This window comes from Carassius gibelio, chromosome B3 (assembly GCF_023724105.1).
Source record: "Carassius gibelio isolate Cgi1373 ecotype wild population from Czech Republic chromosome B3, carGib1.2-hapl.c, whole genome shotgun sequence".
Taxonomy (NCBI): domain Eukaryota; kingdom Metazoa; phylum Chordata; class Actinopteri; order Cypriniformes; family Cyprinidae; genus Carassius; species Carassius gibelio.
The window spans coordinates 10,055,462-10,127,550 of NC_068398.1; the positions used below are offsets into that span (position 1 = coordinate 10,055,462).

The window sequence follows — 72,089 nt, forward strand, 5'->3', positions numbered from 1 at the left end:
GAGGTCCTGAAGCTTCGTGTCCGGTCTACGTAGCACCTTAATGCTCGGACGGGACAAAGCACAGTCAGGGCTGGGTCTGCCTCCTCCAGGGGCAGCGCTTGCAGGTTCACCACTTGGTCTTTGAAGGATGTAGTGGGAACCTTGGGCACATAGCCAGGCCGGGGCCTCAGGATTACCTGGGAGTCAGCCGGCCCGAACTCTAGGCACGAATCGTCGACCGAAAATGCATGCAGGTCCCCTACCCTCTTGATGGAGGCCAGTGCAAGCAGGAGCAGAGTTTTCAATGAAAGAAACTTTAGCTCAACTGAATGCAAAGGCTCGAATGGGCCCTGCTGTAGTGATTTAAGCACTAGAGACAGGTCCCAAGAGGGTATACAGGGGGGCCGGGATGGATTTAACCTCCTGGCCCCTCTAAGGAACCTGATGATGAGGTCATGCTTACCCAAGGACTTCTCATTCACGAGGTCATGGTACGCAGCAATAGCGGCAACCTGGACTTTGAGGGTGGAGGGAGACAGCCTTCGCTCCAACCCTTGCTGCAGAAAGGATAGCACGACCGCAATCGGGCATCTTCGGGGGTCTTCTCGGCGAGAAGAACACCACTCAACGAACAGGTTCCACTTCAAGGCATAGGCGTGTCTCGTAGACGGTGCTCTTGCCGAAGTGATGGTGTTCACTACCTCTTGGGGTAGGTCACCTAGAACCTCCGCGTCCCGTCCAGGGACCAAACATGGAGTTTCCAAAGGTCTGGACGCGGGTGCCAAATGGTGCCCCGTCTCTGAGTCAGTAAATCCCTCCTCAGAGGAACCGGCCAAGGAGGGGCTGTCGAGAGGAGCACTAGTTCGGGGAACCAGGTCCGAGTAGGCCAATATGGCGCTACTAGCAAGACTTGCTCCTCGTCCTCCCGGACTTTGCACAGTGTCTGTGCGAGAAGGCTCACTGGGGGAAACGCATACTTGCGTAGGTCCCGCGGCCAGCTGTGTGCCAGTGCGTCCGAGCCGAGAGTACCCTCGGTCAGGGAGTAAAACAACTGGCAGTGAGAGGTCTCTGGAGAAGCAAACAGGTCTACCTGAGCGGCTCCGAACCGTCTCCAAATCAGCTGGACCGTCAGGGGATGGAGTCGCCATTCTCCCGGGAGCATTGCTCGAGACAGCTCGTCGGCTGTACGATTGAGCAGGCCTGGAATGTGAACGGCACGAAGTGACCTCAGAACCTTCTGACTCCAAAGGAGGAGGTGGCGAGCGAGTTGCGACATGCGACGGGAGCGCAGACCACCTTGTCGGTTGATGTACGCAACGGTCGCAGTATTGTCCGTTTGGATCAGCACATGCTTGCCTCGTAGGAGACCTTTGAGACGGTTCAAGGCAAGGTGTACTGCTAGCAACTCTAGGCAATTGATGTGCCACTGCAGCTGTGGGCCCGTCCAAACCCCTGAGACTGCATGCCCGTTGTACGTGGCCCCCCAGCCGGTGGTGGAGGCATCCGTGTAAACCACAGCATGCCTGGAGATCTGCTCTAGGGGCACCCCTGCCCGGAGAAATGCAAGATCTGACCACGGGGTGAGGGTTTGGAGACAGGCCGGTGTAACTTGGACCCGGTGACTGCCACACTTCCACGCCCACCTCGGGACTCGGCCATAAAGCCAGTGCTGGAGCGGTCTCATATGTAATAGGCCGAGCGGTGTAAGTGCTGCCGCGGCCGCCATATGCCCCAGGAGCCTCTGAAAGAATTTCAGTGGGACCGCTGTCCTGCCTTTGATCGTATTCAAGCAGGCTAGCACCGACCGCGCACGTTCCTCTGTGAGGCGTGCTGTCTGTTCGACCGAATCCAACTCCATACCAAGAAAAGAGATCCTCTGCCTCGGCGAGAGTTTGCTCTTCTCCCAGTTGACCCGAAGGCCCAGCAGGCTCAGGTGCCGGAGCACCACATCCCTGTGCTCGCACAACTGATCCCGAGACTGTGCTAGTATCAGCCAATCGTCTAAGTAGTTGAGTATGCGAACACCTTGCTCTCTGAGGGGAACGAGAGCTGCCTCCGTGATCTTCGTAAAGACACGGGGAGACAGGGACAGCCCGAAGGGCAGGACCTTGTACTGATATGCCCGTCCTTCGAACGCAAACCGCAGAAAAGGTCTGTGGCGCGGAAGGATGGACACATGAAAGTACGCGTCCTTCAGGTCGATCGCTGCAAACCAATCTTGGGGACGGACGCACCCGAAAATGCGTTTCTGTGTCAACATTTTGAACGGTAGCCGATGGAGAGCCCGATTCAAAACTCGCAGATCCAAGATCGGCCGTAACCCACCGCCTTTCTTGGGTACAATGAAGTAGGGGCTGTAAAACCCGGTCCTCATATCGGCTGGAGGGACCGGCTCTATCGCGTCCTTCGCCAGTAGGACTGCGATCTCTTCCCGCAAGACAGGGGCATCGGACGCTTTCACCGCAGTGAAGCGGATACCGCGGAACTTGGGGGGACGCCGGGCGAACTGAATCGCATAGCCGAGGCTGATGGTCCGCAGAAGCCAGCGAGACGGGCTGGGTAGCGCTGACCAGGCGCTTAAAAACCGTACAAGCGGGACCAGCGGAACCACAGCCGTACCCGCAGTGGGGCAGCGAGGTGGAACACAGGGACCCAACTCGGGCGGCTTGTGAGCAGGCCGGAGTGTGGTGCAAGTGTGGGGTGCAGGGCTCACCTGGTTCCACGGGTTGGCAGAGGGTGCGTGAGTAGGGCCTTTGTTGACGCTCTCGAACCGCCCGCTGCTGCCATCTGGCGAAGGAGGAGGATGAGTGGGGTCCGGAGCTTGGCCGTCCGCAACTCTCCGTGCCCCCCTGTGACCCAGAGATAAGGGAAATTGCTCTTTTATCGAGTATTTGGGTACCGTCGGCCGCGAGGCCAACGGCGGGAAAAAATGAAACAAAAGATTCTCCACCCGGCCCTCCTCCGGGGGAGGGAGTGGTGCGTTCACCATCTCCCGAAGAGCAGATCCCTCCATCTCTGGGTCGCCTGTCTCAGGGCCGCTTGCTCTTCCGTTTACCGCCAGGTTTGGCGGGGGCCTGGACAGGCGGGGCTGCCCGCCCACGCCCGGCTCCACGGCGCTGCTTTGCTGGAGGCTGCTGCTGATGCTGCGCGGGAGCGGGGGCAGACGCAGGGGGCCGCCCTCGGCGACGTGCAGGCTGGGGCACTGCGGCCGGCGGACGGGAGGAGGCAGCAGGGCAGGATGTGTCGTATCGCCTCAGTCTGCTTCCGGGTAGCCGAGAACTGCTGGGCGAAGCTCTCGACCGCGTCGCCGAATAGGCCGGTCTGGGACACGGCGGCATTGAGGAACCGGACCTTGTCGGTGTCCCTCATGTCTGCCAGACACAGCCAGAGATGGCGCTCCTGGACCACAAGCGTGGACATCGCACGACCCAGGGAACTCGCGGTGACCTTCGTCGCTCGGAGCGCGAGGTCAGTGGCGGTTCGGAGTTCCTTTAGAACTTCTGGGTCATGACCCCCCTCGTGCAGGTCCTTCAGTGCCTTAGCCTGGTGCACCTGCAGTAACGCCATAGCGTGTAAGGCGGAAGCAGCTTCCCCGCAAGCCGCATAGGCACTGCCGGTCAGACCAGACGAGTGCCTACAGGCCCGGGAAGGAAGCACCGGGTCTCCACGCCAGGAGGAGGCGGACTTAGGACACAATTGCATCGCTACCGCCCGCTCCACCGACGGGATTCCCGAATACCCCTTCGCTGCACCGCCATCGAGGGTGGTGAGGGAGGAGGAGCCCACTGGCCGGTTTCTGGCAGTAAAAGGTGCCTTCCACGACCTGGTGAGCTCGTCATGCACTTCCGGAAAGAAAGGCACTGGAGTGGGGCGCTGAGAACCAGCGCGCGCCACCCCGAGAAACCAATCGTCCAGCCGCGAGGGCTCGGGACGCGGTGGAGGATTCCACTCGAGCCCTACCCTCTCGGCGGCTCGGGAAAGCATAGCTGACATTTCGGGGTCCGACTCAGGCCTTGCCACCGTCCCAGAGGGCGGCAGCGCAGCCGAATCTTCGTCCGACAGCTCTCCCTCCGATGCTGAGATCGACATCCGGTCGGGGGGAGGCCCACTGGATACCACTGGTACGCTCCTTGTAGAGGGCCCAGCGCGTTCCGTGGGTTGCTCCACTGGATCGGAGGTGCAAGAGGAGTGGTGGTCCCCAGAGGGTTGGTTCCCTGCGGGGTTTGCCACCACTGTGACCCTCAAACCGCCCGAGCCACTACCGGAAGTGGACCTCGTCTGTCCGCCAGAACGAGCCCCAGATCGCGGCAGAGGCAGCGGGACTCCGCCCCCCTGAAGGTAGCGGAGCCTGGTTCGCAGCTCCGAGATGGTCATCTTCCCGCAACAGGAACATGACGCATCCACGAAAGCCACCTCAGCGTGCTTGACGCCCAGACACGTGAGGCAGCGATCGTGACCATCACCCGGTGCCAGGTAACGACCGCACCCAGAAACGCACGGGTGAAACGGCATCCTTAAAAGGACGATCCGTCGTCTTTAAAAAGACGCACCCGTGAAGCTCTTTTAGAGAAAATTTGCTCTTTTAGGAATTGCTCTTTCAGTGCTGAGGCGCACAGGGGAGATGGCCGCTTGCCACACGACAGGGGATAGTGCAGCCTGAAGTGTGCAACCCACTCGATACTGGAACGACCGCCGCTGTAGCGCCGTCCCGCCAACACAGGAAGCTTCCCAGAGCGTGCTGAACTCGCAGTTCACCGTAGACACAGTTCAAGGTAAGCAGAACGATACTGTCGCTCGGCTTTGAAGCGAAAAGCTGGTATGCATTGCACCTGCTGCTCTCTTATACTCACGCAGTGATCAGCGGCAGCTGGATGCAATAATTGCATGCCAATGTGCATTGGCTCGTTTAGTTACACTCAAAGTAGATTGGTCTATCGAAGCGATATCCCATATTCGTCGGTCCTCGACGTGGCGTCGAGAGTGACCGACTGAAAGGGAACTGAAATATAAAAAAAAGGAAAAGATAAAAACAAAACTTTTCACTTTTAATATGTTATCAAAAGGTAAATTAATAATTTGTTTAATTGACAAATATACAAATGGTTTCTCCAGTTCCTTCTGAATGACCGGGGACTTTGCATACATTTAAACTGCGTTGGTATGAACTGTAATGAATGTGTATGGTAAATGAATAATGCAAAGTTTAGAGTTTATATAAACAGAAATTTGGCAATCTGAAATCAAACTGAATTCATTCTAATTGATGGAAATGTGTGCACGTGTCTACTGTATTGTTAGTAACCCAACATGACAAATTACAGTGCTGCCATTAAACTAAGCTGAAGTCAGGCATTTGCAGTGTCGAAAAAATTGTTCCGCGGGAGCATTTACACTGACAAAATGGCTTCACTTTGTTGCATGGGTCACTGCTGCTCCTGTTGCCAGAAATTGAAAATTTTGGCACTGCAAATCACTGTCCATGCGAATAGTCCTTTTACATAATCACACAGCTGACTAAAGGGAGACACACAGCCTGCTCCAGTATTTCTCTTGTTTTACTACCAGCCCCTCATTATGTATAAGTAGCAGGGCTCTCCATATACCATAATACCCATAAGTCCAATCGCTTTCAAATAAATAGCAGCATTGCCATTTTGACTGTAACAAGTTTTCTTGAAACTCATTAATTTCATGCATGGGGCTTAATTAGGAAGGTCTTGCCGGAGCATGTGCACTGCCAAAATGCAGCCAGTGAATTAGTAGCATGAAAAAAATCATGTTTGTTTGTCATATACCACTGAATAGCTCAACTTGTACATTGAAGTGTAATAAACAGAAGTTATTCCCTTGTGTATCATGTTCATTTCAGTCCAGTAGTTGCAGCCTGTTGCTGAGAGGATGGAGACACAGCAGCACCCAGTGGTAATGTTTGTTATAACAACAGGCCCCTTTACTCTGCCTTCTCATCTTTGTTGCAGGTAGTTGCATGGTAATTAAATTAAATTATGATAAAATGTTTCTTACAACACAAACAAATAGTCCCATCCCAGTCGGATAACAGCATATGATTTCCTCAATTTTATAAAGTGCTCAATAAATAAAAACTCAAAATAGAAAAATAACAGATGTGCTGTGAAGGTAAATTTCACAGTCATTTCTTTTCATTGCTGTCATATTAAGTTCCTCCATTGTCCAAAACGCAGCTTATTGTCTAAAATAAAACTTATGACTGCAAGTTCACATAAATTGATGCTGGTCTGTTCTTCAATACAATACGTTTTCCCCGAGCTTTGGTGTGTCACATGTGTAGCTGTGCCAGACAGATTTTGATAGGTGGTTAGCTATAATAAAACAGGCGGTGGGCCAAAGGACCAAAAGGCTCTGCCTCAGTACGGTTTGTGTTACGTCATTCATTAATCTGGCTGTTTGATGAAGAGAATGGGATAACATGTAGTAGAAATAGACATGTTGAGAATCTGTAGAAACAGAAGACTCTTATTATGTTTTTTTTAAAGGTTTGGTTGACCAATCAGTGGAGAGGGTCATTTAATTCCCGCCCACATTTAGAAATCAAATATTCATTGAAAGTTAAAACAAAGATGTAACCGAATTCTTGATTTTTCATTTTGTTTGAACAATCGAAAAACAAAATATGTGTCTTTTTTTTTATTTCAATATTAAATAAAAAAAATTGATTGGACGGAAGATTCCCTGATTGTTCAGTCGCTGCGTTCTTTGGTCAGATATTTCTTAATATAACTGAAATCGTTTCATAAGGTGCCTTCATGCAAAAATGCTGCCTGCAAAGTCATTGCATGTCATTGCAGTGAGGCAGCAAGTCACCTGCCTAAGTTTATGGATGCAGCCCAAAAGTGCAAAAAGTTAGTCAGAAATATACTTTTACACTCCAACTGACCAGCAAATGCAACTTTAAGATGGTATCTTTATGTTTTGCTCAACCGTCATGGAATGGAATGCACAGGATTGTGGGAGATCAAAGCAGCGAAGGAAACATATATGCTGTCTTCAAAATTTGATCAGTAGAAGGTACCTCCGGAGACAGGAAGTCGAGCAGAATTTGGATTTGGACTTGCCTTGATGCCTTCCTGTCGTTGAATGCTGCCTCCGAAAGCAGCATTTTAGAGCTTTCAGATGGAGCCATGATGGTCTCCTTTCCCACTTACTGTCAGACTGGAACTGTTAGCTTTAGCCGTTATGCTTTTTCAGCTAAAAGTTGAAGGCTTGCATTCTAGTGTCAAGATGTTAATGCAATGAGAGCACAGCACAAACATGTAAAATGACAATGAATATACATATGAGGTATATGAAGGTCAAAATTTGAAATCTGTTCCATGTCAACATGAATAGCAAGTCTTTTAGCCATAGGCCAGCATACAATCTCTTATCTTTTTTTTTACTTTTACCTAAATAGTATTAAAACAAGATTTGGTATAGAGTAAAAAAAAATTGCATTTCAATTCTGCTCCATGTGCACGCTATAATGTGACCTGTCCTGCAGAGTAAAAAAATAAAATGTCAAAAACTTTGTCTTTTGTTCTTATACCATATTTATATTTCTCATATACTTTCAAAAACATATAATAGCTTTGAGTAGCTTAATAAATTGTCATTAGTAAAATATACTGATGGGTTTAAGAGAGTTTTAGGGCCATGGCTCCTGTAATCCCTCACAAGTAAGGCTTCATGAGCACTTGTGGCCTGATGTAATCACAGCTGTGGCAAGCGTGCTCAGCAGGGAATGAACTGATTTTCACTTCAAAATGTCGCCTGCAGTTGAAGTACCGGCAGTGCCTCATGTCTGCTCAAAAGGAGATACTTCGCTAGAGCTCTCACAGAGGGGAAGTCATTGACGTAGATAAATGCATCTCAGGGATGAAACGCTCATACTGTACTTCTGTTCTAGATGAGCACGGTACCACTGGCATCGCACCAAGCTGTAGAGAGCTTCGTGGTAATGTTGTCTCTGTGCTGCGAGTTTTCAAAAGAAAGATAAAATCTACAGCTAGCTACAATTTCCTGATAACTCCCTTCAGAAAACAAGGAACTGCCAAACAGGTATCTCTGTGGCTCAAGTATCTTATGCATTTTATCTAATTTTATAGGATTTTTTTATTATTTTGTAGGCTTAGCCTGTTTCACAGACAGGGTTTAGGTTAAGCCAGGATTAGGCCGTAGCTCAAATAGGACATTTAAGTATTTTTTTTATAAACATATCAGTACAAGTTTCTTTCAGTTGAAACAGCTCAGCTATGTATTTTAGTCTAGGCCTTGTCTGTGAAACTGGGGGTAAACTGTCAAAGAATCCAGTATATATACATATATAGATACATACACACACACACACACATATATATATATATATATATATATATATATATATATATATATTCATAAAGTAACATTTTCACATTTGCAACAATTTAATTTCGACCCAGTCGTTAACCTTCACAGACATCTTTATGATGAGTGCTTCTCCTGTTGTCCCAGACCAGCACTCAAATCCCTCATATTTAAATTTGCTGTCTTTACATGCTTCTACCTCCAGCGCTGCCCTCACCCACAACACAACTGTAGCAACCCCATTGCTCTATATAGAGAGTCTGTCAGTGTGAAGTCTTACTTACGTTCTCTACAGGGAGCAGGAAGCATGTAATTGTGTTCTTCCCTTGATTATGACACTGCAGTAGTCTGCTTTAATGCATACATCACTGTCACAATCACAATCAAGATCAAATCAAGCTTAATGAATCTTTTAACGCTGCTCTTTAATTCAGTGGTTCTTAAAACGTTCTAACACCAAGGCTCCAAAAGTCATCTTTGAAGTTGTGCTTCTGCTGCAAATATGAGAAATGTGTTTGATTTCAGACTACAACAAAATACTGGTGAAGGAGTGAGTGCTTTGAACAGTGAGATCACTGAAATATACTGTAGCAAAGGACTTGCAGCTGGTAACTGAAAGCCCAGAAGGGAGGAGAGACTAGCACACTGTATGCCATTTTTAGGTGGACTCGGTTCCAATTCAGTTTTGTATTAAAATTACACAAATGTGTACCTTTACCAAGAGATGGCGCCCTCGCCTCATCAATGACCAAGTCCTGGAACGTGTGCAAGCATTACCTGCTTCATATGAAGGCCCTGCAAAAACATCTCAGTTGGAGAGAGAAACTCCAGAAGATCCACAGTGGTTTCCCTTTTAATGGTTAGATGAAGCACAATCTTGAAACTTAATTGAAGATTCAGACGTTATCAACCCTTGATCTTGATATTGATTTTTTGGCGTGCTTGACCTTCACATCTCTGAAGCAGGAAGAACCCTAAAAGAGTCTTTGAAATCTGACAAGTTTAAAAAGCTAAATGGGAATAACGCTTTGTTTTATGTGTCATCTGTCAGAAAATGGTTCAAGGATCCTGATCCTGTAATGAAGATGGGAGAGAGCATGTCTGTTATGTAATGGATGTCCCAGTGGTGTGTTTGTTTCTTCTCTTCCATCTCTCCATTTTTTTTTTAAATTCATTAGTGATCTTCAATCTATTTTATGTAAATAGTGTAAATAAATTCTTGATTTTTGTATAGACTTTGCCCCTACATTTGAAGTGTGTGTGTGTGTGTGTGTGTTCAACTTTTGGATGCAGTTGTCACTCTTTTAATAATTGAACTGACTAAGAACATAACTATATTGCCAAAACAGGACAGAAAGCTCTGCTGCTATGTGCATGCAGTGACTTTTTTCCCCACAGACAAATCTTTAGCACGTCCAGTTATTGTGGGTTGGGGAGACAGTGGTTTGTTTACCTTAATGATCAGCACTGTTAAAAAGATCAGCATTACTTTTCTCTCCCTCTGGAGTGTGAAGATCACTTTAATTTATTTTGATTTAATTGTTACTTTGTTTTTAATTTGTGACCCTGGAGCACAAAACCACCAGTCTTAAGTCACTAGGGTATGTTTGTAGCAAAAGCCAAAAATATATTGTATGGGTCAAAATTATTATTTTTTCTTTTATGGCAAAAATCATTAGGATATTAAGTAAATATCATGTTTCATGAAGATATTTTGTAAAATTTTGCTGTAAATATATTAAAACTTAATTTTGGATTAGTAATATGAAGTTGCTAAGAACTTCATTTGGGCAAATTTAAATGCACTTTTCTCAGTATTTTGATTTAATTTTTCCACCCTCATATTCCGGATTTTCAAATTGTTATATATCGGGCCAAATATTGTTCTATCCTAACAAACCACACATCAATGGGAAGCTTATTAATTCAGCTTTCAGGTGATGTATAAATCTAATACAAATTGTAATATAATATAAATTACTAATATAAATTTTATACAAAATAGATTTATACATAGATATAGACATACAGGTTCATCTCAATAAATTAGAATGTTGTTGAAAAGTTGTGTCAAGGTTAAGCGACAGCGTAAATGTTGCATTGTTTTTATTATTTCCTTATTAGAAAGTTTTCATCATGCTTATGTGTTTTACCAGTATGAGAGGGTTAAGACTGAAAGGGTTTAAAAATGTCTCTTATTAAACTTCAGTAGACAGTTCACTTGTCTGGTGAACACTAGCGATTAATTTGCGTCATCACTCATAAATCAAGAATTTATTTACACTATTTACATAAAATAGATTGAAGGTCACTTCATAAAATGTTTTAGTAAAATGTATAAATGGATACATTTAGCTGTTTAGTAGTCTACCAATGTACAACATATTGGTGCATATGAATTAAAATGATTTAATATTGTTCTTTCTTGAATTCATTTGGTGAATGACATTTTGTGGTGACATTTTGACTCAGTGGTGTTTGTTGCAAAACACTGAGAGATTAACTCCCTGACCAGTAGATGGCACTGTTTAAACACTTATAGATTATCTCTTTGCTTTGGATTTAGCTCTGTGGATTTGTGACCCGTCCAGATGTGAAGCAGAAGTGTTTGGGTGATTTTCTGGACTGGTGTCTGACCTCCATCTCTCAGAGCAGTGAAAGGACCATGGAGGAAACTGTGACACTTGATGGAGCTTTGCAATCCCTGGTGAACCTTCAATCATACGCTCTCCACTTCCTTTTTTTTTTTCAGGAGAATTTTAATATTGAACATTCAAATACTTATAAGAATCCACATTTTAAGAATTGTACAGAATGGGGTTGTCTGTATACCACAATTTTAACAATAATGACACACGGGAACAATAGGGTTGGAATCACTGTCCAGGTGGTGAATAATAAAAACATTGACAGCTAATGAGAATCAATACGACTCAAGCAATTGAAGAGACAGATGACAAACTGCAGCCCGAGCTTATAATAAAGAATACTACATGTAACATCAAGTTGATGGCTGCTTAAATACCGGTAGTTATCTGTATAGTTATTGTTGACGGTGTAAATGCACCTTTAGGCCTGTGATTCCTGCGCTTGTTTAGTAGCTGCACACATTTGCAGGTGATACCTGTCAAAGCCTCAAGAGGCAGTGGTTACACGCCCTCCTACCTGTATTTTTCACGGCTTTGTTAAATCGCAGATAATCGCTCATTTTACTGCCTGATCTTTATCAGAATTGTTTTCATTACAGTGAAAATCCTGCATGGTGTGAAGTTCAGAGTGCTGTGAAAACGATCCTAGAGTTGTTATTCTTTTGTAAAGTGCGTCTCTATCACCCGAGGCGCTCAAAACTGGCTCTGTGTGTTGAGAATGCCTACAGTGCTAAAACTGCCATCAGTGTTTTGCATATAGGCTTTAAGTGCCACAAGGCAGAGAGCAGGAACATGTGCGGTGCACTTTTAAACTTGATAATTACACGAGACTGCTCCTGGCACTAAGATTAACTGGATTTAGACACGTTAAAAGTTGGTTTGATAAATTTGACTTACCATCAACCTGGTGATATATAGGTAAAGTATTGCTCAGAAGATTTTGGGTAGTATTATATTTCCCAGCCAGGGGTGAGTGTACTGCAGGCTTACATAGATTTTAGTCAAATGTTTAAAATAATTTAAATTAAACTTATAGATATTTTGATTTAAATAAAGATTTCTTGCAGTATGATGTGTATATATCATTTAGGGTTTTTTGGTCTCAGAATGGAGATAAATGCTTACTAATCTTTCCCTGACAATTCAAAGCCCCAGCAAGAGCTTCAGTGGCTGAATCAGAAGAGAATAGCTGAGAGTAACCAGGCCACATTGTGTAAGCTAAGAGTAAAAGTTGTCCAGAGAATTGCCTTGACTTTTTTTAAAACAATGTTTGGCCAAATGGGGGAAATTGAGGAGTGATTTATTGACAAAATATGATGAAATGAAGAAAGGATGCTTAAAAGTATTAGCTATTAGCATTTTGTAGGCCACTTGTCATGACCTGGCCCAGTACTCTGTCACTGAAATGGGACCTTTTATGGGTTGTGTGTGAACGCACACACATATTCCGGGTAATCACTGGCAGTGTGAAAGCGGCAAAATCTAGCGACCCGGAAACAATTGCCGGAACACATTACCCGTGTTTTTTTCCCGAATCACAGTGTGAAAGGGCTTCAGATTGTTGGCTTGAATTTTTTTACAATTGTATTCAGTTAGCTATTTGATTTGAGTTTTACTTTTCCACTGACAAATTGTCATATCATAGCTATAATCATTGTACATCCACTACACCATACTCAGTTTCAAAAATATTCTGAAGCAAAGATAATTCACTTTATGCAAACACTTAATTCAAATACTTCAAGCTAAACAAGATCCTTTATTAAAAAAAAAAAAATGCCACCACCCAGCTTCCTTTAATGATCTATTACATGTTTTGTCAAAGCGCACACAATTCTCAGTGTACAATGTGGGCTGCCTTTTTCTTACAATCAGTGCTTAATGTTGTACACTAAGAATATTTTGGAAATATTTATATTTACATTTATGCATTAGTCAAATGCTTTTGTCCAAAACAGCTTACATTAAAGATGTCAATTCATGCATAGCCTTGGAATTGATCCCATGACCTCTGAACTCTAATGACAAGCAATTTTAGAAACATAAATAGAATAATAATTTAAGACTTCAATGTAGATGTCGGCCGTCTTCCTGTAAAGTCTCTTGAGTATTGATCTTGAGCATTGCTCCTTTGTATTTGAGTTGCAGTCCACACATTGAGATCTCTGAATCAGCAGTTTTGTGACCTCTTTCTTTGTGTTCGAGCAGGTTCTTTGACCTTTGCTCTTTTGGTAGTGTGTCTCAGAGGTCTACAGTTTACCCGTTTTTGTCCCAGTGCCCGTGTGCTCTGTTTTGATGTGTCTGGAGTGTCTTTGACTGAGCTCTTGTCTGGGGAAGGAAGACTTTGACTGTTCTGGCCCTCAGTTGTTTCTTGTTGGCCAATAGAAGAGTCATCGATAATGTCCTTTGAGCTAGCTAGCTGACACAAAGCAAAGGCGGCGGTGTGCCTCTGGTCACATGGGTCTATTTCTTGTTCTCTAGATGGAACAATTGTGCATACATCGGCATTTTTAAGGGCTTGTCTTTCTGGAGTTTCAGAGCTTGTGGTATTGGGCAAGGCTTGGTTGTTGGACTGTACCCTGAGGCAGAGGTTGAGCGGTGCCTCATCCTGACTGCTTTCTGAATCATAATGGATCTCTTGGTCAGGGTAGTGGTGTGTCATGTTGCTGGATATGGCCCGGTCCTTCTTGGAAAGGTTAAGAGGACCTGGCTCCTCCTCAGTTTCTTCCTCTTCCTTTTCTGATGAACTCTCACTGCGTCTTGCAGAAGCTGTGGTTTGTGGTTCATTCCTAGAAAGATAAGACAAGATACCAATGTTTTTTCCAAATATGTAAAGAATAGCATAATCATTCGTTTGTTTGTGGGCAACCTAGCCAGATATTCTTTTGTATGATTGTGATGTGAAGTGTAACATGGAGTTAACCTACCTGTCTTTCTTTTGAAACATGTTCTCTAGAGTTTGTCCACATGATTTATTGAGTAAGATTTCAGTTGCTATAGTAGCCCCTGGATCAGCATGCTGTGATTGATTGACTGGGAGTGACTCCCCATGAGAAACCGTGATCCGCTGGGTTACATCTGCAGTACTTGGCCTGTCTGGAGACCCGGAGGCGGCACATCCTTCTGAAGGACTCCTACGAGTACCTTTGTCTACTGTTCTGTTCTCCTGGAAAGCCCTGTCCTCAGGAAGTCTGCCGTAAGAGCCAGGATGAGATAGGGGTACTAGATGCCCTCCATACTCTCGAGGATAAAGTCTGTTGCTATACACATCCAGAGGAAGATACCTGGTTCTTTGTAAGGACATGGACAAATCAGGGTGTTGGTAGAGGCTGTAGGGTAGCTGTGGACCAGGGATAATAGGATGGCTGTATCTGTAGTGATAAGGATGGAGAAGGGAAGTACTAGGTTGGACCAAAGGTGATGGAATTAGAGGTCTCTGGGTCTCTCGAGGTGTGAGTTGGTAGGCTGAGGTGTTTGCTTGGCTGTGTGAGTAGTGTGTGTAGAGAGAATTCAAGGGCCTCTCAGGTACCATGTATGAAGGATAGTCCGGTATTAGAGGAAGAAGAGGTGCTGTAGAAGCAGGTGGAACCCATGGTGCCATTTGGTGGTAAAACTGAGGAATAGATGAAGATGATTGATCAACTTTGTGTGGAGACCGAGAGAGAGATTGACTTTCACATGTTCGTGCAACTGGTGAGAACGCTGAAGATATTTTGTTCTGTCCAATGCCCATGCCCTCATTTTTGTCCCTGGCCTCACAGATTGGCTGAGGGACATCTTTAGTGACCTCCTTGATGGGACTTTCAGGCTTTTCTCTTGTTCCCTTACCCATATCCTCTTGTTCAACCTTGTCATTGATCCGTTTTATTGGTTTGCTGGCTTCATCTTCTAAGGGAGGCTCTTTACTCTTGTGGTTGAAGGGGAAATTATGCTGGGAAGCTCTGGGTGTTTTCCCAGTCTGTTCCATGCGCTGAGACACCAGAGAGATGGAGTTCTTGCACAGATTATACTTCATGTGGTTGAAGAGATGAGACTTGATGTTGCAGGTGAATGGACACTGGAAGCACTGGTATTTGAAAGGTTTGCCAGGAGGGCGGGGGATGTAATGGGGTTTTTTTGGTTTTCTTCCCTGGAGAGTGTCCATACTGGATGTTCAAATCCAATGCTGCGTGGTTTGTCAGCCTTCTTCTGGCAACAGAAAGAATAATAATAATTATTAACCATTCTACCATACCCTGGAGCAAAGCCTCATCTGTTTGTTGGGTCAGAAAGGTACTGACCCAATAAAAAGAAAGTTTTCAACTTGGCTGTAGCTGTTCTGTATTGTTTGTCGGCCTGCGTGTTAGCATGACATGCTCTAGCTGCGCTGCTGAAGCCAGGGTAGGCCTGTAGGAACATGCTTCCCTTTTTAAAACCTGATGGCGTGGGAAACCACATACACCTGTTTCCCATGACCTTACCTGCAGGATACAAACTCCAGACATTTAAAAATGTATCTCACTTAAAATGTAAACGTAGAGAAGCTACCAATGCTATTGGAATGATATTTCATCTGTTATAACATATGTAACAAACTGGACTGCTTCAGTACTTCATGGAAATTACTTTGAAAAGTACAATCACTACAATCAGGATACCTAATGGTCCAGTAAGAGTGAAAAGATTTTGAGGCCTAAAGGTTTGTATTGGGAAGCAGAAGATTCAAGAAAGAGTAAGTTATGCAGAAAATGACTCCACCTTAAGGAACCTGTTTGTCACAAGCTGTTGCAAGAAGTGGTGGCTCAGGTTTTGCTCCTATGTTTCATTCGAAACCGCTCCCTCCTCAAGGCACAAATTAAAAGGCTTTTTTTTATTGTAAAATTTTATTTTGCGTTTAATGTCTTGTTTCCTTGTTTTTGGTTCTTAGTCATTCTCCTGTGGGTACACCGATATATTGTAATCGATTTTATAATAATACGATTTTTCAGATTTCTTTGGTTATTAAGAGTGCTGAATATTATGAGTATATGAAAAACAATTCTGAGTATATGTACAAACACACGGCAAATAATTTAGAATATTTCCTACCAGATGTAGACTAGCAGGTGCATCTATAGTCAGCACTTTAGATATACCACAGAAACACCTGCTATGAAGTACATCAGCAATTCAGCCTTTACAATTGCTTAAAGTACATGTGAGCAGCAATAAGAAGAGTTGCCACTGGAAACTGCGGCCTTACCTGTATTTAGACTCGGCGTTTGGGATGTTGGATGTATCGTCAATGGATGTGTGTCCACAGCGTACCTCTTGAATCGTGGTCCCACAGATGATGGTCCCACAGTGGAACAGTTTGGCTGATGTTTTTGTCCTTGAGAGCGGGTGTCTGTTCGTTTAGGTGCTCCGTCTAGTTTCTGATGAGTCTGATGAGTCTCTCACGTTCTCTCTGAGGTGTTGACTCTGTGGGGTGGAGTCTGTGCCCAAGCAGTAGAGCCCTGAGGCAGCATCAATGTGCTTGATATTAGGCAAGCCCCAAGCCACGATACGTTGCTAGATTGCCTCCTCTGTCACCTAGTGAGAATCTACATAGATGAGAAGCCAGACAAGACTGTTTGTGGCTTTTGTTTGCCTGTATGGTTGAATTAGCCCAGGAGTGGTAGAGTTAGGTGTGAAGCAGGTTTGAGGATGTTGTCAGAGGGGTGTGGAGATATTGAGGACAACCAGCGAGATTTGCATGAATCCAAATGTGCACTGTGCCTGATATGAAGTGTCTTTCAGTATGGTTATGAAAATGCAGTTACTTTTGACAGATCTGGATCTTTGCGTAATTCAACCAAATTTAATGGTAGATTTTAGTGTTGTTTTGAAAAATTTATTCACGTTTATCTGCATATACAGCATGAATCATTAACTCAATTTCGGCTCCACCTAAGATTTTAGAAGACCGTTCCTAGTAATGAGGTTCTTCCAAAGGTCACCTATCAATACTCTCTCTCTCTCTTTCTCTCTCTCTCTCTCGTGTGTATTTGCATCTATTTATGCACGACTTACATTTTATCATGACTGTTCAATAATCTAAATCACAATTTTATCACAAAAAAAAGTTTAAAATATATGTTTTGAGCAATTAAAACTCAAAGAGTGCTGGAAAACTCAATCAAAAGTGTCAATAAAGACAATTATAATGTTCCAAAAGACTTTTATTAAAAAAAAAAAAATTGCTTGTTATTTTGAACTTTTATTCTTCAAAGAATTCTAAAGTGTCACATTATGCAGCACAGCACAACATTGACAATAATAAGAAGAAATATTTATTGAGCATTAAATCTTTATATTAGAATGCTTTCTGAAGGATCATGTGACACTGAAGACTAAAGAGAGAAGCAATTCGGCTTTGCATCACAGAAATAAATGACATTATAAAATATATTCAAATTGCAATTAAAGAGTTAATTTAATTATTTTAAATAGTCCAGTTCATTAGACTTCCTGTGTGGTGGTGTAATGGATCAGGTCAAGTTTAAAATGAGAATATATGAAAATACATATATTTTTTCTCAACCCTTGATGAAACTCCTGTACGCCCACTGTTTATTCAAGCGTTTGGAGTGCCCTTTCTTAGATCTTTGTGAAGATGTTTTTGGATGTTCTCCAGGATGAAAGCTCTTTCCACCAGAACCAACTGTGGAGAGAGCTGATCTGATGTCAGTGATGGGTGAAAACGACAGCTCAGCCTGGGTGGCTCTGTTGACCTTATGGTTACACTTTCTCTCCAATGAAAATACCTTTTGTTTTTTGTAAGTTAGGATAGGTTAGGCTGTGGAATTTGATTAGTGAGGCTTCAGCCCCTGTACTGAGGGCTCTTTGTGTTTCAGTCAGCAAGCGGTACAGAATGTGGTATGGGAATGGATTTTTTTTTTTTTTTTTTTTACAATACTACCTTGTAATTATTTTAAGAAAATTCCTGTCACAGCAAATTATATTTGAAAGAAAACTGCTGTTTGACAAAATTCCATCTCAAGAACGGATTGTTCTATATTACTGTTTTGAACATCTCTGGAAACTTTTTAAATGAGAATTGAACTTCCAGGAGGAAAGTTAAGGCTTGTATTATAAATGTCTAAAAACGGTCAACAGCCTCTTCTCATACCTGTTCGCCTGGCTGTACTTATTCACAGCCTTAAAACCAGTTTATACACCTCTCACAGCTCAGAACCTCTCCCTACTGAGGATATATAGTGTAGTCTGTTGGTCTAGTAAATTACCAAAATTTAAATGGAGTGAGAAGCAACAACCATAATATGTGGAAAAAAGAGTAGAAGATATGCCTTACCAAAAGATAAACCTTGCAAAGCTGATAATTTAGACAGAAAATTGCATTCATATTTCGTCCCAAAATATGAATCATTTGAAGAGGTCTACTGTAGATTCAAATAATGAAAAAGTAACAAATTTTGTAGTCATTATGACTTGTGTGCGTTATATATCAAGTCTTATGAATGTTTTGTGTGAAATATAAATTGACAACCAAGGGTCTAAAATGCACTGCAATTTCAACCAACATTGGCACACAAGTTTCAGTACTGCTTTGATACATATAACTGATTTTTGGGGGAAATCTGCAGAATGGATTTGAATGTGCACAGATTTTATGTGGTCAACGTATAAAGATCATGTTGGTATTTTTGTTTTATGTTTCACTGTAGCATGAAGTCCAGATATCTCTGGTACAAGACAGCAAGCTTTATTTAATGAGTCTTTTTCAGATAGCTAACATATTTTCTGTGGTGTCCCATGAGAAAGTTGTCTATTTGCTTTAATTGTGGTGCTTGCTTGTATTATTACCACTCAGACTTATGGTTATGGATTGCTGTATTTAACTTTGCTGCGTAACTGTATTGTGTAATTCTTCTACTAATTCTGCCATGTTCTGTTTGTGTGGTGATGTAGTGGTGATTCAGCTCAGCATAAGAGTTTCATCAGCAGAAAGCATTTTTTCCCTCCCAGGTTCAACAGTAAGCCTTTCAGTCACCATAAAACCATAATGATATTACAAGAATGACAGCTGAGAGATGCTCCGATGGGGCCCCCCTCCCTGTATGGGACAAGTGTGGGCCTGTGTGTAACTGACTGTGCCCTTCAGTTTGTTGGCCCTCCCCGTAACTACCCTCCTCCCTATCCCCACGGTGCTGCCAGGTTTCGTCTGTTGTCGTGGGTTTCGGTCGCCATTTGGCACGCAGGCTGTAGGCCTGTCGAGTCCTGTTCTAATTTCATCAGCAGTCAAAGGTTGTTTCTATGAGCTTACTGACGCTCTCAGAAACGGCGTCATTGCATGAAACTACACTATTGTTTTTTTTTTTTTTTTTTCTGTTTGTTTTTCTTGATTTTGGAGAGAGAGTGTGTGCGTGTGTGTGTATATATGGTCCCCTCTGACTTTTTGGACACTTTCACCCAGAAAACCTGTATGACTCTTTCTTCAGGGACACAGAAAAAAAAATGGAGATTTTGTATTGGTCTTTTTTTTTTATTTATTAGAATTACAGTACATGAAGGCTGAAGCTTCAAATGATGCAAAAGCACATTAAAAATTTTTAATATTACTCATGCATCATATTATATTCATTATGTCTCCTTTGTGCATTCATACAAAAAAAAAAAAAAGTAGAAGTTTCTGGTTGTGAGCGAACCAAATCTTTTCAGTGTATCGGATGTGCAGTTTTACAAAACAGGTCAAGATTAATTCACGAACCTGACTCAAATTCTGTTTAGTGAATGTTTTAAGTGAATAACAACAACTGGTTTGTTCTTCGCATTAAGCTATTATATGACTTTAAAAGCCTTGGAATAGTATAGTATACAAGACTTCTAGGCTTCAGTCTCCATTTACTTTAATTGCATTTATTTTTATTTTTATGTTTTTTTTTATTTATTTTTTGTTCTATAGAGGAAAATATTCCAAAGAAGGAACTATCCATTTAAGCTTAAATACATTTACAGTGCACAGGCAGCATGTTTCATTTGTTTCCTGACTGACTGTATAATCTGTAGAAGAATGCATGACATTATTATAAAACAATAACAGTGACACGTCTTGCTCTGCATGCATGTTCAGTCTCTGTCCATTTTATGCTGCTCCAGGCCATGATCAGTTGTTCATCGAAACCAGCACGGCTGTTTTAAGCCCGTAGGGTTGTGCGTGTGTATGTTTGTGTACTTCATTCTCCCAGGCTGTGAGTGACGGTGGGAATACCTCGCGGGCACGTTCACACAGCTCGACTCAGGAGGAGGAGTGCTGGAATTAAGGGAAAAGAGTGTAACAGGCTTATGGGGGCACTGAAATGATAGATGAGCTTTGAGATGAGAAGTACATGCTTGTTTGTGATATGCCTTATCACTAGGGGTGAAAGATCTGAAGGTTTAGATGAGCACATGTTTGAGTGAAAGCACTGACAGCGTGTCATCTCAGCTTCTCAAACTAATCAAATAATCAGTGAATGCCAAAATTTAGGATACACAAAACATTTCACAGTTGTCCTATTTATTTTGATGTCATTGTTGTTGTCATTATATACAGTATATATGTGCAATAATCATGCTGTCTAATCAGCATCTTAATCTGCCACACCTGTGAGGTGGATGGATTATCTCGGCAAAGGAGAAGTGCTCACGAACACAGATTTAGACAGATTTGTGGATAATATTTCTCAGATCTTTGAGTTCAGCTCATGAAAAATGGGGGATAAAACAAAAGTGTAGCGTTTATAATTTTGTTCAGTTTATATATATCACTTATCATTTCCACTTGTGCTTTTCCTGTACTTTCACAGTGCACTTGTGCAGTCTGGATCCAGAACACCTGAGAAGAGATGATGCTGACCCTCAGAGGACCCCAGATGATGCTAACCTTGAATCAACAAACAGAACTAACAATTATTGCTAAATGTGTGACTGAATCATATAATAACTTAATAATATTGATAGTTCATCGTCTAGCTGACTACGTCTTGTATTATTATTATTTTTTCTAAAATCCTGTCAAATGTGCACAAACTACTAGCTACTACTAAATATTGTAGAAACATAATTTTCTGTAAAGTTGCTTTGTAACGATTTATTTTGTAAAAAGCGCTATACAAATAAACTTGAATTGAATTGAATTGAACTTGTTATCGCAATTGTGTTTGACAGGAACATCACCTGCAGAAAGGCCGCTTCCGTGAGTTTCTCTTGAAACTCTTTAAAGGTGAAGTGTGTAAAAATTTGCGAACTGGTTACTAAGTCTGAGTACAAACACTCAATCTATCTTTCATTAGTCAGAAAATAAGGTAGTTCAACCCTAAACTGCAAGCATTGGTTGAGTCAGTGTTACAACAGTTTCACACCATAAAGTTTGATTTATTTTTTATTTAACCTTAATTTAAGCAGAAAAGACTCTATGAGATTAAAAGTCTCATTCACAGGAGTGTCCTGGCCAAAATGGCCAATTAATATCATCAGAAATTTACACAACACAATTACATGTCATTGAGTCATCTTCCATTTGCTTAATAACTGTTTTAAAATGATCCAAAGACAGCAAATTGTGTCACTTTAATTTAGATTGAAGACGATTCCAATCAGACGGAGCTGCATAAATAAAAGCTTTTTTACCTAGCAAATAATAGTGTGAGCTGCATCCTGTTGCATCTCGGACCTATGAAATTATTATTTATTTTAATTTCTTAATTTTTCCTAAATTCCGTTTTGTTTAGTTATTTCCCCAAATTCCATTTACATTTTTTTCTGGACTCATTTGTTTGGTTAAATTAAATGTTGCTATTCAGAAAACATGCATAATTAATCAAAATCATGAAACTTAAACTATTTAACATCAATTTGTAAAAAGTTTCTGTGTTAAAGCATGTCTAATTATCTGAATGCATAAACTCAACTTAATTGATTTTTTTGAACAATAGTAGTGTTTTATTTAAATGAAACGGTAAAATGCTCATGAAGTGACTCTCAGAGCAGTTCCAGGGATGTTGTTCATATGTCCTCATTTAGTGAGATGGCAGACACTGAAATCACCGCAAGCACCACATAATCTTTACAATGTTTATTATAGATCGTAAAAAAAGTCAACAAAAAACTTGCGTCTGCGCCATTCATTAACACAGAATTCATAGTTAAATAGTCTTTTTGTAATCTAATATTCACAGACACTAGTCCATGATTTCTTCACTTCCAATTTGCATTTAAGCAAAAGCAAGGGACATCATTAGCTTTTGCAAGTAATATCTTTCAAATTTGGTAAATGATACAGTGCAACCTCAGGATAGGAGAAAGTATTATAACAGAAAGAAAAAAAAATGACACACTTAGGCTGTAATTTTACCTAATGTTTCTGCATACATAAGAAATTACAGGAAACTTAAATTTTGCTTCCTTTTCTCTCTTTTGTGTGTGTTCACTGCTGGATTTGTGCACTTTTGGATGGGATAAATGCAGAGCACTAAATCTGAGTATGGGTCGCCACACTTGGCCACATATCACGTCACTTTCACTATAAACACCTGCACTGATATGTAGTGTTTTTGTGAAGCCTGCTGAGTATGTATATCTCTAATCTGATCCTCTGAGATATCCTGTTTTCACAAGACACCTTCCCCCTTGGCATAGACATTCTTACAGCAGAGGACTATTTCACGGTGGGTAACCTGAATAACTGCTACTTAACTATCAATTAAGGAGTAAGAAGGTGACAATGTGTGACTAAGATCTGTTTTGGCATGTGTAATTGAACCCAATTGTTCTTCATAGTACACTCTGCTAACATTACAACAGCAGGTAGATCAGTCATACACCCCATTCCTCAGAGCACTTCCGTTTAAAGCACAGTCACGGCATGTTTTGAATGCATCAATGAGCGAAGCAGCGGTTACCATCCCTACAGAATAATGTCACCATTTGAATGTGACACCTTAGTGTATTAAAAGAGCAATGTGAAAAATTCTAGCCTTTGGGAGCAAAGAGCCATACTCAAGGCTTGCGGCATGACCTGCTGTTAAAAACCATTGGATGTGTTCACCCAAAACTTTCCTGAAAAGTACTCACCTGGAGTGGTTTGTTTATTCATTGGAACAGATTTGGAGAAATTTTGCATTATATCAGTTGCTCACCAATAGACACTCTGCAGTGAATGGGTGCCGTCAGAATGAGCGTCCGAACAGCAGATAAAACACAATATTCCACACCACTCCAGGCAATCAGTTAATGTCTTGTGAAGAAAAAGCTGCGGGTTTGTAAGAAACAGTATCACTTTTAAGGCATTTTCAAGTTTATTTTCATTCAAGGTGAGACCTCCTCACTCAGGCGATTTTGGACTGATTCTTTTTGGTATAGATCTGAGCATGATTGGCATGTTTGTATATGCCTAAACAAACAAAACTAAGAGAAGAAATGTGCCAGGTTCAAAAAAAAAAAAAAAAAAACTAAAAACCTCTCCAAATGTGCCTCCAAAAGCCCTAATATATGACCATCAGTACACATACAGTACATATGTGCACAAATACATTATGAACAACTCACAACTGTTGTTATTGACATATGTGTCCTAAAGTAGCACAATCATTCTATTGATTTCTGACAGTCAAGAGGGTTTTGATGGAAAATGGTTGTGTAAAACTAATTTACGATTGTTTTTTCCCAGTGTCTACATTGCTGGTTTTGAGGAATATGCACCAAACCCTTAACTGACCACTTGGTGGATATGAAAGTCAATCACTGCGATGGGTAAGTATATGTGTGCCATTTCATGTGGATTCTTTGGTTTTATATTTTTAACTGAGGCTGTATTTGCTTTTATCAGGGTGATCAGAAAGATGGACATAAAAGCTCTGCACAATCGAACTGTCTGGGCTCCTGAATACATGGCCAACACTGGTGAGAACAGCTCCATATGTCTAATATATGCCAAACTCAACACTTCTCCTTCACCTCTACACAAAAAGCCCAGTGAAATTTTGTGGCATCTTGTCTTTATGATTTCAGTGTTACCCCAACACAAATCCAGAAATGGATTTACACAGCCATCATGGCACTATCCTGTGCCTCTCTATGAGCTCACAGCCCAGAACAATAGGTTACAACCAGAATTTTGAAATGCATAATTTTCATTGCTGGTCATTTGAGTACTTGTGCACATAGTAATATGTGTCTAGTGTTATGTTATAATGCTTAAAATTTGATACATAATAGCTTAATAGTTTTTTAATAGCTTTTTTCCAATAAATTGTAAGATTTTTTTTCAAGAATTAACATTTGTACGTGTTGTTTTGAGAACAATTTTAAGATAGGAAATCTTCAATTTTAGAAAGATTCTTTATGGATATTTTTGGGAATACAAAAAGTTTAATCTAATCTAAAAAAAAAAAAAAAAAAGTAAGCGCAGAGTTGTGATATGATTACAGATGATTTTAGAGATGTCAGTTATATCATTTATGTAACTATTTTGATGGAGATAAAATCAAATGGAATTAAATTGTAAATTGATGTGAGACTCATTAGGAATTGACTTGATTTAAAGTGGAAATTTTCGCATTTTTAAAACTATTGACATAAAAAGTTTAGAGACACATTTTGTCCAGCGTCTTCAGAATTAATGGATTAGTAGACAGAAAATAATATTTTTTTCAGATGTCTCTGAATCATTCACGTTACAATGCAACAAAACAGAGACTCTCTGGTTTTCTCTCATCATTTTTATTTCAGTCTGTGACCTTATTGAAAATCTCTCTCCCTCTCCTCCAAGATGCCTTTTGAAGATGACCCAGTTACCAATGAGTCAACCAAACCTCTTTACATTTGCATTAATTAATTAAAAAAAAAATGGTAACACTTTAGTATAGGGTCCAATTCACACTAATAACTAGTTGCTTATTAGCATGTCTATTATTAACATATTGGCTGTTTATTAGTGCTTATAAAGTACATATAATGCATGACATCCATAATCCTACCCAATACCCTAAACTTAACAACTACCTTATAAACTATTAATAAGCAGCAAATAAGGAGTTAATTGAGGCAAAAGTCATAGTTAATGGTTAGTTAATAGTGAGAATTGGACCCTAAAATAAAGTGTGTCCAAAAAAAAAATAACTGCTGTATTTTTCTGTTTGCTTGGCTTTTATGTTGTTATTTTAGCTCTCGTACTTTATTACATCTCAGTTTCTGCCATGAAGATAAGCTTAGATGCTAACATGGCAATTAGAGTATATAACTACTACTATTATATAATACTATAAAGTACTTCTACCGCGAATGTCTCACGGGGGAGTGATTGTTAAATGGATTTGAGTTCATCTAGATTCTGGCATTGGCTAATAGACGACAGCTTGAAGATGAATGCACTTTAAACAATGGGCGCGATTAATGCTTGTGATTTTGATATGAAATGCTGTACAAGTACTTATGGGTGTGTTTTTGGGTGTACACGTATTTTTGGCCATTTATTGTTTGTTTACATCCATTTGTTGCCATACGGATCAGCTGGCTAGTCAATACCTGCGGGTCTTGTGTATACCTGCAATACCTGCGCTGTGGCTGCGTTTATGATCCATGACAAACTACAGAAGGTCAGACCTCATAATGTCGCATCTGCTCAAGTCTGTGTCTGAACATGTTCCCTAGATCTTGCCTGGGCTCCAGGCCGCCTGTAAGGTAGTCCAGAAATGACAAAGTCTAACAGAAGCCAGGAGGGATGCAGTCACAGCCATGTCTCGGTGAGCAACACCTTTGTGCTTGAAGAACCAGTCTGCCTGAGCTTAAGCTCGGTCAACGCCTGCTACTTCCTGCAGGACCTGAAATTCATGTCTCCGTTCACTGCTTTGTCCCATCTTGCATTGCATGTCCATGTGTCCTGTGCTTTCTTGTGCTTCTCAGGGTGTGTGTAGCTGTAGGAGTGTGTGTCCTTTGTGAGGACAACATAAGGTTTGTGTATGAAGCCCTGACAGCAATGAATATTAGCAGGGCCATCCTATAGGTGGTGCGGTCCCACTGGGTCCCATAGCGAATGGACCCCCACCCCAGAAAACGATTGCAACCGAACTGAGGGGGCCCCACCTCAGGTAAGGATGGCCCTAAATACAGTAATAGTATTGTAGATTTACTGTTGTTCTGTAAAATAATAATAATGAATACATTTAAAATAATAATGTATTATTATTATTATCAACATCATAATTAAAATGTATATGAAGCTAGTTAATTTCATTTAATTATAAACATTAATCAAACATATAAAGAAGTTTTACAACAGTAATAATATTGTATTGTATTGTATAGATGTTATTATCATATGGGAATTAAACAAATTAAAATGTATAAAAAGAAAAATAAATGTTATATAAACAAACATAAATATCACTATAGTAATACTATTGTATTATGAAAACAATATTATAACAGTATAATAATAATAATAATCTAATAATCAATGCTCGTCTGTTGATTTTGATTATTTCCTCATTCCAGCTTTGGATAAAAAAACATCTGCTAAAGGACTAAATGTAAATTGTGAATGGACAATGAACCAATCAAAATCAACAAAAGAACAATGATATACAAGTGCTATAACAAGTCCCAGTTAGCTTAATTCAGTACATGTAGCAAGGATATTTAAATCATAATAAATACAAATACATTTGAAAAATAAATGAAATAAACATATATAATACAAATATATTAGAGAAGCTAGTATTATTAGTTTTTAGTTTTTTTTTTTTTTTAAAACAAGCTGTTAGTAAATAAATAGAGTGCAAGTCTAAAAGGGGCATGTTTTTTGTTTGTTTTTTAAAGAACAGAGTAAGAATCGAGAGTGCTATAGTCAGAAGGTCAAATAAAAATGGAAGATATGTTTTTAGCCGATTACCTGAAGATGGTTAAGGGCTCAGCTGCTCGGATTGAGTTATTATTATATTCTCATTATATAATGATGAGTTGAATCAGTTTAATGTAGTCATTGTGATTAATGGTAAAATAATGCAATAAAATTAAGGCAATACATTAAAATAAATGTACAAAGAGACTTATGTATTTAATTAATATAATTATCTGACTAATTATGTCATTCAATCTATGTAGTTATTGATAGTCCTAGTGTATTTTTCTTTTAGATTTGGATGATTGTAAATGTTGCTCTACTCACTGTCTGGAAGTGTACTTTTAAATGTAACACTAAACATATCACTTTGTCCTGTCCTCCGGCCTTGCCCTCGCTGTCCCACGAGTGACACATTCCTCACAGGTGCCTCCAGCCACAACAAACCTTCAACATGATGCTGGACGTGTCAACAAACGACATGTGCAGTGACTAACGAAGTGTCATCAAATATTTAAGGCGTCTTTTGTATCCCTGTGTTTTTCAGAAAGCAGTTTGACAGTCACAGTGCAGCTCTGAGTCTTGAGGACGGTGAGGGTGTGCAGCCTTATGGACGTGACCCTGCTGGTGGTGGAGTCTGCTCCAGGACTCCTCTGCTCTGACCTGACCTGTGGGACGCTGTCAGTCTAGCTTAAAGAGAGAGTTCACCCAAAATAGATTTTTACCTATATGAGTTATTTTGAAGAATGTGGGTGACCGAACAGTAACTGGTCCCCTATTGACATCTATAGTATTTTATTTATTTATTTATTTCCATATTACGGAAGTCAGTGGCTACCGGTTGCCAACCTTCTTCAAAATATCTTTTTACGTGTTCAGCAGCTGAAAGAAAATGTCTACGGTTTTGGAACAACTTGAGGTGAGTAAATGACACTATTTTCACTTTATGGTGAATTAAACCTTTAAATTATGTCATAGTAAAAATTATGCACCATTGCAGACTTGTTTTGTGTAGAGTTCAGCGTATGATGTGTTGCCTGGCTCAGCAGGCTGCAGAGAAGATTGACCGCTACGAGCCCACGCCAGCACTGTTTGTGTGTGTGTGTGTGTGTGTGTGTCTGCTTCACAGTCAAGACCCTGCAGTACCTCACAGTCACACCAGGAGGAGCTACTGAGCATCTTCCCTCAGTGAGTGCAACAAGGGAGTAGGTACTCAGGAGCGTGTCAATACAGTCTAGTTGTACTAACACACCTTATAGCTCACTTCAAATAACTGTATTTAGGATATGTAAAAAATGTCCAGCTGTGTATTTTGATATGAATGCCCATTATACTAACAAGTCAATTGAACAGATCTGGCCAAAACATGATTCATGCCTTGATGCTTGATGCCTCCACCCAAGTGTTAGGGTGCACTAGCCGAAAGTATAATCATCACTTTGTTTGTGGCAGTGTGCTTCACTTCAAAATGAGCAAACAAATTGGCTGAATTTGAGGAAAATAGCAAATGTACCTATATACCAAACATTGTTTATTTTTCTGAACCAAGGCTTGTTATGGCATTGAAATGTTCAATTTATACAGTTTTTTGACGTAAGTTGATAGCCCAAGTATAATCAGAAATTAATTAAGATTTACATTTTTGATCATACTTTATTCTTTAAGGTCCAATTATGCCCATTAAAAATACATTAGCTACAACTTAAGTAAGTAAGTTTGTTGTTATGTTTAGGTATTGGGCAGGATAGGGATAGAATATGGTCATGCAGAATATGTGTTTTATAAGTACTAATAAACAGCCAATATGTTAATAACAGGCATGCTAATAATCAAACATTCAGAGATTGTCCACCATTAACCCTATCATTAGAAACTTCATTTATTTTTCCATTTTTATTTTTGGGTGTATTTGTCACAAACACAGCCTCTGTGGCTCCCTCCGGTCACCACCAGAGGGAACCGTCACCCGAGTATTAACCTTCTTCAAACTCCATTTCCCATACACCCCGTACCTGGGGCTGATTACCTGCACAGGTGTCGCTCATCTTCATCCCCTATTTAAGGAACTCTCCCTGTTCTCTCAAACGCGAAGTCTTGTTTTGCCCATGCAGACATTACCGAGCGTTTCCCCACTGTTGGATCTTCCGTGTATGACCTGGACTGTTTATTGGACTCTGATTCCCTGCCGCCTACCTTATCGACCTCTGCCTTGTTCTCTCGCCTCTGCCTGCCAGCCGCCAGCCCTGATTCTACGCTCTGTCAAGGTTTATGATTGTGATTTGTCTACGTGGTATCTAACGCCCCTGATTGACCTGTTTCTGTTTACTCTGTGGATTATTGAAATAAAGCTGCTTATGGATCATAACGTCTCTGACTCAGCGTTACAGAAGACTTCGCCAGATATTGATCCAGCGGCTTTCTTCCAGATCACGGCAGAAGTATCCGCTCAAGCCGCGGCGCTGACAGCACATCAGCAGCAGCTGAATCGACTCACCTCTCTCACCGAAGAGATGATCCGAACCCTCCAATCACTCCGCCTGCAAACCCCGGAGGGAAACATTCCAGCAGCACCTCAGCCTCAGCAAATGGCCGCCGCCGTGACCACACCTCCCGCTTCAGTAAGCCCGCGCTTGGCGTTCCCAGGAAAATTCGATGGATCACCAGCCAGATGCAAGGGGTTCCTATTACAATGTTCGATGTTCGTTAACCAACAACCCTCGTTATATCCCACAGAGGACAGCCGAATTTCGTTTGTGTGCTCTTTGCTCACGGGGAGAGCACTAGATTGGGCCACAGCCATCTGGAACGGGGATCGATCAGTTTTCACCACCTTTCCAGCATTTCTACGCCGGTTCAGAGAGGTTTTCGAACATCCCGATGGAGGTAAGGAGGTTGGTGAACAGCTTATTGCACTCCGTCAAGGAGGAGGAACGGCCGCGGATTATGCCCTTTCATTCCGCACCCTAGCTGCACAAACTGGCTGGCCAGACGATCCTTTACGCCTACACTTCAGGAGGGGACTGGATGCTGAGCTGCAGACCGAACTAGCCTGCCGAGACGAGGGCAAAACTCTCGAACAGCTCATCGATCTGTCCATCAAGGTAGACAATCTGATTCGGGCACGTCGGCCCCGATACCGAACTCCATCATTCACCCCAGTCAACAGCTCAAGCCCGGATCCAGAACCCATGCAAATCGGAGTTACCCGATTAAACGAGGAGGAAAAGTCACGCAGGCGACAGCACAACCTGTGTTTATACTGTGGCTTGGCTGGACATTTACGGGCTTCATGCCCCACTCGACCGCCGCGACATTCAGCTGCGGTGAGTTATCCCTCTAGAACCTCTTCAATGTTGGAGATACCAGTCATGTTATATGTTCAGGGAGTTGGCATCGAGGTGAGGGCATTGATTGATTCCGGAGCTGCGGGAAATTTTATTGATACCACTTTCATGGAGACTCATAACATCCCATGTATTCCTTGTACTTCTCATTTGGCAGTGGCAGCCCTAGATGGACGACCGCTGGGCTCCGGTCGCATCCAAACCATCACTGAGGAGTTAGAACTCACCGTCGGGGTCCTCCATTCTGAAAAGATCCACCTCTACAGCTTTCAATCTCCTCATAACCCCATCATCTTGGGACTGCCCTGGCTGGAAAAGCACAATCCAATCATCACCTGGTCAACGAAACAGATATCCCAATGGTCAGATTATTGCAAAGAACATTGTCTCCATTCCTGCATACGACCCACGATCACTCATACTTCCCCATCGGCCTCTCCACTGCCTCAAGAGTATGACGATCTCCAGGAGGCTTTCAGTAAAACCAAGGCTGCACAGCTACCTCCTCATCGACCAGGCGATTGCGCCATTGAACTGGTACCAGGCGCTCAACCACCCAAGGGCCGAGTATTTCCGCTATCTCAACCCGAAGCCACAGCCATGAAGGAGTATATCGAGGAGGAATTAGCCAAGGGATTCATTCGACCTTCCACTTCACCAGCTTCTGCAGGATTCTTCTTCGTGAAGAAAAAGGATGGAGGCCTCCGCCCTTGTATAGATTACCGCAGGGCCGCGGGAAGTAATTTTGAACAGGGGGTGCTGTGAATTTTTTTTTTTTACAAAAAACCTATGAGCCTATAGGCCTATTTAAAATACATTTTAAAAATATATACATTGAGATTTACTACTTTATTGTCATATACACTTCAGTGCACAGCCAGCCAGGGTCTGAAACACACAGACATCAGTTCTCAGATATGCGCAATGCGCTATTAATCTGAAGCAGAAGCAGAATCAGAAATAATAGTTTAAATAATAGTTTAATAATCGAAAAAAACGAAATAATTACTTTCATTACAATTTCAGATAGCCTATACATACATGCAACTCATTTATATACAACAAATAATATTACAACAAAATATAATATTGATCAAACTTCACAATAACGCTAAAACAATGCAATCGATTTGGTCAGCTGGCTTGAGTCACTGCACGTTTATGTCACACGCAACTCTATTAACTCCAAAATCTTTTTACGCACACCACAAGGAAATAATCTCTGACTATTTAAGCAATTTGTTTATTGAACACTTCTCCACATCCATTACGCAAAGGACACACGCACAGTATAAAGCTTTCTGTCTCCATCTCCAACCTTTTTACACAAACCACAAGGAATCTCCGACTATTTAATAGGGCTGGGTAAAAAATAGATTTTTCGATTAATCGTTTTTTAAAATGTGGTCGATTCAAAATCGATTCTCAAAGGCCATGAATCGATTTTTTTTCCGTATTTATTTCCGCATACATTGAACGTAAGATTAGCGTTAATCTAATTACAAATCTTCTCCACTAGATGTCACCCTCTTATGTGCCTTGTGCGATGTTACCAACGAACCTATCATTCATTCATTCAGTTTAAAGCAGTGGTTCCATTTTCTGCAATGTGCGTCAGGTCATGCTCCCGTTCGCGTCTTACAGACTGCATCTTAAAGCCTCTTATACTTTCTGCGTCCTCGAGTCCGCTATGGACCGCTATGCAGGCTTGATGTAAAACATCGCCATCGGAGAGTGTGTACTGAGTCTGAGCAGACAACCGCGCGGACAGGTGCGCGTGGTCAGTTGTCTTCAAAAGCACAATTGCACATGTTCAGGCAGTGTGAAGAATCCCATTGCCAATCGAACCAATCGGGCCGGGCTCGGGCTTGTGCGGTAAATGAGCGGTCATGTAATGTTTCGATTAGCACGAGAAATATGCGAAAATGTATGCTGAGTAGTTGAAACGGAGGCTTGCTTCTGACGATTACGTTTCGGTAGCACCAGCAACTAAAGCAAAGTCTGAGGTTTGGAAAAGTTTTGACCTTGTTTATAATGAGAATAATGAGTGAATAATGACGCACCATCAATGAGCGCAGGAGCGCGCTGAAGACATCTACAGTGGATTCAATCATTTTCCTCCTCATAAACACTTAGGCCTTACCTAATCTTGGTGAGTAAATGTTTTTCAAATAATAACTAAATATTACTTGAGTCTTAAATGCATATTGTAGACAGAGTAGGCTATATAAGCTAATGTTGGCATTATTATTTTATTATGTCAGCTGCTATGGCGAAGCAAATCCGGCAGAGCCTTTATCTTAATTCATTTCGTTATTGCCAAATACCCATCTTAATTTATAATTTATCTTAATTAAATTTTTTAAGAAAGACTTGTTTTTATTGGTGCGTTGGCCTATTTATATGCTAAATGAGCCTATACCTTAGGGCTATTTATAGAGTGCTGAGATGTTACGATGTTACAGAGGACTTATTTTATTTCTTTGTTCAAACTTCCAAGTGGCCTATTACGTTAGTCATGTATAAATTATGTTAAACTATGTATAAATGACTCATTCCTGACAAAAGGCAAAAGAGCTGTGTGCTGCGTACATTTGAATAATGTCGGGTTGTAAATGGGTTCGGGCTTTTAAAAAGCTGTCAATCAAAATGTACGTGTCGGCTCGGGACATGTCGGGCTTAACTTTTAAGGCCCGATTACAGCTCTAATAGAAAATCGAATCGAAAATCGAAATCGAATCGAGAATCGAAATAGAATCGATTTGAGAGCTTGTGAATCGAAATCGAATCGATCTGGAACATCTGAATCGATACCCAGCCCTACTATTTAAACGTTATTTAACAGTTCTCCACAACCATTACACAAAGAACACACGAACGAAATAATACTTTCCATCTCCATCCCCACCACCTTAAAAAAATTCTATAGTGTACTACTTACAATTGCTTGGCTAGTCAAAGCTGATCCCACACTTGTTGCCAAAAAAAAAAAAAAATGTTACAAGCGCGTTACAAATATTTTAATAGGCCTACATTTTTTTTAATCTCCCTCTCGTCACTAGGGGGTGCTGCAGCACCCCCAGCACCCCCACTTCCCGCGGCCATGGATTACCGTGGCCTCAACGATGTTACGGTGAAGTACCGATATCCCTTACCACTCGTCCCAGCGGCCCTAGAGCAACTACGCCGAGCAAAGTACTTCACTAAGTTGGACCTCCGAAGCGCCTACAACCTGATCCGAATTCGAGAAGGGGATGAGTGGAAGACGGCCTTTTCAACCACCACTGGGCACTACGAATACCGGGTCATGCCGTTCGGCCTTTCCAACAGTCCTTCCGTGTTTCAAGCCTTTGTGAACGACATATTCAGGGATATGTTGAATCGTTGGGTCATAGTCTACATAGACGATATCCTCATCTACTCCGAAACGTATACAGAACATGTGAAGCAAGTCAAAGCTGTCCTCCAACGCCTAATCCAGCACCAACTGTATGCTAAACTAGAGAAATGTGAATTCCACAAACAGACTATCTCCTTCCTGGGGTATGTAATCAGCGCTGGAGGAGTAGCCATGGAGGAGGGGAAGGTTCGCGCTGTAGTCGACTGGCCCCTACCCCAGACTCTCAAGGAACTACAACGCTTCCTGGGTTTCGCTAACTTCTATAGAAGGTTCATCCGCGACTTCAGCTCAATCGCAGCACCAATGACTTCTATGGTTAAGAAGGGCTCTCAACGTCTCCACTGGTCCTTCGCCGCCCTCAACGCCTTCCAGGCCCTCAAGGATAGATTCACCACAGCACCCATCTTACATCATCCTGATCCAGAGCAGGAATTCATTGTGGAGGTCGACGCTTCAAGTTCAGGTCTCGGGGCTGTACTCTCACAACGTCAGGGAGATCCACCGAAATTATACCCATGTGCCTTTTATTCTCGCAAACTAAACGCAGCCGAGAGGAATTATGATGTTGGAGATCGCGAGCTCCTGGCTATGAAAGCGGCATTCGAGGAATGGAGGCATTGGCTAGAGGGGGCTAAACACACCTTCACAGTCCTCACGGATCACCGCAACCTAGAATACCTCCGGTCTGCCAAACGCCTGAATCACAGACAAGCCAGATGGTCACTCTTCTTCACAAGATTCAACTTTCAAGTCACTTATCGTCCGGGCTCCCAGAATACCAAAGCAGACGCACTCTCTCGTCTCTACGAATCCAACAACCAAACCCCAGACCACGAACCCATCATCCCTTCCACTATCATTCTTGGACCCATCCAATGGGACATTATGACTGAGATCATTGAGGCCCAACGCATCGAACCTCCACCTCCTGAGACTCCCCAGAATCGCACATTCGTCCCTCAAACACTGAGACAACGAGTACTACATCAGGTCCACTCTACCCCAAGCTCAGGTCACCCCGGCATAACCGCCACCATCCAGCTCCTATCTAACCGCTTCTGGTGGTCCTCAATGCAAACTGACACCATCAATTACGTTAGAAACTGTATCACTTGCAACACTAACAAATCATCCCATCAATTACCCGCTGGTCTTCTTCACCCGTTACCCGTTCCTCAACGTCCTTGGTCCCACATAGCCATCGACTTTGTGACTGATCTGCCTCTCTCACAGGGCAAGACTACAATCCTATCCGTGATCGACCACTTCTCCAAAGCCTGCCGCTTCATCCCATTACCCAAACTCCCGACTGCCTTCGAAACAGCAGAGGCACTTTGTGAGAATGTGTTCCGGTTCTATGGCCTTCCGGAGGACATTGTCTCTGATAGGGGTCCCCAATTTACCTCCAGATTATGGTCGGCATTCTGCCAACAGTTGGGCATCAATGTTAGTCTCACATCAGGTTACCACCCACAATCCAACGGACAGGTCGAACGCCTGAACCAAGAACTTTCCCGTTTCCTCCGATCCTACTGTAATCAGAATCAAAATGATTGGAGCCGCTTCCTGCTCTGGGCCGAGTACGCACAAAATTCCCTTCAAAAACCTTCCACTGGCATGACTCCCTTCCAGTGCATCCTAGGATTCCAACCTCCTCTCTTCCCATGGTCTGGCGAACCATCCGAATTACCTGCAGTGGATGCTTGGCTGAGACGCTGTGAGGAGACTTGGAACAGCGCTCATGTTCACCTTCTCCGAGCAGTTCGTCGGACCAGAAATCAGGCCAACCGACACCGCAGAGCTCATCCAGATTACCAGCCCGGACAATGGGTTTGGCTGTCCACACGGGATCTTCGCCTAAGACTACCATCCAAGAAACTAAGTCCCAGGTACGTGGGTCCTTTCAAAATCCTCCGTCAAATCACCCCAGTATCATTTAGACTATCTCTCCCATCTCATTACCGTATCTCACCCACTTTTCATGTCTCCTTGCTCAAGCCCGCTGGTGGACCGAGAGGAGCGGAGAACCTAGAGGAGGCTGGTGACCAGAGAGCGCCTCCCCTCATCATCGATGGCCAGGAGGCTTATCAGGTACACGAAATCCTGAATTCACGTCGCCGGGGCCGAGTCCTACAGTATCTGGTCGATTGGGAGGGGTACGGTCCGGAGGAAAGGTCCTGGGTCAATGCTGATGACATACTGGATCCCTCTCTTATCACGGACTTCCATCGAGATCACCCAGACAGACCCGCTCCTAGACCCCGAGGAAGACCCCGGCGACGATCACCTCATCGCGTCAGGAGCCGCTCGCAGGGGGTCACCACCAGAGGGAACCGTCACCCGAGTATTAACCTTCTTCAAACTCCATTTCCCATACACCCCGTACCTGGGGCTGATTACCTGCACAGGTGTCGCTCATCTTCATCCCCTATTTAAGGAACTCTCCCTGTTCTCTCAAACGCGAAGTCTTGTTTTGCCCATGCAGACATTACCGAGCGTTTCCCCACTGTTGGATCTTCCGTGTATGACCTGGACTGTTTATTGGACTCTGATTCCCTGCCGCCTACCTTATCGACCTCTGCCTTGTTCTCTCGCCTCTGCCTGCCAGCCGCCAGCCCTGATTCTACGCTCTGTCAAGGTTTATGATTGTGATTTGTCTACGTGGTATCTAACGCCCCTGATTGACCTGTTTCTGTTTACTCTGTGGATTATTGAAATAAAGCTGCTTATGGATCATAACGTCTCTGACTCAGCGTTACAGTATTATAGTTCTAATTTCATAATATCTTTAGTTCAGTGTTTATTTTATTTTTGATTCATAAAATTTTATACAATTTAAAACTTAAATTTGTTTACCTCTTTTGAATTAAGTTGATTTATCTGAAAAATTAGTTTCTTTAGAATTGGAATTTTCTCATGATTTAAAAGTAGTTGAAAACATTAGAGATATTGTTAGTAAACAGCAGGACAAAATATATAACACTAGCCTAGTGGTTTTTGGATATTTTACTGCAAATATCTTACAAATTGTACCTTTAATTCAGATCTGCGTTCACCCTTTGGCTGGTGCTGAGCCAGAGACAGACGTTTTTGTACAGCAGTGACTTATAACCAATCACACATGATCCTGTTGAACATGTGAATGCAAAAGCCAATCAGAGGCGTTCAGATGAGTCATCGGTGAAACACAGCGTTTTGTTCACTTGCTCGCTGACTGAATTATAAACAACAAAGTGGAGTGAAAATGTGCTTTGCTCTCTGTAAAATGAACATGTTAGTAACTTACAATATAGTTATTAAAGTCACATTAAATACAAAGTCAGTCGTATTAAAACTATTTTATGGCATGACACCCCTATCTGGTACTTAAAATATTTCCTGAAAATATTTTCTATATTTATATATCTTTGTATTTGATAGTGAAATATTCATATATCAATACATCAGTTATTGTGACTGCTGTGTCGCATTACCAAAAAAATCTTAAGTGCATGACGCCCCTGGATACAACTCATTGTGTGCTTCTTACTTTTAGAGAACATATAGTGTTTTCCCTTCGATTTTAATAGGACGATTTAGATCAAGATAGTAAGTGTTTTCTGAAGTAGAATTAAATGCTTGAAATTCTGAATCTATATGACTGTTTATCTAACTATTAGTTTTCTACTTGTCCTCTCTGATATATATATATATATATATATATATATATATATATATATATATATATATATATATACTATCAGAGAGGATATATATATATATATATATACTATCAGAGAGGATATATATATTGCCATAAAAGATTGCAGGAGATTTGTTCAGTCATTAAAGTTTGGTCTAATTTACAGTATTCAGTGTAAAGCACAAATGAATTATTAATACTTTTCTGTGTCCTTTATTCTGATGTGGGAGTCTGTTGTTTTGTTCACATCTTGTGCATTGGCATCTCCCCACACCTCTCGGCACCTCTGGGTTGCGTGCAACAGATCAAATGCATCAGGCATTAACTTAGCTTACATTATGTCATTAAATCTGGGAGGTGCTCTTCTGCATTGAAGTTTCTGGAAAGTACACATTTTCATTTTCACTGCTTACAGTTTGAACTGTAGTTGAATAAGAGACCCATCCCACATGCTTCGCACGTTTATCTCTGACCTCTGGTGTTTTTTTGTTTTTTGTTTTTTCACAAGGGCCGCAGAGAGACAGGAAACTCCCTAAACTGCAACGCTGCATCACAGGCTTTCCCTCACAACACACAGCTTCTGCGGCTGCATCAGTACCAGCACCACACGCTCCTGGGCCTCACTGTGTCTGTGGGTGGCCTCACCCACAATCACTACAGTAGGTTACACCACATAAACACAAGCATTAAAAAACAATTCACCCTCAGCCGCCAGCCCGCCGCTTTTTTCCCTTTTGGGGCTTAAAGCTTAATTTGTTATAAACAGAAATGTGACCTTTAGGTTCACTGAATGCATTCTTGCTGTAAAAACATACAGTTTTTTTTTTTTTTTCAAAATAATAATAATAATACATTTTATAAAACTCATTGGAGCCCCTGGTATGCATTTGACAGACCTCTGGTTGAAAACTTTGATTAAAAATAAATCTACAACAAAACCAGACAACAGTCATCAGTATATCCATATAAGGCAAACAGTGAGGTCCCAGAAATGGATCAATTAGAATAAATTGCATGGTGATAAAAGACACAGCAGTGACCAACAGAGGGAGCCGTCAACACTCTGTTCTCCAGAGAGTCTGTCTGTAGTGACCGCTGTCAGGAGTGTGAATAGTTTCAGGGAAATTGAGACTATTAGACCATGTAGTATTACTTCGCATTGCTTCATTTCAGATTTGCAAGAGTTGCAACACACAAGTGGTCTGTTATTTCGGGTTTTCGAAAATAAGCTGGTGTTGAAATGCCTTGGTGTTTTAAGAAAATTCCTGACATATGTTTGAATAAACTGACATTTTGCCACAAATGCAAGTCTATGCCCATCCTGGCGTCAAAGTGCACAGGGTGTAAACGGCTTTGAGGCAAAACCGCAGCTCCTCCAGTGGGCCAGGATTCATTCAAAACAAATTTAACTGGAACAGAGCAAGCGGGATTGGCACCTTGTCCCTTCACATTTGCGCTCATGCTTTCGGTGGTGACTGAGAGGCCCTGGAGGGATCTTCAGCTCACCAGCTCACACACTGGATCATTCCCTTTCTCCTTTATTTTTTTAGGTTTTTACTATATGCTCTTTCTTGTTTTGTTTTTTTCTGTTTTGTTAGCTGCTGTTATTTGTTTCCCTCGTTTATACAATATCATTTAAAATGGTCGATGAGATTTTTTAAATTATTTTTTTTCTTTACTTTTAATGTTGTACTTTTTTACATTCTCATATATTTTGTAGATGCAAAACAGACAGATGATGCAGATCAACCAAATACAGGAGCAAACACACACAACAAAGTAGCTATCAAATAAATATCAGGTAGTTTGACCTTTGAGTTTATAAAACAGCAAGGTTAGTTCAGGTTGTAAAATCTTATTTCTGTTTATAAAGTGTTGTACTGTAGATGTAGATTTTCTTTCTCCATCTGTCCTTTGTTCCATTTTGTTTGTGTTTTAGGCTCCATGCCCGTGCTCCAGTGGCTGTTGGGAGAGCATGATATTAAGCCCTTTTGTTATTTATAGCCGCCAGTGTTTGTTGATGAAGAAAAAATAATGTGAAGGCCTTTAACAGGCACTTTGCGCATAGTAAATGTCAACTCATCTGCCAACTGGACCTATAAATGAGTCCAACCCCCCTCCCCTCTGCCCACGACCCGGCAGAGATTTGATTAGAGCCACAGTAGAGGCTACGCTCTCACCTTCAGCCTGGAACTGTGTGATCTCTCTGAGCCAAAAACTGCTGGAGAAATGAGCAGTTCTCACAGACTCGATGCTGAATGATGGAGCTCTGCTCCCTCTGGATCACACAGCAGAGTTTGGACTGATACCGCACATAATCGTGCCCCATCTGACCCCTCACACACACAATAACACACTGCTGCAGGGGAGTCATATATAAGAATCAATACTTGATTACTTTAGAATTCATTCTTTATTAAAGCATTTGCAATTGAAAATTTCATTTAAATGCCATGTTTTAAATTAATCTATTAATGAATACAAATGGTCACCCTATCTATTAACTAACTTAACTGTGACTTTTCCCTCAATAAACTCCTAATTTGGTGCTTATTAATAGTCATTAAGGTAGTTGTTAAGTTTAGTTATTGGTACAAATAAGATATCTAAAATATGTTTATGCAGAATAAAGCATTAATATTTGCTATTTAAGGCGAGACACTGCAGGTGAATAGGACAAAAAAAAAAAAAACTAATAGTTATCACCTTACTTAACCAGTTGATTGATTACATTGATTATTGCAAACATTTTTTGCATTACAAGTTTTCAAAAATGTTATGTTTAAATATGCAAACGAGGCATTATTTAATGAAATTTGTGCTAATTTGCATAAATGTCTAGTACAAAAATCTGAACACTAGATGAAGTCAGTTTCAAAATTTTTGTTTAATTTTTTTGACATATTAGAGTCAAATGTTTTTACAGAGGGAATTCCGGTTATCTTTTTTTGTCACTCCATAATTCAGAAAATCTTTTGAACAGCCAGAAAACAATATATTTTCACAATTTTGGGTGGAATAAAATGTTGTATATAATCAAGGAAAATATATATGAACAAATCCCTATGTAAAAACCTTCAGAATATAGACAGGAATAAAAATGTCAAGTTTGGTGTGTGTAAGTGCTACTGAAGTGGAGATTTATGGCTCAGTGTTGAAGAAAAAACTAATTTTAAAAATATGTATTGTCATTGAAATCTATTGACACAAACAGATAAAGTGCTATAAAAGAAACACTTAACAGTGTCTTTTGGATGTTTTCCTTCCACTAGTTTGAAAAAGCACTTTATGAAAAACCAAAAAAAAACTAAATCTCAAAATTGACAGGTGCTTGAAAAAACAGTGTTTTGGCCTGCAGTGTCTCACCTTAAGTACCAAACAGTGAATATGCTAGTAATAGTGATGCTAATAAACACATTTATTACCATACAAATAGTAAATATTAAATAATTAACATAAGAGTCTGCCACTACTGAGTCCTGCGTGTGTGCATGCAGGTGCGTTATTCCTCTCAGTCTTTATTCACGTACCTGAAGAGCATTCAACAGGATGTCACAGTGCTTCAGCAGTTTGGAGACATGCTGTTATGCATCATCAGCGATAACCCGCGCATTGACAGGTACAACTGCACTGCAAAAATGACATAGCCACAAAACAAATGCATGGAGGAAGAGGTGCGCAGTATGACCAAAATATTTAATCACAGTATGGTAACGGTATATATGCTTGGAAATCCAACATAAGATGCTTTATGTCAGTGCTGTCCAATGATTAATCAAGATTAACTGCATCCAAAATAATATATATATATATTGTATGCAATTAATTGTGATTAATCATTTGACAGCACTACTTTATTATATATTAAATAGCAATGTGGTAATGTCTATTTATGGCTTTCTTGGAACTTGATGGCTGCAAACTAGATGATAAGATTATATTTGATATTTATTCTAGAGTTTCTTGCTGAAGATGGTGGATCAACCCCTGGCTACGGCCGCTTTGACCTCTTGGCCAGCGAGGAGAGGTGAGCGTGAGAAAGCCCAGTGTACATTACTGCCTCCCTTGGCTCAGATACACAAACCATCCAGAGCTCGGCAGGAGAGATGATATCATGACAGAAACACACAGAGAGAACCTTTGGGAGAACTTAAGATGAGCCCAGCCGAATCATGTATTGAAACAAGGAGGCTGAGGGTAGATGTGTGTGTTGGTTTGTTTTATTCTGGTGTAATTTTTATGATTATCAAATCAGAATTTGAAGTTGTTGTCAAATACTGCTGTGTAAGTTGCATTTCCAAAACTCTGCAGAGATATGGATCCATCCATGACAAGTTCCCTGTCAAGGGAACTTCGAACTGCGTCCTCTGAAGGGACACTATGGGGAACACCTCGTCGTGACCCGTGTCTGAAGCATACTTTGAAAAACGCCAATGTGTTGGCCGGCGACAGCCTCTGACGTCGCTACCGGCGCGACTATAAATACGCGCCCGTAGGACCCGTCACTTATCTTCTTCGTCTTCATTGACTGTTTTGTTTGAAGCGTGCATCTGAGAAACGACCAGAATGGTAAGAGCGATCTATTATGGTTATCATGGCATCCACTAGCAAGGCGTTTAAACAGTGTGTGCATCCATGTCAGCGTTATTTGACACCTGATGACACACACAGTCTTTGCGTCTCTTGTTTGGGCAAAGAGCACGCGCGCGATGTCCTTGAGGGGGCAATCTGCGCGCACTGCGAGCGTTTTTCTGTGGAAAAGCTCCGCTCTCGTTTGTCATCTGGATCTCGCGGCTCAGGACCCGCCGTTGCCGAGGCACGGAGGAGAATGAGCTCGTGGGGATCGCAGGTGGATCTCGCTGAGGAGTTTAGAGAGGGACTTTCCTCTCACACTCTCCGGCGGCAAACGAGAGCGAACTTCGAGAGGAAGATGCGTTGTCATTAACCCTTTCTGACACTGAAGTTAGTGCTCTGCTGGGTTCTAACCAGAAAGAGCAGGAGATATTTGAGAGTGGTGAAGAAGCTGAGGCTGAGCCGCTCATTTCTCCTGCTCTGCGTATGGGGAGCTGTTAGAGGTTATGGATCGCGCCGCGGCCAAAAAAAAAAAAAAAAAAAAAAAAAATTGTTTTTAAATAAAATAAAAATAAAAATAAATAAACTTGCCATGGAAGTGTGCCAGAAAGGTAACGTCGCGAGGTAGACTCGATGAGTGTTATTTTTCTGACCATAGCCCGCAGCCCAGGTGAGCCTTCCATTCTTGCCTGACTTACATGCAGAAGTTGAAAAGGAATGGAAGAGGCCGTTTTCTCTTGCATCCATCGGTTTCAGCATACAAGTTATGCTGATATCGATGGCATGCACGAGGACGGCTATGAGAGGATGCCCCCTGTAGAAGAGATGCTGGCTTGCTATCTCTCAGTGGGGGAACATCCTCTCTAAAATCTCCCTCTTTGCCATCTAAGCCCTTCCAGGATACATCCCGCTTAAATGGTAAATCATACGCAGTAGCAGAGCCCGAACAACAAAGGGGTCCTGGCCCATCTCGATCTGAGGATCGAAGACGGGCGCAGAAGGCTAGTGTCGCGGCTCGTGCTCCTCCCCCGCCTGAGGGCAGGGGCAAGAGGAATCGCGGGTCACGAAGAGGTAAGCAGGGTCTGAAGGATGTGATTCAGACGGGGCAGCGTTCTCGTCTGGATCAGAGCGATACCTAGGAGTTTGTCACTTCCTTTTGGATGTTTTTAAATTCTGTTTCATTTCTCCCCTGCCTAATTCCCGTGTAGCCACCAGCGCTCCACCTGATCGTGGTTAGGTGGAAAGTTTCTCACATAACAGTCTCCTATCCTGGACCTGTTATGTTTTTGGTTGGTCCTATTTTCATAGTGACCTCCTTACTGACGGTCCGGACCAAAAGGGGACGCCCCGTAAAGCGGGACTCCAGTACAGGAGGGTGAACCCTTTCTGCTTATGGGTGTTATGTTGCTGGTGGTTATGTCTTCTACAGACTCTGTGAGTTTCCTTTTACAGTGCTCAGTTCCAGCCTTGTGCTCTGGCCACGATCACACGCTTTCGGCAGGCGGCCGTGCCGCGTGGGTTCGCCCCCCCCAGGGCGCGACACCCACCGCGGAGCGAGTTCCACGTGCGGGAAGCAAGCGCTCTGCGGTTGCTCGTCCCACACCCCTCCCGAGGAGCCTGGCTGATCGTCAGAACTGGCATAGCACTGCAGGGAATTTCATGGATATCCGGCCAGGTCACCCTGAGGGGCCGCCTGGCCGCTTGGCGCATCCGGGGAGGTGGTAGTTACGGAGTCCTTCTGTATGTACTGCCTCAGGTGATGCTCCCCTCGCTTGAGGGTTGGAGCTCGCCTCTCCCGTGCGATCCAGCGCCTCTGCGATGCTTAGGAACCTTTCTGTACACACGCTAAGCCTGTGTACTGTCTCAAAACCACATGGTGGTCAGTGTGCACGTGAACACTTTGCGCACTGTCTCAAATCCACGTAAGTGGTAAGTGTGCACGCAAGGCTCTGCGCACTTTCTAAAATCCTGTACGGTAAGGGTTACGCGCCCCGCTTCGTTCCCTTTCTTAAGATGATTAGCCCCGAGGTTTCTTGGGCTTCATTCAACCAGTGTGTATTTGTTATACACCCCAAGCATCGCTTCCCTCAACATGAGGGGCTGTGTGGACTCCCGCATATTGTGGTCTTTTCAGATAGTAGGCTTCACCAGGCCTCTCTGATGGTGAGCTCCCACATACTGTGGTTGTCAGGTAGTAGGCCTCACCAGGCCTCCCTGGAGATTTAGCTCCCGCATGCTGTGCGTTTCCACTAAAAAAAAAAAAAAAAAAAACAAGCTCCCACGGTTTGTGGTTGTCAGGTAGTAGGCCTCACCAGGCCTCCCTGGAGTCGAGTTCCATATTAACTTCCACTGAGGTGGTTATCAGGTAACAGGTAGTAGGCCTCTCTAGGCCTCTCTGTAGGTGAACTCCCACATATTGTGGTTATCAGATAGTAGGCTTCACAGGTCTCTCTGAAGGTGAGCTCCCACATACAGTGGTTGTCAGGTAACCTTTTTCTGTACACACGCTAAGCCTGTGTACTTTCTCAAAACCACATGGTGGTCAGTGTGCACGTGAACACTTTGCGCACTGTCTCAAATCCACGTAAGTGGTAAGTGTGCACGCAAGGCTCTGCGCACTTTCTAAAATCCTGTACGGTAAGGGTTACGCGCTCCGCTTCGTTCCCTTTCTTAAGATGATTAGCCCCGGGGTTCCTTGGGCTTCATCCAACCAGTGTGTATTTGTAATACACCTCAAGCACCGCCCCTTAACATGGGGGGCTGTGTGGGCAATTCTCGCGGTAGTTTAGCAGCGCTCCCCTTTTCTAAAAGGGTCGCCTATGAGCATGCTGCTCGGAGCTCGGAGTCCTCCTCTCATGGGAGACTGAATTCTCGGTTTTTTCATCAGAGCGCTCCAGTACTACATACTGTTTTGAGACGCACTGTGAGAGCAGACATCCTGCTGAGGCTCGGGGAATGGCGCCTTCGCACCAAGGTGTTGAAGTAGAGTTAGAGAGGTTGGCCAGACCTGGGTGGATCGGTTTTGCGGCTCAAGAGAGCGTCGCACTATCCCCTCTGGCTTCCTCTGACTCATCCAGCTCCATTGGGGCTGGACGCCATGGTACAGGCGTGGCCGAGGCTTCATCTGTATGTTCCGTCCTCCAATTGCTCTGCTCCCGGGCCATTCCATCTACGAGCTGCTCTATCAGAGTGCCACGAGAGCCCCTCCTTTGTGACAGGCAAGACTTGGTAATAAACAGTGCTAAGTTCTTAGCCGTATCCCTTTAAAGGAATCTTTCGTGATTCCAAGCCTTCAGCTCTACCCCGGGCCGAGGCCCTTCAGGTAAGTTGGGTATGTAGCTTAGGCCTTTGGCCATAAGGGATAATGTCACGGACAGCCGTCGAACCGTCCCAGGGGCGACTCCCGGTGAAATGGTAGAGTTGGTACTTAGTGTTTGCCATGATTCTGGCCTGCACTCCCCTCAGCATGGCGGCGTGGGTATACTGTTCCCCATAGTGTCCCTTCAGAGGACGCAGTTCGAAGTTCCCTTGACAGGGAACGTCTCAGGTTACGAATGTAACCATGGTTCCCTGAGAGGGAACGAGACACTGCGTCCTCTAGCTCCCTGCCATGCTTCGGACGCAAGCTTCACGAAGAAGATAAGTGACGGGTCCTACGGGCGCGTATTTATAGTCGTGCCGGTAGCGACGTCAGAGGCTGTCGCCGGCCAACACATTGGCGTTTTTCAAAGTATGCTTCAGACACGGGTCACGACGAGGTGTTCCCCATAGTGTCCCTTCAGAGGACGCAGTGTCTCGTTCCCTCTCAGGGAACCATGGTTACATTCGTAACCTGAGACGTTTGGTGTCCATGGGACACCATAATCACAGTTTTTATAATAGTTGTAAATGTTTTTCAAATAAAGTTTATAAAATATCTCATGTTTTGTTAATACTGTAAAGGCAAGACACTAGAGGCAAACAAATAGTTTTTTTATGCACTGGTCAATTTAAAGATTTTGAGCTATTTGGCCTTTCATAAATTGTTGCATATTAGTGGAAAGAAACACCCAAAATACTTTATCAAGTGCATTTTTTTTTTCGTCTCTAGATTTCAGTTGTAAGAGATGCCTTTAAAGCTTTTTTTTTCAGAAACTTTTTTTTCACTTCAGTAGCATTTGCATGCAACAAACCTGTAAGTTGTATTCCTATCTGTATTCTGAAGGTTTTTAGAGAGACGTTTGTTCATATCATTTGCCTGATTTTATACTTTTTTTTTTAAACTTATAAACATAGTGAATTCATATTTTGACTGTTTTGTCATGCAGTCATTTCTGCCAAAATCTCCTATCTAAAAAAGTTTAACGTAAAAAATAAAAAAAATTCCACTATTCAAATTTATTTTGGGAAATGTATGCAAATTAGCACAGATTTACTTAGATAATGCACATTTAAACATAGCATTGTTTATATATATATATATATATATATATATATATATATATATATATATATATATATATATATATATATATATATATATATATATATATATATATATATATATACTTTTTAATACTCAATGTAATCAATCAATTTGAATTATAGTAATTTCTATCAGTTAATTGGTTATTTTGTTTAATTATTGTTTACTTTGGATAAATCATTTGGAACATCTCTTCACCTCATACCTTTATAAACATTTTAAACTAAACTAATTGCCTTTATGATTTATTTTCACATTAAATGTGTTTATTCATCAATTTTCAATACACAATTTCTTCTGCTATCATAAACACATCTTTACACTGTGATTTCAAATGTGTCCCCTGGTTTTAGTGTGATCTCTCTTGCAGTGGTGGACAGTAACGGAGTAGCTTTACTTCGTTACTGTACTTAAGTACATTTTTCAAGTATCTGTACTTTACTGGAGTAGTTTTATTTTGAGCAACTTTTACTTTTACTTCACTACATTCCAAAGCATAAAATCGTACTTTTTACTTCACTACATTTCATAAAACATATCGTTACTCCCTATATCACGTGCTCCGACACTCAGAAGCGATGTCTGATTCAGCATGAACGAACTGAGTCTTTTCAAAAGAAATTTTTAAATCGGATCGCGAATCGCACCAAACGATTCGTTTACGAATTAGAATGATCCGATTGCAGCTGTTCTGGAGTCGACCACTCACTGATTCAAATGAACCGTTTAGTGCGAGTCTACAGAAGTAAGAACCGGGAGATCTTGTGAGCGCGCGTGCGTCTGATGTTGCTAAAAGTAAGTTATGTCGAAATTTTGGATTAATTATTGTAACTGAAAATCATATTTAGGTCAAAACTGTCAGTTGTTTGGGAACTAAATCCGTTGTAAAGAGATATCTATTTAAGCCCACTCAAATGCTCGAGTGCAGACGATGCAGACACATCAATTTTAGGTAAAACAACAACAACAACAACAAAAACCTTAAAACAACACAGATTAAATACAATAACTCATGCATGTTCAAATTCACCGCTGCCGTAATGTTAACAGTTTTATTAAAATGTCCTATGTGACGTCTGTTTTTATATTGTTTATCGACAGTAACGTTATACATATGTATATTGTTTGGATTAACTAGAAGAGTAGACAGACATAAATGTTTAATCATAACCGTACTGAAAATAAGTAAATATTGTTAGCTGATGCTAACTGTCTAGCTAACAAGCTTGTTGGTGCTAAGTTGATGTAATTTTTATAAATGTCCAAATATTTTTATTCAGCCACACACACACACACACACACATATATATATATATATATATATATATATATATATATATATAGATATAGATATATAGATATATAGATAGATATATAGATAGATTAAAAGAAAGGATGTGATGTTCAGAACATGGTAACTACAGTAATTATCAAAGTGGAAAGAGATGCACCCCATTTGGCCAGGGGTGTTTTTAAACCACAGACAAGATTTGAGAAGGAAAAAATCATTATGAATTATTATTTTTTTTTTTCTTAAAATGTTCTTCCTAACTTCAGGCCTTATTATCATGTCATATATACAGTACAGACCAAAAGTTTGGACACACCTTCTCATTCAAAGAGTTTTCTTTATTTTCATGACTATGAAAATTGTAGATTCACACTGAAGGCATCAAAACTATGAATGAACACATGTGGAATTATATATGGAATTATATACATAACAAAAAAAGTGTGAAACAACTGAAAATATGTCATATTCTAGGTTCTTCAAAGTAGCCATCTTTTACTATGATTACTGCTTTGCACACTCTTGGCATTCTCTTGATGAGCTTCAAGAGGTAGTCACCTGAAATGGTCTTCCAACAGTCTTGAAGGAGTTCCCCGAGAGATGCTTAGCACTTGTTGGCCCTTTTGCCTTCTGTCTGCGGTCCAGCTCACCCCTAAACCATCTGGATTGGGTTCAGGTCTCGTGACTGTGGAGGCCAGGTCATCTGGCGCAGCACCCCATCACTCTCCTTCTTGCTCAAATAGACCTTGATGCCTTCAGTGTGACTCTACAATCTTCATAGTCATGAAAATAAAGAAAACTCTTTGTATGAGTTTTCCAAACTTTTGGTCTGTACTGTAACTTTGATGTTCTGTAAAACAACTAACTTTAAAATACTTTTTTCTTACTGGTGAAAATCAGATGGTCATCTCTGTTTTCTCTCAGGTACATCACAGTGTAAGCTTCACAGTGAGCATTACTCTCATCAGCGTAGTCCATATCAACAACAAAAATATATTTTGACTCCATATAGTGGTTATTTTGGAAAAAATCCCAGGTATTTTGAGCAGTAGGATTATAAAAAAATGTGCTAATATAAAATTAAATTAAGTAGCCTATGTAAAATTGCAAACATCTATCTTGCAGTACTTTTTTACTTAAGTACATAAAAAATTGAGTACTTTTGTACTTTCACTTGAGTAAAATTGAAAAAGGAGTACTTTTACTTTTACTGGAGTAATATTTTACCATATGTATCTGTACTTTTACTCAAGTACTTGATTTGTGTACTTCGTCCACCACTGCTCTCTTGTGATTGGTCACTATGTCTGAGCTCTCTCTCTGATTGGTTCTTTGACCGTAGGTTCTGTGGAATGGTGCAGTTCAAGGGTGATGTGATGAAGAAGGTCTTAGTGCAGCTGTTGATGTTGCTCTGTCACCCCTTCCCTGTTGTGAGACCATTAGCAGGCTACTTCAGTCCAGACTTAGCCTACAGGCGCTCGTGCTGTAACCCGTATTTAATTCTGACTCCATTGTCTCTCTTGGGTCTGAAGATCAGGAAGACGACAGCCAGCCAGGTATAGGATATGCTCTTGACCTACGATGATGTCATTGACGATGATCAGGGTGCTGGCTGATGTCATGGCCTCGCTTAGTGACACTAATGGGTGAGTGTTGACATTGGGCTTATTGAAGGATTATGATAAGGACTTTTATTTTTAATGGTCGTTCCTTGTTTCCTGTATTCAAGAAAGTGACATCACCACAGTGCGTACCCAAAGGAATCAGCTCTGTGATTGGTTGGGAGTGCCCAAGCTAACTCTGGTCACCAAGTAACATATTTAGGCCACTGAAGAGGTTTTATGTGAGAACATTTTGTATTGTGGGGACTGTTGCATCAACCCGCATCTGACATCCAGATGCTGCTTCCTGCGTTACTCATCCACTGGTGGGCGATACATTAGTGGGCGTTTGGTCTCCTAATCAGGCACAGAAACCGTCAGTTACCAGAAAATATGGCTTTCTCAAAAAAATGTGAAGATTGGCCAGCTCTGGTTGTTCACATGCTGGAATGCACAATACAGCCCATGGCAAGAGTGGAATAGATGAGCTGCCATGATAGTCCCTTTCACACATATACACTGTAAAAAAATGACTGTGATTTTAACGGTAAAGAACTGTGAAAATGCTACAGTACAAACCTGTTTACCGGTTAACGGTAATTTCCTGTAAACTTTACAGGGAAAAACCGTAAACTTACGTTCCCAGAATTCTCTGCGTTGCATTTCAAATTTTGTTTAAATTTGATGTTTTTTTCTTTGAAACAACTGTTTCTTCTCAATTTCTTCTTATCTGTTATGTTTATTAGGTTTGTATGTTACATAAAATGTTGTTAAATTAATGTTTATTGCATATTTCAGTTTAATGAGTCTCACCATGATGGTGTTTAGTGCTTGTGTGAATGACACCGTGCACCTTCTGTGTATCTTATTATTTAAAAGCTGCTTGTGATAGGCTTTGTTTCATCACATAACTTTCTCGTCACTACCTGCTTTTGGTGGTTACCAGTGTAATACAAAGGTACCAAACAGATTTCAGTATTTCAATAAGTTCGTATATTAATATTATATCAGTTAAATTACGGTATTAAACTGTAAATATAAGGTAAAAACATTAAACCTAAAACAGTGTAACTGTATTTTTTACGGTATAAAACTGTTAAACCAAAAACGGTGTTACCGTATTTTTTTTTACAGTATAATTCTTGCAACCACAGCTGCCGTTTTTTTACCGTATATTTTATGGAATATTTTTAACAGTGTAGACTTTAGTGGTAAATTGGCATTAAGAGGTCAAATATGTGTGAACAGCCTTTTCAAAAATAACGTAAATTTGTTCAGACGGTTTACTGGTATGAGAAGTTGTAACATTAGCAGTAAATTGCCAGAATGATTCTGTGTATGAACACAGAATGAAGATATGAGAAAGTATGAGTTCAGAACTCCGGCAAGATTCAGAGCCATTGAAATTCAAACTTCAACGGCCCTGGGCCAATCATAACACACTGACACATATTCACAAACACAACGCCAGAAGATGCAGGTGAGGTCATTTCCTTAGGAGCACCAAATCAACATATTGCAATTATTTCTGAAGGAGCATGTGACACTGGAGACTGGAGTAATGGCTGCTATCAGTAACTCACATTTTAAAATAAATGAAAAATGGAAAACCATTATGCAAAATAGTAATCATTTTTCACAATATTATTATTATTATCTTTTATTTTATTTTATTTTATTTTATTTTTCATTAGAGCAATACAGCCATGGTAAGCAAAAGATACTTCTTCAAAAATATTACTGACTCTTTTTATCCTTTTTTATTTTATTTTATATTTTTGAAGATCTCAGTTTTAAATGGTAGTCAAAATTTATAATGGTTTTGCTGGAAATATAAAATTAAGTAACATTATAAATGCTGTAATGTAATTTAGGTTTCCTAAAGACCAGTAGGTTTTTCTAAAGAATATTTAATTTAAATTTTGCTATCCATTCTTGTCTTGCAACTCATTAAGGATGAGAGAGCTATGACAGAGATGATTTAAAAAGCATCTCATGTATTAATTTCACTGGGAAATTACCTTTGATAAGTTGCATTCACTAAAGATTCAGTTCATTGAATCTGTTCAGCAAATATAGTATTTATAAATCAGTGTTTTTCAGTAGATTGAAAAATCTAAAACATTGTAGAAACAATCTAGTTAAGTAGTGATTCTCTATTAGTGACGTCATTATTATAAAAGATTTCTCATCTGTGGATCATATCATTTCTTACAAATTCTAGAGGTTACCTATCCATATCCCACTTCAACACAAAGTTAAGAAACAATTCATCCAAAAATTCTAAAGATTCTGTCATAATTTCCTCCACTCGTGAAATTTGAGTCAACAAGTTGAACTAGAAAACAGATCAGCAAACGAATCAGTCTTTTGAGACTGTACTGTTTTCAATTAATCTGTTGTGACTGGTCACACATCTGAGTCATTTTCCAGTCTTATTCCAATTTACTGATAATAAACTTTTAGGTTTAATTATACTATACTATACTTTTAGGGTGGATTTTTGATACTTTGAAAGCTTTCTGAAACTTTAATTGTGCATGTTTGTTCTATTTGGAACTAATGAACTGTTGTGTGATGGAAAAAGCTGCATCAAGATTATTTGAAATACTTTTGTTCCACAAAATAATTCATATGGCTGTGGAAAGATATTAGGGTGAGCAAATAATGACATTTTTGGGTCAGCTATTTCTTTTAGCCCATCTCGCATTGGTTTGAAAATACTACTGCTGCCTTTGGCTCTCATAATCACACTTTCGAATTGATAATTGGGTTTTGAGGGAACATTGGTGCACAGGGACCTGTGGGTAGATTACTTTCATTTCTCACACTCTCAAACAATTAGTTCCCCTACGTAGTTCCCTTCCATCACATCCAACAAAACAGCTTTCCAGACAAGCAACTTAGTAATGAAACTCAATCTAATCCACCTCTTTACACTCCAGGGAAAGTGTTAACATTTACAGGAACGGAAGCCCTGGCAGTGGACAGATGCAGCAGGTCATTCCAGTCCTGGCTTCCTCTGGCAGCGTTTATCCGATTGGATGATGTCTGACTGTAGGCTGAACGAGGAAGCCTAGTGCTCTCTCACACTCAGCCCAACCCACCTCACCTCTCAGTTTGGGAACAGGCTTTACGGGAGCTTAGAGAAGAACCCAAATGGTCTCAAAATACACAACAGCACTCCTGGCTAAAACAAAGGTCTGATTGTTGAGATGAAGCCTCTGGTGGATGGGGTCTCATTCTTTTAGAGGAGCACAGTAGATGAAGTAGTTTGATTAAGATTTCTGCCCGTTGGGTAATCAGGATTTGGACTTGAGTATGTCCTTGCATTCCCCCTGAACTTTTGGTAGTATTTGTCTTTTCTTCTAAGGAATACTTTTGGAATAATTTACTCATCTGCATTCCATTCCGTATTGGTTTCATACATCAAACACAAAAACATGTTGTCCATTTGTTCTTTTCCATACAACAAAATGGACTTTGGCATTGCTAGATCTGGTGCTAGCAATGCCTAGATCATGGGTTCGATTCCCTTGAAATGCATGAATTGATCAAATGCATGCTGTACTTTGAATGCAATAATACAATGAAAAAGTGTCTGCTAAATGCATAAATGTACAGTAAATGTCTTCTGAAGTGACATTAAAGTTCACTTGTATTTTATCACTCAGATTTAAAATTGTATGCATGTCATGTGCAATTCCAATACTGCAGGTTTGAAAAACAGCACATTTTGGATTCTCAAATAATGCTAAAGTGTGACATTAGAAGATGTGAAGTAGAACATATGCTTTCACTTTCTCAAAATATATTGTTTTGTGTTTGACAGTGATTAATCTTAATTTTTGGGTGAATTTTTCATCATGACTATGCCTTGTTGTTTTTAAGTTGGTTATGCTTTTAATGGAGAAGCATATTAAAATGTATACTATTGTTAAGGCTATGCAGTTGTGCAAGTACAGTATGTACTAGTGTAATAATAGGTCCTGGAAAAACCACTGGGTATTTTCCAATTAGATATGGTTTTCATACAAAAACATAATGTATGTACACATTTTCAGTCATATCATTATAAATAGCACCAGTTAAGCCAATTGGGTTTTGTGAAACTATCCCCTATGCACATGGTGTCATGGTCTTGTCATGATCCTGTCTCTATCTCTCTCTTCTTCTCCCTCTGTCTCCCCCTGCTGGTTTTTCCCCTCCTGTCTCCCTCGCTCTTTGCTTATGTGTCACAGCTGTCTTCACTTCTCATTAAGATAATTCCCCCTCCACCTGGTTCTCATCTTGCCTTGTTATTTGGGCTACTTCTACCCTCTCGTTCCCGTGTCTCATTGTCAGATTGTTACTTCCGAATGAAGCCGTTGCCTTTGGCGTCCGTGTTAGCAGTTTGTCTTGGTCCTGTCCTGTCCTGTCTAGTCGGGGTGAAGTTAGTTGTCTACTATCGCTACCTGTACCTCTCTGTGCTCACCCTTTATACCCCACAGAACCTTACCTGCTGTTCTACGCCGCTACCGCCCCGCACTGCGAGCACCGATCCCCGGCTCTCCCCTGAGCCCAGTCAAAGCCTCCACCTCGCCAGCCTTCTGGTAGTTCCAGCCACGGAGGTTTCCTGTGTTAGTTTAACCCAGCCTTCGGGTCTTCCTTAGTTTTCATCTTTGTACTCCTTTGTTGAATTTTCCTGTGGCTTTCCTTTGTTGGATTAAAGACTGTCATTTTGCCCTCGCATTTGAGTCCCCTCTCTTCAATACCCATCACAGAACAATCTGACCACGATGGACTCAGCGAGTGGCAGTCCGTTCCAGACCGCCGTTGAGCACCAGGGCGTCCTCCTCGGGAGGCATGAGGAAGACATCTCCGCTACCCGACACGCCGTCGGTTCTTTGGCTGCCCAAATGTCCGAGCTGTCCAGCCAGGTCCACAACCTGCGTCTCCAGCCTTCCGCCTCTTATTCTCCTCCGGGTCAGACGGAGCCTCGGATAAACAATCCTCCGGTTTATTCGGGTGAGCCAACTCAGTGCCGCGCTTTCCTTACCCAGTGTGAGGTGGTATTCTCGCTCCAGCCCGTTACATATGCTAAGGAGAGGGCCAAGGTGGCTTTCGTTCTTTCACTCCTCCACGGGCGGGCTCGCGAATGGGGAACGGCCAACTGGGAGACGGAGGCAGAGTGCACCTCAACCTTTGAGCGCTTCAAGGAGGAGATGATCCGGGTCTTCGACCGTTCCGCCTACGGAGAGGAGGCGTCCCGTCGACTTTCCACACTCCGGCAGGGAAGACGATCCGTGCCGGATTTCTCCGTTGAGTTCCGGACCCTCGCTACCACCTGTGGGTGGAACCAGCCCGCACTGACTGCTCGCTTCCTGGAGGGCTTGTCTCCAGAGGTGCGGGACGAGGTCCTCGTCCGTGAAATCCCCGCCCGGCTCGACGACCTTATCGACCTGGCCATCCGGGTGGAGAGACGGTTTGATCAGCGCCGTCGTGCTCATCGCCTAGAGGAGAGTCTCTTCTCGCCGCCTCGAGTCAGCCCCTCCCACTCAGAACCGGAACCCATGCAGCTGGGTGGTCTGCGTATTTCGCCTAAGGAGCGTCAGTGGAGGATCTCTAACCGCCTCTGCATGTACTGTGCTAGTGCCTCTCACTTTGTGTTTTCGTGTCCGGTAAAAGCCAACGCTCGCCAGTAGGAGGAGGGTTACTGGCGAGCGCTACCACTAAGTCCATCCCTTCCACTTCCTGCACGATACTCCCAGCGCATCTCCAGTGGGCGGGGTCGTCAGCCTCCTGTGCGGCCTTGATCGACTCTGGGGCCGAGGGAAACTTTTTGGATGAGAAGTGGGCGCTCCAACAAGGTATTCCGCTCACACCGCTAAGAGACTCCACCTCTTTATTTGCCCTTGATGGCAGCGCCCTACCTAGGGTACAGAAACAGACTATCCCTTTAACTCTAACCATTTCTGGCAACCATAAAGAGACAGTTTCCTTTTTAATTTTTCAATCTCCTTTTACCCCTTTAGTACTGGGGCACCCTTGGTTAGAACTTCACAATCCACACATTGACTGGGCTAGGGGGTCTGTTTTGTCTTGGAAGTTGTCGTGTCATGTTAAGTGTTTAGCCTCGGCTGTTCCCCCCGTGTCTTCTGTTTCTGTGTTGCAGGAGGAGACGGGAGATCTGACTGGGGTTCCGGAGGAGTATCACGATTTGCGAGGGGTGTTCAGCCGTTCTCGAGCCATGTCTCTTCCGCCCCACCGTCCGTATGACTGCGCTATTGATCTCCGCCCGGGGACCACGCCCCCTCGGGGTAGGCTCTATTCTCTTTCTGCTCCCGAACGGGAGGCTTTAGAGAATTATTTATCTGAGTCTCTCAGCGCCGGCACAATCGTTCCGTCCTCGTCGCCTGCCGGCGCCGGATTCTTTTTTGTTAAGAAGAAGGACGGTTCTTTACGCCCATGCATTGATTATCGGGGGCTGAACGACATCACGATTAAGAACCGTTACCCCTTGCCGCTGATGTCCTCAGCCTTCGATATCCTGCAGGGGGCAAAAGTCTTTACCAAGCTCGACCTACGTAACGCCTACCATCTCGTACGCATTCGGGAGGGGGACGAGTGGAAGACCGCCTTTAACACGCCCCTCGGCCACTTCGAGTATAGGGTCCTCCCCTTCGGACTGGTTAACGCCCCCGCTGTCTTTCAGGCTCTGATCAATGACGTCCTTCGGGATATGCTCAATTTATTCGTTTTTGTCTATCTCGATGACATTTTGATTTTTTCGCCCTCTCTCCAGGTTCATGTGCAGCACGTTCGCCGCGTTCTCCAACGTTTGCTTGAGAATCGACTCTTTGTTAAGGCCGAGAAGTGCTCCTTTCATGCTTCGTCTATAACGTTTTTAGGCTCCGTTATCTCGGCAGAGGGGATCAAAATGGACCCTACCAAGGTCCAGGCCGTGCTCGATTGGCCCGTCCCTGAGTCTCGTGTCTCGCTACAGCGCTTTCTCGGTTTTGCTAATTTTTATCGCCGCTTTATACGCAACTTCAGTCAGGTGGCCGCGCCACTCACTGCCCTCACTTCGGTTAAGTCTCGTTTCAGTTGGTCCGGTTCTGCGCAGGAGGCGTTTGACCGGCTAAAGACCCTTTTTACGTCCGCACCCATCCTCCGCACCCCAGATAGCTCTAGACAGTTTATCGTTGAGGTCGATGCCTCCGAGGTGGGGGTGGGAGCCGTTCTTTCCCAGCGGTCAGCGTCAGATAATAAGATACACCCTTGCGCGTACTTCTCCCACCGCCTTTCCCCCGCTGAACGTAATTATGATGTCGGGAATCGAGAGCTCCTCGCCATCCGCCTGGCGTTGGGTGAGTGGCGGCAGTGGTTAGAGGGATCCTCTGTCCCTTTTATTGTTTTAACGGATCATCGCAATTTAGAATACATTCGCTCCGCCAAGAGATTGAACTCGCGTCAGGCTCGCTGGGCCCTTTTCTTTACGCGTTTTGATTTTGTCATTTCATACCGCCCGGGCTCTAAGAACGGTAAACCAGATGCGTTGTCTCGACTCTTCGATCCCTCGGTCGGCCGCACCCCCCGAGAGGAAATTATCCCTTCCGGTCGGGTGGTGGGGGCTACGGTCTGGGGGATCGAGAGACAGGTTAAACGCGCTCTCTCTCACGTCGCTACTCCCCGTAACTGCCCTAGGGGCAGCCTTTTTGTCCCCATTCCCACACGATTAGCGGTCCTTCAATGGGCCCATTCTTCTAGACTAGCGGTTCATCCCGGTGCTCGAGGCACTGTCGCATTTATCCGCCAGCGTTTCTGGTGGCCCTCTTTAGAACGTGATGCGCGCCGCTTTATCGCTGCCTGCTCTGTCTGTGCCCAAACCAAAGCAGGCAACTCTCCGCCTGCTGGTCTTCTCCGACCGCTACCTGTTCCCTCTCGCCCGTGGTCCCATATAGCTCTCGACTTTATCACCGGTCTTCCGCCCTCAGCCGGCAAGACTGTCATCCTGACGGTAGTCGATCGCTTCTCAAAATCGGCGCACTTCATTCCTCTTATCAAACTTCCCTCTGCGAAGGAAACGGCCCAGATTATGATTGATAATGTGTTTAAGTATCACGGGTTGCCCACCGATGTCGTGTCCGATAGGGGTCCGCAATTCGCCTCGCAGTTCTGGAAAGAATTTTGCCGTCTCATAGGGGCCACTGCTAGCCTTTCCTCGGGTTTTCACCCACAGACTAACGGCCAGGCCGAGCGAGCCAATCAGATTGTTGCCCGCATGCTCCGCAGTCTAGCCTTTCGCAATCCCTCATCTTGGGTCGAACAGCTTTCCTGGGCTGAGTATGCTCATAATTCCCTCCCCTCCTCAGCCTCTGGTATCTCTCCCTTTCAATGTTGCCTCGGCTATCAACCGCCCTTATTTTCGTCCCAAGAGACCGATTCTCACTGCCCGTCCGTTCAGACCTTTATCAGTCGCTGTAAACGAACCTGGAAGAGGGTGAGATCCGCACTTTGTCGTTCTAAGAGACGCATGTGCGTGGCTGCCAATAAATCGCGTGTCAAGAGTCCTCGCTATGCCGCGGGTCAGAGGGTTTGGCTTTCTACATCTAATTTACCCCTCCAGTCTGACTCCCGTAAACTGGCTCCCCGCTTCATCGGGCCGTTCCGCATTATCAAGATCGTTAACCCTGTCGCCGTCAAACTCCGGTTGCCGCATAATCTTCGTCGTGTTCACCCGGTGTTTCACGTCTCCTGCATTAAACCGTCCTCTCGCTCCCCCCCTCCCACGTCCTTCTCTGCCGTTCGTATCGAAGACTCCCCGGTCTACACCGTCCGCAGGATCATAGATAGGCGACGTCGGGGTCGTGGTTACCAATACTTAGTCGATTGGCAGGGGTATGGTCCTGAGGAGAGGAGTTGGGTCTCCCCTAAGGATATCCTGGACCCCTCGCTCATTGATGATTTCCTCCGGTCTCGCCAGCATTTCCCCGCTGGAGCGCCTGGAGGCGCTCTTTGAGGAGAGGGTACTGTCATGGTCTTGTCATGATCCTGTCTCTATCTCTCTCTTCTTCTCCCTCTGTCTCCCCCTGCTGGTTTTTCCCCTCCTGTCTCCCTCGCTCTTTGCTTATGTGTCACAGCTGTCTTCACTTCTCATTAAGATAATTCCCCCTCCACCTGGTTCTCATCTTGCCTTGTTATTTGGGCTACTTCTACCCTCTCGTTCCCGTGTCTCATTGTCAGATTGTTACTTCCGAATGAAGCCGTTGCCTTTGGCGTCCGTGTTAGCAGTTTGTCTTGGTCCTGTCCTGTCCTGTCTAGTCGGGGTGAAGTTAGTTGTCTACTATCGCTACCTGTACCTCTCTGTGCTCACCCTTTATACCCCACAGAACCTTACCTGCTGTTCTACGCCGCTACCGCCCCGCACTGCGAGCACCGATCCCCGGCTCTCCCCTGAGCCCAGTCAAAGCCTCCACCTCGCCAGCCTTCTGGTAGTTCCAGCCACGGAGGTTTCCTGTGTTAGTTTAACCCAGCCTTCGGGTCTTCCTTAGTTTTCATCTTTGTACTCCTTTGTTGAATTTTCCTGTGGCTTTCCTTTGTTGGATTAAAGACTGTCATTTTGCCCTCGCATTTGAGTCCCCTCTCTTCAATACCCATCACACATGGAGTCTCCATAGTCATAGTCTCCACAGAAGCAAAGGGCCTATGTTTCTAAACCAGCCTGTCCTCCTAAAATAAAGGACAATTGAGCTTAAATTGTCTGGGTGGAGACCATAGACACAATTGCATGATGTCCTTGATTAGAGTCTATTATGTAGAGTCAATGTAGTGAAAATTACTTGTACCCTAAGGTGCAATGCAATTTTCCAGTGATGAGTAATTTGTAATTTGAAAATGTTATTCAGCGCAACACAATCACATCAAAACACAACATTTGATTTAAATCAAGGGACATTGGACTAATGATGTTGCAAAATGTCTGGAACACCACAGAAATAAGAACAGAACAACTAAAAGGCCAGTCACACTACTCTTTTCGTTTCACTGGCATACGCATGCAAGTGCAGGAGGCAGAAAGTGCAAGCTTGTGCAAATTGGTTGACTCTGAAATCCCCATTTTTACCCTGCAAACTTTTATAATGTTTTTTTTGTGTAGTGTGATTGTGGTTCAAAGGTCCAGAAAAACTTATGGTGACATTCCTCATTCACCACTTAGGGGTAGATAATTATAATACTACTACTACTACTACTACTACTACTACTACTACTACTACTACTACTACTACTACTACTACTACTAATAATAATAATAATAATAATAATAATAATACAATTTTGACAGTGTTTGGATGAATATTTAAATAATGTAGGCTATGTGTTTTTTTCTTAATAACACCGAACACGTGATAAAAAATGACAGCTGTGAGAAAAGAGCAGTTAAGAAAGCATCTACATATTCAGGATCATGTGAATATCTTTGCACCAGCAGAAAATTACAGAATTGTTAAGTTTATTTATACATATTTATAATGTCATATATTTTTGCAATTACAGTCCACAGCTGTACATGCAAATTTGTTGCTGCCATAAAGCAGTTTGCTGTTTTTGGCGGGGTTTCGTACCGCTCACCAAAGACACTAACAGAACTAACGTTTGTATAGAGAGTAAGAAAGAAACAAATTCACCTTATAAGAAGTGAGAGTACCATCAGAATGATTTTGAAACCACATTTTAAGGCAAATAAATAAACAAACAAGTAAACCTTAAAAGAAAGCTTTAAGCACTTCTTCCTATCCAATTGCATCAGATTAGGACTGATTCTGTTTTTTACTAAACACTGTAATTGTTACAAATTTCTTCCATCGCTTCTGTGCAAAGGCAACATCGCAGTCTCCATACACCTTACGCAAACCCTGGATGTTTAGTTTGTATGAGGTTTCACCTTCTCCACTTCAACCTTTTCTAATTTGAATTTAATTAATTTTGAGGGGAGCTAGATGGAAAGAACTATTAGCAACTCTGAGACGTGTGCGTTTTTATTTGGCTGCTTTTCTGGAATAGTGAGGGGCTCTGCTACAGTGCCAAGAGTCAGGAAGAATGCTAATAATTCTGAAAGGCTTCTACAGTTGGCCGACAGTAGCCATGGCAATGGCTTCTGTACAATAGAGGCTTTTTAAAGAGGCCAGTGAGGAGGGGGGCGTTCTCATCCAAGGTGATATTGCGACTGGGCATTTTCCACTCTCCCATAAGCTGTTTGTTATAGGATCAGCAGCCACCCATAGTGATCTGCACTATTCTGAGGTTAAAGTCTCTCTTTCAATAGTGTTTTAATAAAGTTCAAGCTATGAACCTGCTCTCTTTACAAAAAAGAAGCTTTAACTGCTTAGATTCATGTTGACTCTATGGCCAGACTGTGTAGATATCTATACGTGCTTGTTGAGTATCAAGCACTTGATTATCCATAGCCACTTCAACTCTTCTGGGAAAGTTTTTTTTTTAGTTTGTTTTCTTCTTAAGAATAAGTACATCCCTTATTGCATCATTGTAACAGCACCTCTGAGAGTTACATACACGTATGAATGAATAACAGCTTTCATTTCTGCACCATGCGGCCGATTTGGCTGTCACATCACACGAAGGCCATGGCAAGGAGAAAGAAATATGTGTAGTCGAAACACATTTCTACTCTGCTCTGCTACTCCAGGCCTTGTGAGTTTGATTATTATCTACTTTCATTTAGTTGTGTTTTTGGAAAGAACAATGTGCCCTCTTGTAATAATAATAATAATAGCTTTATTTTGTACAGTGCTTTTAATAGTCAATTCTCAGCGCGCTCACATAAGCAAAATTAAGATAGATAAAATTGGCATGATAAACACAATACAGAAAGTATTACAAACAATTTTACAAACCTAAAAACAATTTAAAAAGTATCCAAGACACATAGTAAACATCACATAAGCAACCACAAAAATCATCTTTCACCCAAATGCTTCCTTAAAATAATACATTTTAAGTAAAGATTTAAACATTTTCAAGGATGGTGCATTTCTAATTTCGGAAGGCAGAGAATTCCATAACTTTGGGGCAACTGAAGAGAATGCCCTATCACCCTTTGTTTTTAGGTGCGTTACCAGAACAACTAAAAGACCAGGGTAGGCCGAGCAAAAATTACGTGTTGGAATGTAGGGTATTAAAAGCTCAGAAAGATATTGAGAAGCAAGTCCATTTAATACCTTGTAGGTCAACATAAGAATCTTAAAATCAACACGAAATTTGACAGGTAGCCAGTGTAAGGTCTCTAAAATAGGTTTTATATGATCTCTATGTCTTGTCCTAGTTTTGTACCCACTGGAGTTTGTTCAAAATAAATGTTGATGCTCCTGCTAACAAGGCATTGCAATAATCAATTCTAGAGAAAACCAGAGTATTGATTAATTTTTCAGCTACAGAAAAAGGCAGCATGGACTGTAATCTGTATATATTTCTGAGATGAAAAAAATAAACTTTAACAGTATTAAGTACATGAAGATCAAATGTTAAATTAGAATAGAAAATTACTCCCAGGTTTTTAAATTTAAATTTTGGAACTGTAAAACAGAGCCATCCACATGCAAGGCTACAGATTTCACTCTGCGTAACTGGTGAGGCGAACCGATAAGCAACACTTCTGTCTTTTCACTATTTAGACATAGAAAATTAACAGACATCCAATTTTTGATAACTGTGATACAGTAAGAAAGATGTGAAGCAGCCACATTTACATCAGATTTGGATTATGAAGCATAAATATGAAAATCAAGACTAAGAGACCTCAAAAGTTGGCCAAGAGGAAAAAATATAAAGACTAAAAAGTAAAGGACCTAAAATTGAACCCTGAAGTACACCATATTTTACCACGCCAACCTCAGATCTGTAGCCAACCAGCACAACAAATTGTTTGCGATCTGAGAGATAAGACTTAAACCAACTCAGAGGAGAGTCCGATACACCAAAGACAGACTTTAGGCGAGAAAGTAACTGCAACTGAGATCAAGCAACATCAGTATTGATAAGCATCCCGAATCGGAAGCCATCAATAAGTCATTTGTGACTTTAAAGGGGGGGTGAAATGCTACTGAGTTTTTTACACTGTTAAAGAGTTGGATTCCCATGCTAAACATGGACAAAGTTTCAAAAATTAAGTTGTACGTTTGAAGGAGTATTTCTGTTCCAAAAATACTCCTTGCGGTTTGCCACAAGTTTCGGAAAGTTTTTTCCAGTATGGCTCTGTGTGACGTTAGATGGAGCGGAATTTCCTTATATGGGTCCCAAGGGCACGTCTGCCGGAAGAGTGCGCGCTCCCATATAGCAGAGCACTGAGAGGCTGAGCACATTGATCAGAGCGAGAGCGTAGCGAAATGTCACAAAAGGAGTGTGTTTTTTTTTTTTTGTTGCCAGGGCAAGACAACCCTGCACAGATTACCAAAGACAAAACAGCACGGAGTTTATTTTTACAGAGCATCAACGGAGTTGTGCAAGTGTTTTTGTTTGTTCCCTGAATTTTGAAGATGCTTGTTTTACAAACAAGGCCCAGTTTGACGACGGATTTGCATATTGTTTATTTCTTAAGGATAATGCAGTCCCAACGAAAAAGGGTCACGATCGTGTGTTGGAACCGCAGGCGGTGAGTAAAACTGCTTCAAATATCTCTGCCCCCTTGTTAGTGCGTCCCCTCCCATGCCGGAGACACGGGTTCGAGCCCCGCTCGGAGCGAGTCGTTGCTGCTGCTGCTCTCGTTCAGTTTCAGCCTCGGGATCTGATTCTGGATCATAAATAAACGGCTGAATCTGACTGTTAGCCATGGTTTGTTTTGGATGATGGTTTTGTCCTCACGATAATGTCACAGCTTCCACATGCTCTCAACGCAAAAGCCTACTGGCGCTCGTGATTCTTTAGCTCCGCCCACACGTCACGCCTCCAGCCGGTTGTGTTTTTCCTTGGAAAAATCTGTACAGACTATCTTTCTCTTATGAATATAATAAAACTAAAGACTTTTTGGAGTTATGAAGGATGCAGTACTACTCTATAGGTACTCAAGATTAACAGGATATTGAGTGAAAACAAGCATTTCACCCCCCCTTTAACTAATGCTATCTCAGTGCTATGCATTTTATGGAAGCCAGATTGAAGAGGTTCATAGAGATTATTTACAGAAAGATGAGGGAGCAATTGTGATATAAAAATACATTCTAAGATTTTAGCCATAAAAGGGAAATTAGAGATGGGACTAAATATGTTAGATTCTCAAAGTCACAGCTATTTGTTTTTGGAACAGGGGTTACAGTTGCAATTTTAAGTGCTGATGGCACAACACCAGAAGACAGAGAGTCATTTATAATACTCAAAACAGCCGGACACAATGAAGAAAAGCATGACTGAAACAACCTAGATGGTATGGGATCAACATTTGAGGTGGTAGCCTTCATTTTTAAAACCACATTACACAGGGATTGAGCATCCAACGTGGAGAATTCTGAAAGATAAACACCAGAGAATTCCAAATTATTTAATTTTGGGGTAACACATGTACTGTATTTGTAGTAGTAATCTGATCTGATCTGTAGGAAGCAGAGCTTGCAGTATGTGTCTCAGAAACATAATTTCAAAAAGAGGCCATGTTGAGTTTCTTCTTATGTCATTTCCAGGACAAGAACAGCATATCTAATTAAAACTCATTATCTCACTTACCCATCATATTCAATTACATCACCAAATAACACCCTACCATCATGCTGGTATATACTGTAACTGTACATATGAAGGCATGAGTAATTTTATATCAATGTATGTATGTATGTATGTATGAATTATTTCTGAAGGATCATGTGACACTGAAGACTGGAGTAATAATGCTGAAAATTCAGCTTTACGTCCCAGGTTTAAATTGCATGTTAAAATATATTTAAATGGACAACAGTTATTTAAAAAAATCATAATATTTCACAATATAACCATTTTTATACTGTATTTTTGATCAAATAAATGCATCCTTGGTTGAGCATAAAAACATTAAGAAATCTTAATGTTTCCAAACTGTTGACCCATTTTATAAAATTTTGAGATATTGTAGCTTGCTTAATGTCACTTATGACAAGTTTGGATTTCTTGAAATATATGATTTGGAAAAAAAAAAGTTTCATTTGTGAAATATAGTCATGTTGACTTCACTGACTCGCTGTTGTGTAGTGATATTTTTAATGCTGGATTAAATATAATTTTTCCTTGTGCTTGGTGGATAATCAATCTAATTAATGGTTTGTGTCTCCAGGATAAATCAAGACAAACTGAAAAAAAAAAAGGGTTCACAATAATGTTTTACGAAGCATGGCAGATGTTCCACTTTTGTGGTGTACCCTGTGTGTAATGATATTCTTGCACATACCCAAATGATGCTTTCCACATGGGACATTAATTTTTAATTTGCTATGTTTATTTCAGCAGATTCCAATAGGAACCATCTCTTCTGTATCTCATTAAATAGAAGGGTTGGACAGTGAGTCATAAATCCAGCCCTGTTGGACACAGCCCTAGGTAACTGCATATGTGGGGCCCTTTATAAAATAGTAATAAATATGTGGGACGTTTAATTATGCCCAGGTGGAACTACAGCACACAAGTCCCGGAGCTCCTAACACCCGTTGAGAGAGAAATGACACCCTGTGCTCATTAACGTCTCCAGGCCACAGACCGGCTGGCAAGTCCTTCATGATAATGACCAGGATTTTATGGAGAGAAGCTGTGGAGGGTCTGCAGTTAACAGACCTCGACTCTCGTTAAGGTAGCTGCCTTTTTGAGATAAAACTGAGAGGAGTTAATCACATCCAAAATATGTGGGCATTTTAGAAACATGTTTACAGAATGAGTTTAGTCTGAGCTCATTGTTTTAATAAAACATTGCAGCTGTCTGCGTTAATAAAATTCAAAGGCCAGTTAAAGAGGAAAATAACATTTTATCTCGCTCAGAGTTAAGAAACCACTTTATTAAAGAGATAATTTTCCAAAGACATCAAAAACTAGCTGAGCGAACTGTGAGAGAATCGTGATTTCATAACAGCACTGTTATAATACCAACGAGTCATTGTTTGTTTTCAGATATGAATTTCGGTTTCTAAAAGATCACGTTTTCAGATCTCATGCCCCGTGTGTGATGCAATAGGAGTCTACAGGAAATGTTTTTGAGAAAATACATATGAAAGTCTTGCCCGTTCATCATCATACCATCTATCATAGCTTGCAGACTCAAACAAGAAGAGGACCCAGTGCCAAACACGTGGCTCGCTTCTAGATAAATATCTGTGGACATCCGAAAATATTTCATTTTCGAAAATACAGAGGCCCCAGAAAAGGTATCTTTCTGTGAGGATGGCCAAATAATGTAATTATATGATTGAAATGATATGTAGTAATTATATGATTACAGTAGAAGTAGCAGAGATGCTATAATTATGATTATGACAGCTGACGCGGTCATTCTCCAGAAAACCAGTCCTTATATCTTTCCAAAAGCCTTAATGAACAGTTTGAGAGGCATGCGCTCCCTGCTTTATAAATTGCCACGCTGTTGTTAGGAATTATAGTCATTTGGAGATGGAGGTTGCTGGATCGCATCGGGAATGTGGGCTAATTGCTAAGTTGTGCGCTTTTATAGACCACAGGTAAATGGGTAGGCCGTTTTTATATAGCATGTGCGGAGGGACGCCTATAGATCATCCTGCTAATTGACTTGAGAGGTCAGAAACGGTTGCTGACATGCGGTTGATGTCGAATCTAGACTAGCTAATGAGGCCATACATTAGTTTAATTGACATGTTTTAACTGCATTGTGTGTGTGTGTGTGTTTTTTTTTTTCAGGTTAGCAATGTGTTAATCACACACCTTTTTTGTTCTTCTGTTTACACACATCTGAACTGAAATACAAACAGACAACATCAGTCATCATTTACTAATCTTGTTCCAAATTTGTTTGACTTTCTTCTGTGGAGAGAGAGAGAAAAAAGAGAAATTCTGAAACTACTATTTCTGGTTAGGGTGAGGGTTCTGTTTTTTTCCATATAGAGTATTCAAATTGTATACAAAAGGAAAAGTAGTCCAGTAGTTTAATTGCATAAGAAAAAGTGCAATTTGCTAACACTTTACAATAAGCTTTCATTTGTAATCATTAGTTAACCTGAACAATAAAACATTAATAAATACTTCATTAAAACTAAAAGTTGTTCACTATTTATTTTTGATTTTTTGATAGATCTGATCTAACATGAACTAACAGCTTTAAAGCTGCGGTAGGGAACTTTTGACGCTCTAGCGGTTAATAAACAGAACTGCTTGCATCTTGCGGAAGAACATCGTAGCCGGAACTACTTCTCTATGTTTATGTCTATGAAGAATCACAAAGGTACTGGGTTACTCCGCCGCGGTACCCCCGAAGCAATCTAAAATAGTCCGAATATAAACACTTATTATAGGTGCACCCTAGTGATTCAGGACAAGCTAAAACACGGTTTGGAAAATGGATTTTACAGCACCTTTAAGTAACAATAAAAAATTAATAATAAATACCGTAACAAATGTTTTGCTCGTTGTTAATGTTAGTGAATGTATTAGCTCACATTAACAAATGATACCTTATTGTAAAGTGTTTCCAGCAATTCATTTTCTTGTCGGTCATACAGGTTTGACTTAATGACATTTACTCAAGGACATGAATGACAGAACTTTTATTTTTGAGTGAACTGTCCCTTTTAAATCAGTGTCATTATGCCTGGTGTCATATCACCTAGGCCATGCTGTTGGTGTTTGATTGAGCAGGGATGCTTTTGTTTGCATTATTGCACATGTTATTTCTTATCATGTTAAAATAGATTAGCTACTGAATCCTGTGCTGGTAAATGAATAATGTGGCTTCCTGTGTCTTTGTCCTCTTTCAGTCAGTGGGCTAGCCTTCTGATAAAGTAGACTGCCCCCAATTAGCCTCTCATTTCCTTGTCACGCTGTCTGAAATTACCAGATTCCTCTAAGAAGACAGTGTGTGTGTGTGTGTGTGTGTGTGTGTCAGATATTCTAGGAAGAGTATGGCCAGAAACATATTTTACGCAAGCACATAAATGCTGACGACATCGCATTGCAGTGAAACTGCATAAACAAGGGTTTGTTTATGCAGTGAAAGTTGGTGTTCCCGGGGAACTGAACCCCCAACCTTGCGCTTGATAAAGCAATGCTCTACCAATTGAGCTACAGGAAAACAGAACAAGAACAACTGCAAGAATTCTCTGTGTACAATAGTCTCAGAGTTAACGGGTCCTGACACCAATATTTCAACAATTCAGAAAATATAAATTACTGTATATGGCCAAGAGAGTTTTTAGTATGGAAATAAAGCTTAGGATCATGATTTTTGTCAGACAGGAATAGTTCACACTAAAAACGAAAATTCTGTTATTAATTACCCTCAAGTTGTTCCAAACCCATCAGACCTACATTCATCTTCGGAAATTAAGATATTTTTGATGAAATCCGAGAGCTTTCTGACCGTGCACAGACAGCAACGGAACTACCATGTTCAAGACCAAGAAAGGTAGCAAGGACATTGTTAAAACATGTGACATCAACCGAAATTTTATGAAAAATTGGCTACAAGAATACTTTTTGTGCGCAAAGGTAACAAAGATTATGACTATATTCAAAAATGGTTTCCTTCTGTCAGTCTTCGATACACATTCACAAAAATACCTCAACGCATGCATGTGCATTCCTCTGCTTGAAAACAAGCCACAGCGCATCCGGGTTCTACGTCAAAAGCAGCACCACACGTATGCGTCAGAAAGCTCTTGGATTTCATCAAAAATATATTTTTTGAAGTTACACATAAAGCGGGGATCATTTTAAATAAGAATATACAAAAAGATAAATACCATAAAATGTTTTGTAATAAACAAAATGTACTGAAATCATCTCATCATTTAAATTTCTTGAGAAAACACAATAATAGTTGTGACATTTTTTTTTTCGGATATATTTTTAAGTAATAGCCAAATTGTTAATGGCACTGTTAAGGATGAATTGCAATCTGAGACATTTTGGGAAACACAATGGAATGTGAAATCAAGCTTGAATTAGCTAAGAAGCTTCTGCAAAATATGCTTTGGCCATACTGCTCTTTCACCACATCCCGAAGATGCCCGGCTGGATTTAGTTCCAGTGAATGTAGAGGCCACTGGGTACACTGAACTGAACTCATTGTCATGTCCTAATGATTTCTGTCAACAAAAGCTGAACCTCTTGACCTTCTTGGGTTTGTTTATGAAGTTGCTTTTGAAAACTGAGTTGCTGATGATTGGCTAGTTGCGTATTTGCAACTGAACAGAAATGCCTACTAAATTGCCTGAGTCTATTCTAATCCAGTTCTATATTATCTTTAAATTCAAAACTGCCAGACTGCATAATCTGGCTCTAGAACATGCATGCAACATGAAAATAGCAACCCTCTCTTGGCATTTCCTTGAATCCTTTGGCAGAAGCCTACAGAACCAAAAATGCTCAGGCTGACCTCCCTTATTCCGCTCCAACCTGCCATGACCTCACCCTGTGATTGACATTGAGAATGTTTTTTTGTATCTTCTCAGGACCTTTCTTCCAGTGCTGTTTGTTTTGTGCCTAAGACAACTTTCGTCATTGGTGTAAAATGACTGGATCTTCTGTCAACGTTCAACCTTTTTTGTGACTGTGTTTGGCTCATGAGGGTTTCTGTGTGTTTTAGCAGTGACCTCATAAGGATGGCTCAGGCTTCAGGGCCTGTCTGGCTCTTGTCCAGAATGAGCTCATCACCAAAACAACAGCCAGCTGGTGTTGAGGCCATTGCTCCCCTGACCCTGGTCTGCCCTTTGCGTCCTCTAGTGTGTTTTGAGCCTTATTGGGAGTGTGGTGTCGGCATTCGCGCCCCCCACCTAATTCTAAGAGTATGTTACTCACTGAGCCAACGGCTGCTGGACTGTCCTCCGGCGCCTGGCTGAGCAGCGGTAGAGCCAGTGTTCTGCAAAAAGTCCCATAGAGGGAGGACAAATAGTTTGGTCTGGCCTAACTCCAGCTCTGAGCAGCCAGAGACGCAGGGGTCAATTCGTCTTTTTGAGGGGGGTCCGCTGAGAGTGTGTTGTCCTCAGATGCAGATAATGAAGGATGTTGTACTTTACTATTGTGGTGTTTTTTTTTAAATTGCAGTGAAGCGCCTTTCATGGTAAGTCAACTCTATCTGTCTAGACTTTCCTTGTGTCTTGGGAGTAGGAACACAGATGGAATGCCATGCATCATAATCGTGATTCCCTGTCACATCCAATGAAGACGAATGAGGCTGGTCTGGTATCAGGTTGTATACGGATTTGACAGTGTGCTATGGTATGTCTGCTGTGGAGCGCTATTGAATTACTACTATTACATCTCAACCAGCAACGGTCGCCTAAGGTCGGACTTTTGGCTTTGTTCAATGCTGTTTTTGCATGAAGCCAATCAGTGTGAGTTCAATGGTTGCTGCACTCCAGAACTTTGCACTGCATCAGTAAGGAATGGTCTCTAGTGGTGTCAGTGGATAACGTTGTTTGGACCAGTGTGATCCCATTAGTCAGATTGTTATTCAGGATTTCTGTCCCAGCTCAGAGTAACCAACTCAACCTGGAGCCAATCTTCTGGAGGCATACACGTGTGGGGCCAGCCAGGGGTCAACACTAGCCACAGGGTCGTATCTCTTTTCTCCCTTGTACCCTCTCCTGCCCGCACCCTGCATTTGGTTCTCATTATTCAATTCCTTCAGAATTCTCCGATAATTAAAAAGACGTTCTTCTGTAGATTAACGGCTATTCCCTGGGATCTCTTTGAGCCAATCCAAACACGTACAGGGAGGCCGGGAGGGGTCAGTGGAAGGGCTCCTCACTCTCTGAGCCTGTTGGCCAGCCCTGGACACCTCTGGATCTTAGGCACAGCTGGATCCAGGGACTTGGTTACTCTAGGGTCAAGCACAAACCCTGATTGAATGTCGAATACAAGTCACTGACTCTTACACCACTTGTCTGATTCATTTAGCAGCACTCCATAAAATCTCCTTAGACGTGGCTTATTTTTTACTATACTCTTTATGGCTGGTGTCTTTGTTTACATACCTTTCCGTTTCATTTAGTTAGAATCGCTTTAGTAGTCTTCCATTTGAAAGAGCGAAATTATGTATGAAAATTAAGGACAACACACTGTTCAGATGTCATTAGTTGAATAGTTTCACCCATAAATCTCTGAATGAAAGCTCCAGGTGGTAAATAATTTGCTTCAAGGAAAAGGAATTAAGGAAAGGTTTTCCTGCCCATAAACCCAATTAAATTTACAGAGTGTAGTTACCATTGTTTTGTTAAGGATATAACATTTTTCCCTGCTGTTTTTCTCTTTTTTTTTCTCACTTTATATTAGGTGTCATCTACTACTATGTACTTACATTTAAATTAATAATTTGATATGATGCATTTATTGAGTACATATATGTTTTAACATTGTTCTATATATACATTAAATATCTGCCTGTAATTACTGTACACCTGTGATTAGTTTATAATTACACTGTTGACCCATCCCTTACACCTTAACCCACCCTTAAACCTACCTATACCACCAAATATACCACCCTTAAACCTACCACCTTAAGTTTACCTGGTTTTGCAATACAATATGAACACAATAAGTACATGGTACTTTTTTATGTAAGAACTTATGCCACTTGGGATCAAAACTCGTCACAGGTGCTCCAGCTTTCTTCAAGATTTCAGAGCATTGTCTGTTATGTTGGTATGTGTTTTCCACTTCACTTTGTAATTAGATTAATTTATTAGTTCCATAAAGAGCCTTTAACATCTGTTTCACGAAAGGTTCTTTTTGGTGGAAGAAGGTTATTTGGATTATAAAATGGTAAGAAAAACGTAGGCCTTGAAACTTCTTAGGCCTTGAAACTTGTGATCCAAAACAAATGGAAAGGCGCACTCTTGAGGGCCCCAGGATTGAGAGAGAGATTGAAACACATGTCACAGGATACCCAAATTAGATTATCTCCCTTGTGTTCCACCCTTTGTCTGTGTGTTTATGCCTTACAATATTTGGTTATAATTTTCTGTCATATGATGCAGGAGGAGGGTTATTTAATTGAGTGCCTCTGCGTTTCCTTCTCACGTGAACTCTTGTGATGTGCATACAAGGGCTTAAATAATACAAACAATGATGCTGTGACTTTGTGTCACAATGTTTTTGACATACACCTGATTATTATTGTTGATAGCAGGGGAATATGTCTGTTTATCAATGGAACCACATAGATTAGGCCTTCTTTGTAAGGTATAAGCCAATTTTGTTTAAAACTCTTAACCTACGTTTACTTCAACATATTACAATTAAATCTTAATCTAATCATGACAAGCTATATATTGTTGGAAAGGTCTAAGACTCCTAAATAGATATTTGACCACTTTTTGTTGTAAAATATTATATAGGAACAGTAATAGATTAATTTATGACAAGAGTGCACCTCAAAACATATACATCATAACAGGAGTTCTGACCTTTGTCACAAAAAAGTCACATATTTTATAAAATATTTATTTTATATAAAATGTAATAAAAATTAAAAGTGTAGCCTGAATGCACTGTAAGTCGCTTTAGATAAAAGTGTCTGCTAAATGCATGAATTTAATTTAATTTAAAAAAAAGTACAGTAAATTTTCTTTAAGGTAAATTTAAACTGCTATATTTTTTTATGCTTTCATTTTTTTAAATGATTTTATTTCTGCAATAATCTGCAGATTGTCTTCTTTAAAAAGAGACCAACCTTTGGTCTTTATTCAAAAGCGTTTATGAATTATAACAATT

At 41.6% G+C, this 72,089-nt stretch overlaps 1 protein-coding gene and 1 long non-coding RNA gene across 3 annotated transcripts; one reads left to right on the forward strand and one right to left on the reverse strand.

Annotated features, from left to right (window-relative positions):
* Positions 1–12,727: 12,727 nt before the first annotated feature.
* Positions 12,728–16,607, reverse strand: LOC127951989 (zinc finger protein 750-like). 2 transcript variants are annotated; one of them, XM_052550171.1, is made up of 3 exons: positions 16,210–16,607; positions 13,916–15,173; positions 12,728–13,777 (listed from the first exon to the last, which is right to left on the reverse strand). In XM_052550171.1, the coding sequence occupies exons 2-3, from the start codon at positions 15,130–15,132 to the stop codon at positions 13,159–13,161; spliced, it is 1,836 nt and encodes a 611-aa protein (XP_052406131.1). In that variant the 5' UTR covers positions 15,133–15,173; positions 16,210–16,607; the 3' UTR covers positions 12,728–13,158. The 2 variants fall into 2 exon arrangements, with proteins under 2 accessions (XP_052406131.1, XP_052406130.1); XM_052550170.1 differs by having other exon boundaries at positions 13,916–15,176.
* A 24,503-nt stretch (positions 16,608–41,110) lies between these two features.
* On the forward strand, positions 41,111–49,826 carry LOC127951750 (uncharacterized). The gene is made up of 3 exons (XR_008152730.1): positions 41,111–41,279; positions 48,923–49,226; positions 49,310–49,826. It is a non-coding gene; the product is annotated as an uncharacterized LOC127951750 (long non-coding RNA).
* The last annotated feature ends 22,263 nt before the right edge of the window (positions 49,827–72,089 follow it).

Excerpts from the sequence above, each read along its gene's own strand:
- LOC127951989 (XM_052550171.1), bottom strand. The coding sequence starts at position 15,132 with ATGGACACTCTCCAGGGAAGAAAACCAAAAAAACCCCATTACATCCCC. Across the intron at positions 13,778-13,915 it reads ATGTTTCAAAAGAAAGACAG|GAATGAACCACAAACCACAG; the intron begins GTAGGTTAACTC and ends TTATCTTTCTAG.